At 35.6% G+C, this 72089-nt stretch overlaps 2 protein-coding genes across 2 annotated transcripts in view; both read left to right on the forward strand.

Annotated features, from left to right (window-relative positions):
* Positions 1–8991: 8991 nt before the first annotated feature.
* On the forward strand, positions 8992–55021 carry NR1H4 (nuclear receptor subfamily 1 group H member 4). Its single transcript, XM_070947112.1, has 11 exons — positions 8992–9016; positions 11921–12043; positions 15758–15829; positions 18460–18822; positions 21288–21428; positions 24135–24268; positions 26134–26232; positions 26839–26938; positions 43585–43731; positions 51307–51420; positions 54601–55021. Exons 1-11 carry the CDS (start codon positions 9007–9009, stop codon positions 54837–54839), a joined length of 1542 nt encoding a protein of 513 aa, XP_070803213.1. The 5' UTR covers positions 8992–9006; the 3' UTR covers positions 54840–55021.
* A 9801-nt stretch (positions 55022–64822) lies between these two features.
* GAS2L3 (growth arrest specific 2 like 3) overlaps positions 64823–72089 on the forward strand; it is a 10664-nt gene continuing 3397 nt past the window's right edge. The window contains exons 1-5 of the mRNA XM_070947531.1: positions 64823–64840; positions 65197–65365; positions 66194–66306; positions 67942–68083; positions 71572–71635. Of these exons, the coding sequence (XP_070803632.1) occupies positions 64823–64840; positions 65197–65365; positions 66194–66306; positions 67942–68083; positions 71572–71635 (506 nt within the window). The remainder of the gene's footprint in view (positions 64841–65196; positions 65366–66193; positions 66307–67941; positions 68084–71571; positions 71636–72089) is intronic.

Below are 72089 nucleotides of genomic sequence, written 5' to 3' on the forward strand. Positions count from 1 at the left end.
CAGGGGCCCCAAGGAACAGTTGCTTTAAATTATCCCTTCATACAGTACAAACAGCAAATGTGTTCTTGGGCCCTTTGCTTTTCTCTCAAAGGATTTATACATATTATTTTCCCATTCACTTGACATTATGTAAGCAGTCAATGTATTTGCAGGAGTTTATTGTTTAAAAAATAATGTGCTGATTGTTATAGCTCTTATAACGGATTTACATGCAATACACCTGAAAGACTTGGTGTTTTAGAATTTTCCTCATAATCTGTGAGAGATATCCAGGAAGCATGTTGCATGACTTCTAACCTGATGATTTTGTTTTCCTGCTATCACTATCAGTAAAATTGCAAGTGAGGATATTCTGCTACATTGTGTATTTTATTGAGAGCCCTGTTGTTTAATTGTTCTGTTTTAACAATATTTAAGGTATAGGAAAACATGACAACAGAGATATAACATCCTAATTATATATTCTTCCATACTTTGGGGATACCACTAATTTTTGGAGGGGTCTTTGATACTGAAGGCATTAGAGTTCACTTTCCTCAAAAAGGAATGAAATGCCCTTCGGATGATAATGAAACTTGTCTGGAACTACTTTTATTATATTAAAAGTGTTTTTACTGAGAGATATTTTCCACTGAAATACTTAAATTAAATGTATCAGAAGCTATGTGATTTCTAGTGGATTCTGAGGTTAATGTTTGAAAATAAATGGTAATTAAGTGCATTCTCTTCAAGAAAAATCCTGGATAGGCAGTGAAAAAGTAGAGTTATATGTTTTCAATCATAATTAGAAAATAAAAATGTTAAATATCATGTACTGAGTCACTTAAACTGTCAAAAATGTTTTAATAAAAACTAGAGCATTATTTCTTTATAATAAGTAAGCCTTATTATCAGGTGCAGGAGGAAAAAAAGCATAATTAGCTTTGTGATATTATTTTAAACTTTTTGAGAAAGTGGAGAATTTATTAAAGTAGCATTGCATCAGTATGTAGTATAATAGTGAGTACTACTGTGTGAAGAAGTCTTCATTTTATTTATCTGAAATCTTTCATCTTTCAGTTTCATAGAAAAATCACAGGTTCTAGTATTTTCAGTGAGAGAGAAAACTTTCCACTATTCTCTCTCAATAGCATACATAAATTTATAAATTGTCTGTAATTTTCATCTGTTAGCTTTTTGCTAAACTCAAATGTTCCAAGTAATTTTTTCATCCTTCGGAATGTACTTCTTTTCTAATACAATATTGTTTTAAAATGAGGCCTCATTTAAATTGCCATTTACCTATTTATTCTCATCAGACTGAACATCTGTCTTATCAAATAGCATATCTTAATTCAAAACTGCCTCATTCTAAATATTTGGAATAGAATTGCTGTTTCCCAAATGCACAGTCACCATTGCCATGAGAAATTAGAGAGAAAATAGAAGAGAGGTAGATTATGCCAACATAAAAGTAGCAATCAATGAGAAACAATAAAGAGCTATCTTCCAAGATGAAATATTAAAAACAAGATGAGACTGAAGTATGTATTTGGAGGAGAAGGAATGTTGTCAAGGTTGTGAGTTCAATTAAATTAATTTGAAAGACTTAAAAGTAGTAGTTTGGGGATAGGGGCTAAAGCATTAAGAATTTGGAAACATTGTACAATTCAAGATTCAGTTATAGTTGGTAGTTGACTGGACTGAAAGAAGAAAATACCATGCAGTATGAATGTTTATTGTCTCAAGTGAAGAACAAGAAAAAAAGCAACAATGGAAATACAGAAGTCACAACTGGATATAAAATTGAAACAGAGAGAGCAGGTGTCTAAATACAAACCAAACTCTGAAACATGTTCTATATCATTTCTGGAACGTATCAGAATTTGTTTCTTGAGAAATGTGAAGATTAGGTTATTTGTTAGTTTCAGATAATGCTATAAGTTTCAGACTTATAGTCCATTCCTGTAGCAGAATCCTAGGCTAATGATACCAGTCTCGCATAGCCTTCAGAAATATGCTGATTTTATGCCCCATTCCTAAGATCCAGATCTCTTTCCTTCCCTCCCTCCCTGCTGTCTGCAAATGTGGTAAGGGTCTAAGAAAAAGAAAAAGAAAAAGACTCGGGTAAACTGAGATATCCACTTTCTTCTATCTATGAATAATTGACTTCTCAAACTGGCACTGGAATATCTCTGACAGCAGAGATCGTATATAAGAATTAAGCTTAAAAAGGATCTGAGAGTTAATGATATGAATAATAGGAAATTAACTACATAACTATCCTGCTTTTTATGACCAGCCCTACCATTAAAAAAAATACAAAGCCGTAATTTATAATGGCAAATGTGAATGACTGACATCTGTAGCAGAAAACTGTATGCTATATAGCTGAACACTGCATCTCCAAAATAGCTTGCTGCCCTAAATTGAAGTGGAAATACTATCCTTTCCCCACTGTTCAGATTAAACTGGTTTTGAACATGGAATAATAGGACAAAGCTGACACAATTGTTTTGAGCAAGCACAAAATAACAACAAATCCCTCTGATCAAATGTTGTTCCTGAGCAAATGGAAACTTAAAATACTCCAATACTATTGCCCAACCCCAATAAATTTCCTCTCCACTTTATGTTCCATTAAAGAATACATTGAGTTCGCATTCTACTTTTTCAAATATAATCATGTCTATATATTTTTTCAACCTGATCTTCAAAATAACCTAGGCTCACCTTGACTTCAATCTTTGTAAAGCTGAGAAGTAACTGATAATAGGAATAGATTCCAAGTGTCCATAGGATTGAATGAGAAGTAGAAATAAAATCCAGTAGGGACACTCAGTCACATATCATTCTAAGTCTTGCATCTCCTATCTGGAGCTAGGAAACATATTAGTAATTTTTGGCTAGGTACCTGCGAGGATTCAAATGCTTTTGTGGTTTTTTTAAAAAGGAATTATTATTATATTTTTAAAAAATAAACAGTGCTACAAACTGCTAGCATCAAGATTGCTTTTACTTCCAAGAAAAGCTGGATTCTACGTAAATCTCATAATTATCCTTACGAAATAAAAGTGATAGCCAAAGCTTGGTTTTGAATATTATGGTTCATCACACAGTCAACTGAATTTGGAATTTTTATCCACCTATTGAGTCCTTCCCAAGAATTTGGATAGAGAGATGTGGAAATCAGATGGTGTTAAAGGTATCATCACAGGATGTAAGATGCCTTTTGCAATTGACTGAGGATGAGTTTGTCAATATCAGTGGTGTTCAAATGGTGCTTCAATTGTTTTGGGATTACAAACGAAGTACCTATTATTATTGGTATTACTTTTGCTTTCTTTTGCCAGAGTTGTTCTATTTCTATTTATAGGTCTTTTATCTTCTCCAGTTCTTTCTCTTCTATTCTGTTGTCTCCAAGTACTGCCATATCCACTATCCAGACTTTTTTTGTCTTTTTTATTGACAATTGTTAAGTCTGGGGTGTTATGTGACAGGTGCTTGTATTTTTTAATTTAAAATCCCAGATCATTTTAGCTTTTTCGTTTTCTATGACTTTCTCTATTTTAATGTCCCACCAGTTCTTGCTTGTAGGCATGTGGTACTTTTGCAGATCTTTCAATGCACCATTATTGCTACTTAGTCATGCGATTGCTTGTAATCAGTCTGTGCAATCTTCTTACAGCAGCTAACTAGGTAATCCACTGTTTCTACAGCTTCTTTGCATGGAGGACATTAGATAGCAAATACCTTCCCTACAAAGAAGCTGAAGAAACAGTGGATTACCTAGTTAGCTGCTGTAAGAAGATTGCACAGACTGATTACTAGCAATTGGATGACTAAGTAGTAATAATGGTGCATTGGGAAATCTGCAAGAAATAGCTATCTAGCTATCTTCTCAATTCTGGCTTTGTATGTCTATAGCTGTTATTTGCTCTTTTATTATCTCCAGTGCTTCCTTAATCTTTATTGTTTCCAGATAATATTTCTACTCAAGGTATTCTTTGGTTTTCTTCTTCTCCTCCAGCTGCTTTTCTTTAATCTGCTCTAATTTTCTGGCATCTGATTTTAGCTTGCTGATCTTATTTTCCAGCTTGAAATGATCTAGCTCTCATCTTTCTCAGAAGACACAAACCCACAACCGAGTTAAAGTAGTGCCTCAAAGAGTTTTTCAGTAATCTCTTGGACTGCAAATTACTTTATGACAAGTCTCTTAATAAATGCCAGAATGGATGCACTGTATAGCCAAATATTTTAAAGTACTCACACTTCTTATCACTGCACAATAAATGATGGCAATCTTTTTATTGTTATATAGCCTTTAATAAAGTTTCATTGTGAGTGATATAGCTTGCTCATTTTTTGAATTGCTCATACACTGATCATACAGTAAAGCTGCCACCCTATATTCCCTCATGTAGACATGCTATTGAATGTAATGGCAATAATTTCTGGGTACAAATGTACAGCTTTACATTATGTAGCAATGTTTCATCAGTCAGGTCTATCTGTTTTTTAGGACTGGTTGGTGAAGGGGGTCTCTTTTATACTATGGTGAAATAGAGAAAAATACCATTAATGAACATCCTCTACAATGTGAAAATCAGGTGCTTCTTTATGTCCTATTGTTTTTTTTTTTTAAGCCATTGAAGCAAACCATGCATAATGAAAATGTGCTAAGTCCTAACTATAATAGATTCACAGCATTTGGCAAAACCGAGGTGATCTTGACTCTGCTCCAAAAGGCTAAGCAGGGTTGGACTTGGATGGAAAATTATCAGAAAAGTCCAGTGCTATACATTAAATTGGGAAGCCAAAAAAAAAAAAAATTCCAGAACTACTGCCACAATTCTGCCAAGAAAACTATGTGGATATAGTCACCTGAGTCAATCAGAAGTTCTTTTCTTTATGTTTTCTGGGTTACCTTTATAACGTTCCCATGATAGGATTGAGCCTCTTATTTTTTTTCAAAAGTAATCTATAATAATGGCCTTTTAAAATCAACTTCATTCAAGAGTTTGTAAACCAGATGATAGGCCTACAAATTGAAAACTTTGGAAAAATCAGAAATGGTCAATAACCATTTTTTGCATTCTGAGTATGAGTGGACACTGTGATATAATTGCAAAAAAAAAAAAAATCAAGTCCAGTTTTAGACTGCATCAACTTAAAGATAATTTCCAAATGGTAAGAAATAATAATTCCACTTTAAAAGTTCCTATGTAAGTATTCTGCACTGATCAGACCCCCCCAAGGGTTCAGGGAAAGGCAGGGCAATGAAAATGATCAGAGGACTAGAAGCAGGCCTATGAAAAATGAAGGAAAAGTGAAAATAATTGCTATATTAATAAGTGATCACGAAACCACTCTTAAATATCTGAAAGGATGTCAAATATAAGAGAATCAAAGCTTGTTCTTTCTTATTCCAGACTTCTGAAGAGGAAATAATGGAGATAAGCCAAAGCAATAATCAGTTGAGTTGCAATGTGAACATACAGTTTATTTACTGTAGAAAGATTATTCAAGAATTAATACTGTTACAAAGATATAAATATGTATTTATATTTATATCTATATAAATATAGGATCTATGCTGACAGTTAAATTGTCTATAACAATCCATGAATGAAATATTATCTGGTAAAATTTCTGATCTCTGAGGAGGGAATAAAGAATGTATGTGAACAAAATGAAAAGGGGTTTTAAAATGCTGAAGGAAACATGGCCAGATATATTTTGAATATCCCCTCAATAGTCTCCGCTCTTAATTCCTCACTAACACAGTTAATATGACTGAAATCTCAATTTAATTGACTGTTAAATATGTAACAAATAATTCCAGTACTCACTTTATTCCAGGTAAAATACCCAGTACTTTCGCGAACGAAGATAAATATATGTGTCCCAGGATCCTGCAACCCAATACTCTCAATAATATAAATACTAAATAATGTACCGATCATTAAAAAAAATCAATATAAAGGAGACTGCAATCACCTGAGTTAAATTCACAGTTTAAAAGCCACTACAAGTACTTACAGCACACTGTGGTTTAAGGTGCATAAGGATACACCCCCCACACACAAATTTATTAATTTGAGATTGAATTATATGAGACAAATACCAGTCAAGTCAAATACCTTCATTCAGACCAAATGAGACCAAATATTGTTCTGTGTATCAAAAACAATTTCCTCTGAAGCAAAGATTCATATATTTCCTGTTCTATCACTAACCTTCTCTATGCACCAGAATGTTCTTTTCTTCATAAGGGCCTTCATCCAGATAAACCTTGACTAAAGGGTCTTGTGTTCTGTCCTTCATAATGCAGTGTTCCAGGGAGGTATGGACCTAGAAGCTCTGCCAATGTACAACAAACCCAACCTCTTGATTTCCCTGACAGGGAGAGTTAAGATGCTTAAGACATCCATGTCTTAATATTTCTCCTCTCCCTAAAACAGAAATATTCACTTCTGTTCCAAGAGGAAGTGACCGATGCTGGGGACTATATGCCATATGGTTTTTCTGTTTTTGTCATATAGTTGGTTTTATGATTGTATATATTGTTTTATGGGTTGTAAGCCATCAAGAGTTGGTTTTAAAACGAACAGCTACAGTATATAAATGCTTTTAAATAAATAAATATGCAGCACTGGAAATTCCATTCTAATCCGTATCACTAAAACCACTGTTAAGTTTTGTTTCATTATAAATTAAATACAGTGATGGTAGGATCATTCTGCCTTCATATTAGAACCAAAGGCTTTAAGTTCTTTGTTTCTAGATGACTTTCATAACATGCCTTCAGTCTCCTTATAGACTGATGTAAAAAAGTTTTTAAAAAGTAATTGTTAGTGTAACAACATCAAGCCATGAAACTAGCAACACCATTGATCTTTGGGTGGATTTGCCTGTTGAGAATACTTGATAAAATGACTTTGAAGAAACGGGTATAGAAAATGAATAAATAATAAAATAAAGGCACTGGACTAGAATACTCCAGAGAAAATATTAGAAATAGTATTGAAATTAATTAAGCAGCACAGAAAGAAACAAAGATAATATCACACAACTATTAAAACTGGAAATAAAAAGTAGACGAATGTGTGATAGACAACAATAATAACAATGATAAAACACAGACTTAAACAATTCCCTTCATAAGAGGTTTGAATATCTAGCCAATTTCTGTAAACAGCATGGTTTTTCCAAATTAAATTTGATTACCTGTTTTGTGATACAATGTATATTACTGGCAGGCTGTACAAAGGTTTCTTATTTTTAGGGGAGTTACGTAAAATCTTATGTAGCAGTGGGTGACAAAGGTTTTATTTATTTCACATTATTATCTGTTGACTTTAAAGGCCTAAGTACTGAAGAGATGGAGCAATAGTTAGGTCAATGATTAAATGAATAAAATAAGCATATACAGTAAATGTTTAAAAGAGATTTTATGTTACACTTATTTTTGAAAGTCATAAACGGTTTTATCTTTGAAAACAAGCCAACATTCTGCACAATATTTCCTTTCAGTTTTTAACATATACGACATACTACCACTATCATATTTAATTCCTAATAATAATTCATAAATTATAGATTAGATTGCAAACAAAATGTCTTGCAAATGTACATTCTGATTATGTGTACAGCATTGGGAGATGAGAAACTCATAGAAACTCTGAGAAGCAGCTGATATCAGATGTAATGACTAAGGAATGAAAGAGAGTAATGGGATCAGTAATTTATAGTAGGCACCATTTGAAATAAAACAGCTATTTATTTTAAAAGATAATACTATGTTATGATTTGGAATTCATCTGAAACTTAACAGACTAACTGCATTCATATGAAAAAAGGATAGAACAGGGTGTAAAAGCAGACAACATTTAAAATTATAGAGGGATGTTTCAAAATGGTAGGAATGATAGATGCCAAAATATATTTTAAAATGTTATTTTGATATATAATTTTGATTTCTTTGAGTTTTATTCCAATGTATTCCATCTTATCAGTTTACATATCAGAAAGAAACAGGCATTACTGTTATCAAGCTAAATTTCCCTATAATTCTTGTCTCCTCATATGCTAACAGGTGTGTGAGAGGGTGTATGCATCTGTTCGTGGATTTCATTCATAAAATTATGAATTGTATAGATTTCTGAGGAAGTAGCTCTATCTATTAAGATTTGTTCTCAATAACAGATCTTTATTGAGATCTGAAGTAAAAGGGTATTTTGCTCATGTCCTGTTGACCTGCATTTAATTGGCAATTATGTTTTGGAATAATCCGTGTTTGGTTTGATTCAGCCAAATGATGTTCTGATAACACATTTCATACAGAAATAGTTTAAAGAATAAATAAATTCTGCAAGAATAAATAAATGTACATAAACATTCACCTAACATTTGTTAGGCTAAATCTTTCTTAATCTCAGTGCAAGATGAATGTGTACATTTCTTAGCTGTGGCTATGTGGATGGGAATTGTAGCAGTTTTAATTGGCATTTCTGGTGATGATATCAGATTATCACTGTGATGATAATTAACTTGTTTTCAGAATATTTAAGTTACAATTAAATAGTTGTTAAAAAGGCATAAACATAGCTGCACTATTTCTGGCACTTTCCTGCCGTTTTCAATACCTGGAATTGGCCTTGATCTCATACACCTTTTGGTTGTCTTATTCAAAGAAGCATAAACTGGCATTTGTCAACATACTTTTTAGTTACTGCCCAATAAGAATCTTCAACCAATCACGATAAGCAACATATCCTGCCCAGGAACTGTGCTGTATCCAGTTTATAAAGTTCCTGTATTTCAAGCCTGTTTAGATAGAAAGTACTGTTAATGAGTAAACTTTGTCTACTGCAGAATTGAGTCAATGGAGAGGGGAGAACTCCGCTAAAGTGGTCATGTTTTCACTGAACAATCCTGTGAAAGTGAAAATCAAAACAAAAATGTTCCTGCTGAAAAATCATTAGGAGTTTCAATTCAAAGCAAAATCGCCGATTCTATGAACACATGATATCAGGTACAGGTTGCTTAATGCTTGTAGTTTGGATAATTTATAATTTTGAGTGCGTTGTTTTCTGCAATTTCATTCATTTTGTCTAATTGGAAGTTTTGACTAACACATGAATTAGTACAAGAATTTGCAATAAAGTGAAAAATAGGGCATTGTTATTTATTTAGTGTGTGATAAAGGACTCCTATTTTAAAAAATTATAATTTGCATTAATCTGTGGGGATTAGCTGCCAAAGCACTGTTTTTTCCATTGTTGAAATATATTGATGATTGATTAAATATTAATTAATAATTACATAAACTTTCAAATTGGCTTATGATCATTTTTTCATTAAATTTAGCAAGTGTCCTGATGAAATTTGATATTTGTTTTATATTTCTGCTGCAGATCCAAAAATGTGAAGTTTTGCCATGGTGTGTAATATGAAAGAAAAAAAAAAACAGAAAAAATTAATTATTATTACGGATTTACAAGCATAGGATCTTGTGCGATGCAAAATCACCTTTCCGTATTCTTTTTAGCATTAATTTTATTGACAAAGGTGAAATGAATTTTCTTTATTATAACAGCCACTTCCAATTCAGTGGTTCTGATAATCCTTTTTCTTTCTTCCAATATTTAAAAAAATTCTTGTGAGAATTTGACATTAATATCACTAAGTACCTCATCATTACTCTTCATTGTATGATTTTATTTCTCTTTTAAGAGGAAATATAAAACTTGTCTTTACATTACTTTCTTAGTATAAACATTTTTCATAGAATCTCTGGGCTGGCATTGATCTGATAATGATCACATAGGCCTGACACCTGGCAGTGCTATTACTTTGGTTGATAAAGGGACACATTTAATTGGATGTACAAATACTCTAAGAGAGTGTCATTCTTTATTCATTCATTTCTCATGGGTTTATCTTACTTCAAAATAAAATTAAAAATATGGGCAACAGCACAACACCATACATAGAGGCTGCAATAAAATATCAGAACACAAATGAAGGCAATGATTGTAATGCTCAGTACATATAAGACGGTGCGTCACTTTAAGTACAATAGCCATTTTTTTAACCTTTTCTAATAAATGTTTTAATACAAATGCTTAATTGATGAATATTTCTATCCAAAGATAAAAATATGAATTTGATTGCATACTCTAACAGTATTGATTTCAATAAATTTCAATGAACAAAACTGAAATATATGGATTCAATTCACACATTACATTAAGCCATAATGTAGCTTATCTGGCTTTGGTTTGGCATAATTTGTGGACCCAGCCAAGTGAGATTAATTCGATTAATAGTGATGAAACAAACCAGGATGCAAAATAAGAATTTGGCCTTACTTCCTATGCAAAAGCCATAAAGATTCATATAAGGAAAGTAATAGAAAGCTTGCATAGAGATAAATAATTATGCAAAGAAATTAGATTCTTTTATCTAAACAGTATTAATAGACAATTGTATAATAATACAAGTTTAAATTTTAATTTGATAATTTTAATATAAAATAGCTGTACATGGCCGTTGTAAATCATGTGTACGTTGTAAATCATGTGTCTTCAAATTTGTGAGGTTTCCCAGATTTTTTTTTCCAAGATTGCAAAAGCTTTGGAATTGTAATTCATATACAGCTAAATATGCAAGATTGAAAAAGGCCTGAATATGGCAACACTAATATCTAGGGAAATGTTATGCTTATGTAGAAATGACTAGTTGATTTTACAGAGTTTACTTGATCATCAATAAATATATATCTTGGAAATAATGAATACTTGGAATTATTTTCAGAATATTTGCTAATTTATTGTTTACCCTGCCTTTACAATGAGATAAAGTTAGTCATGTGATCAAAATGTATAAATATGATTGAATTGCTCTCTATAATACATAGAATGTAATAATACAATATTAATATAATATTAGTATATATACATGATGCTGGAAATGTCAGATAAATATTATCAGAAGAGAGCCTGTGAACAGTATGTTGGATTATATCTTAGTTCAGACATTTTAATGTCCACTAAAACAATTCCAATAACTTTGTATTTTCCAATACTTTGATGTTTGACAGTGAGACACCTTAAATACAGTAGCCCATGGATGAAGGCTAATAAATAATAAATGAATAGATGAGTTTGTTCAAAATGTGGAATATTTCCACCAAAATATGAATCTATTTGAAGCATGTTATATTAATATGGACTAAGCTTCTGATGAAGTAAACAACAGCTCCTGAAAGGTTATTATTTTTAAATAAAATGTGTCAAAAAAGTGCTACCAAATTCCTAATTTTGGGGCTATCATAATCTAAAACAGCTCTCTTTCAACACTGCCCCCAATAGCAGTATGAGAATGCCTTCATGGATAATGGCATATGACTTGTGGATGGACAAAGACTTAATGAATATAGCAATAGCAGTTAGACTTATATGACGCTTTACGGTGCTTTACAGCCCTCTCTAAGTGGTTTACAGAGTCAGCATATTGCTCCCAACAATTTGGGTCCTGACAGTAATACTTTCCAGCATGAGTTTTAGGCAAGTGTATCTATTTTAAAAATGGGAAGTCTCTTAGCCTGAAAACAATCACACTGTAGTATTACATACATGGGATGATCCACATGGAAGACTATAAGGTTTGTTTTTATTTGCTGTCAAATCCTAACCAAGGTTCTAAGAATTATTAAGAATATAGGCAGTTCCAAACCGAGTGGTGGGCTTTTGTTTTGTTTTTGTAAAATTAACGTCTGATAAATTTAATATTTCTAGATAAGCTTTAAGTATTGTCCAAGGACTCCAGTCACAATTGCTATAACAATAAATTTCTTTTTCCATAAGCATTCAACCTTGATCAGCAAGTCCCAGTATTTTGTATTTTTTTTACTAATAATATTATTTTTTATTAGGTTTCATCGCTGTTTGCAAATCTTACATTAAAGATTCTATGGCATCAGAGATGAACTTGATCAACCATCCCCAGCTATCTTCACCAGATGGATTTTTTCTTTCTGAAGGTCCTAATTTATTTGGTAAATCAGAACTTACATTAATAGAAATACAATATTTATAATGAAAGAAAGCTAACAGAGAGTCAGTTTGGTCTAGTGGTTAAGGCACCAGGCTAGAAAGCAAGAGACAGTCAATCTAGTCCTATCTTAACCATGAAAGCCGACTGGGTGACCTTGGGCCAGTCACTCTCTCTCAACCCAATGTACCTCCTAGGGTGGTTGCTGTGAGGAAAATAGGAGGAGGAAGGTATGTTGCAGAGGTGTGTTTCAGCAGGTTCTGACCAGTTCTGGAGAACCGGTAATGGAAATTTTGAGTACTTTGGAGAACCGGTAGTAAAAATTCTGACTGGCCCCGCCCCCATCTATTCTCTGCCTCCCAAGTCCCAGCTGATCGGGAGGAAATGGGGATTTTGCAGTAATCTTCCCCTGGATTGGGGAGGGAATAGAGGTTTTACAGTATCCTTCCCCTGGAGTGGGGTGGGAATGGAGATTTTACGGTATCCTTCCCCTGCCATGCCCACCAAGCCATGCCCACCAAGCCACGCCCACAGAACCGGTAGCAAAAATAATTGAAACCCACCACTGGTATCTTGGATATATTTGCCAGCTTCAGTTATCTGTAAAAAATAATAAAGGAAATAAATAAATAAATAAAATACAGTTCTCCATAATTTTAACTAATTGACTATTTTTAGAAATGCCCCAGTTAGTTTTTGTTGATGCTATAAAATGAATGAATAATAACACAGTAAATAACTAAATAAAATTAAAGAAAAAAAGGCAATTCAATGGTAAAGCACACTATTAATGCAATAGGAGAACACATATACTGTATAGCAGGTGTGTCAAACTCACGGATTGTAGGCCGGATGCATCATGCGGAAGCCATGCCCACCCCAGATTAACAAAGGGGAGAAAAGTTGCGATACATCATGTAACAACAATATGACGCCGCGAGTTTGACACCCCTGCTGTATAGAAAAAGATCCCAGCTAGTGTCCTTCACTAAAAAGTTCCTGTCTGAAATTCTGGATAGCAAATATCAGTCAGTGCTTTGCTCAGTATAAAAAAGATTACAGTCTAATTATTGAACATTCAAGAATTCAGACTCCTCAGCTGTTCAACCATTCTATGGTTCTTGATGGTCTTTGACCTTGGTGGTTTTCTTGCAAATATTTTGTTAATGTTACCTAGTTTGGCAATGAAACATCTGAAGGAAAACCACCAACCTCAGAGAGTACCAAGTAACCCTCAGTTTAGCCTTGAACCATAAGTATTCTCTTCAATCAATTCTGTGGTTCAACCAATTCTATTTCTTGGCTCTGTCCAAATGTCTTTCCCCATCATTCAGCAACATTTACATTTAGTCAAAGTATATATCATGTGAGAAATTCATAAACTCTTGTGTAGGTTTTGTTTTGTTTTGTTTGAAAATATAGATGAAAGAATGTGGTGATCTGGAGTGAAGTCTTGACCATGGAGAAGATGGGAGGGGGTGTTAACTGTTTTTCCTTTGCGATTCTTCTGCATTCTTTGAATGTCTGAATTATTCCTGCTCTCTGCCTCTTCCCCTCAGCTGTTTATCTTTCCATCTTCCTCATAATACTTCCTTTAGTCTGTCTGTCACAGCTTTTCTGTTTTCAGCTGTCAGCATATAAGGGCATCCCATCAGCTCAGCCAAAAGATAAGACTAGATGGGTTTTGCAAGCAATGAGCAGGTGACATCAGGTTTTAGAATAGAAAAGATTTTCTGAGAGTGTATAAAATACAATCCACATATATATATATATATATATATATATATATATATATATATATATATATATATATATATGTTTTCTCAGGTTTTCGCGGGTGTTTGTATGTAGGTCTTTGGTTATTCGGGTCTTCTCCCACGTAAAATTGGAAGTGTCTTGGCGACGTTTCGACGAAGTCTCATTCGTCATCTTCAGGCTGGTGTTCTCGGCTTCGTGCTTCCAGGAGCACTTGCTTGCTTCCAGGAGCACTTGCTTGCTCCTGGAAGCACGAAGCCGAGAACACCAGCCTGAAGATGACGAATGAGACTTCGTCGAAACGTCGCCAAGACACTTCCAATTTTACGTGGGAGAAGACCCGAATAACCAAAGACCTACATATATATATATATATATATATATATATATATATATATATATATATATATATATATATATGATGAGAGCTAAATAGCTTGAAATAGATCTATACTAGCCTCCCTTTATTTCTTTGTCAGTAAATATAAATTTAACACAATATATATGTGTGTGTGTGTGTGTGTGTGTGTATTGCTTTCAGTATACAACTGTTTTTTTATAAAATGAACAGTAAAATAGTTTGAGTAAATAGTGATTTTTTTCATATATTACATAGTTAGCATTATTTGGACATATGTGTACAACAAATAAGCTATATAATGAATGTAATAATTTTATTTGGATATCTTTGCCATGGTAATCAGTAACTCCACAGTATTCCTCACCATGTTTTTTTGAACGCTGATTCTTTTTGGTAGGAGTTAATTTCTCCCTCACCTTTTGTCAGTGGCAGGCAGCTAATGTGGTATATTCCCACATGGCAGCAGATCACTCAACTTGGATTCAGAACCATTGGCCAGTGAAATGAGAGGAGCCCAGCTGGTAGCAGGACTGCATTGCAGAAAAAGCTGATTGGAATATACTGATGGCCAGCAACAGCATAAAGCATTTGGCCAACTTGAGACATGATGAAAAGCCCCCAACCTCCTCCAGAATTCCCTTGTTTATAAACATGCTTCAATCAAGTCATTTATATTTTTAACACGGAGGTGATTCTCCCAATAGATCTCTTATCTTGGGGGGAGGGGAAAGAATAACATGTGTTTCCCTATGAGGCAAAGAGCAGTCCTTCTCTAGAAACAACTCTGGCAAATACAAGAGGAAAATATAATTTGGTATCAAGCAGTCGACCTATTTACAATACTGTCATATTGACTTGCTGGCTGTTACAATGAGGCATCTTGATGAAGCAGTTCATTTCCCACAGCAGTTTCAGTAATGGTTTCAGATGTCCTTGTCATAGGGATAGAATAAATTTTCATATAATTTTTTTCCATTGTGAATTATATTGGTTGATTGGCTTATTTTATCAAGCAGTATTTTTATAATTCATTAAAAAAACAAGAAATACATAAGAAATAATACAGCATGCAAGCCTATAGTTATGAATGCTTCTTCTGAGAGCAATTTTTCTAAATTTCACCAAATTGGGCTGGACACTTGTCATAGCTATTTCCTCAACTTATTTCTCATGATAAAGTTAATCAGTAAACTGTGTAACCTCTGCCCTACTGTTTCCTTGGCTGGTCTCAGCGGAAGTTTTACTTATCATTTGTGATTAGAGGTTTGGAAATTAAGAAAGCAGAAGAAAAACCATATTACAAAATTACAAAATTGTCAGGAACGCTACTTAAATTGTCAAAGTGGTGTGCTCTTAAAAGGTAAGATATCAGGCCAATTTACTCATTTGCTATTCTTAATACTAGATAAGATCATTTTATAGCAGTTATAGTGAAACCATGCCTAGACACTGCTGTTTATGACCTAAGACATCCAAATACTATTATTTCTTTTTGTATGTATAACTGATTCAGTTTGGAACTACCTAGTGAGCATTTTCTTACTCAACACAATAATTTCTAATATGGTGATTTTGGTTCTTCTTGTTTTTGATTTGTGGTAGACCAATGTTCTCCTTCCTGGTATCCTCCAGATGTATTAGACTACAGCTGTCATCTTGCCCCAATCAGCATAGGTAGGTTGAAAATACTCTAAAACATGTAGACTATTTGGTTTGAGAAATTGAAATATAATATTAAGACTCAAGTATATTAACTTCTGATAATTTGATAATACAACATTCCAATTGTGAATAACATTGTGATTAATAAGGAAAAGGTTTCCTCTCTCCAGTCACGTCTGACTCTAGGGGGCGGTGCTCATCCCTGTTTCTTAGCCAAGGGAATCAGCATTGTCTGAAGACACTGAAGATACTGTGGTCATATGGCCAGCATGACTATATGCTGAGGCGCACAGAATGTTGTTACTTTCCCACCTATGTGGTACCTATTTATCTACTTGCATTTGCATGCTTTTGAACTGCTAGGTGGGTAGGAGCTGAGGCAAATAAGGGGAGCTCACCCTCTTGCACAGCACTTGGATCTTGAACCCAGGCTGTCAGCTTTTCAGCTGACAAATTCAGCATAATTAACGACTGAGCCATCATGCTCCATATTGTAATTAATAGTATTATCATTATTACAATGTTTATTTGATTTTAAAAGGATAACCAAGGACGCTTACTAACTAGATAAAACTAGTGTTTGTTACATAATCTTATTTAATAAATTAATAAGCTAGTAGCATTTAATGGTTCTTTAGAAATCAGTCAATCTTTCTTTTGTAGTCCATAGCTTATATTCAAAAAGTATTGTTTATGAACGCAAATGATGTAACAAAAAGTTACATATATAATATACATCTATCCTGATAAACACCAATCTCATATTTCTTCAGTCCTACTCCTCTGAAAACTCCTCCCACCTGTATTGGAGAAAAAGTAAAATAATTTAAGATAATTGTTAAAAAAACAATATTGTATCATTTATTTATTGTGTTTTCAGAATAAATTTACTCATTCATTTGACCATAATTTGCTTAAATAACCCAATGTTTATATGATTATACTGATTATATTCTAAATACAGCTTTGGTCTTCGTTCTAGTCTAAAATATGGCTGGGTTAGTTTGTGAGGATATCTGGGAAAGGAAAAACAGAGGAAAAGGCTACCAAAATCAGATAGAAATAATCTGATTTGATATTGCTTGAAGGAATTTGCATTTGTTAACCCTTGTAATGCCACTATGTAAGATTTATAATTGACTATTGAAATGTTTTATTTAGCAAAGCTACTAGTTTCAATGGCTTTTTAAAGTATCAGATAAATTTAGGGAAGACAGAGATAGAATGTTGATTATTTAGTAAAAAAAAATGTTTTATTGGTTGAATCAAATTGCAGCCTTCATTGAAAAGAAAAATAACAACTGTAAGAAAGTAGTAATTTCAGATTTTCAGCACTGTACTTTTAAAATGGTTCCTATGAATATTTATACTGAAAAATGAATAGAGCAACTGTTTTTGCATTGAGTTCACTTAGAAATATTTAATCATAATTTCAAACTCATTGATTCTGTTCACACAATACAAGCCACCTACATTGGAGTCTAGCAATATTTATACATGATTTTGTCAGCAAATGTACTCATATAGTTTTAGCAACTGGCAGTTCAATATTTAGAACCAAGAGCTAGATGGACACACAACCATTTTTATTCCACTATGTAAATATCTTTGGGATAGGAGCGGTGAGGGACGGGGAAAGAGAGAGGCTTTTCTTTGGAAAGCTAAGTAGTCTCTCACCTAGGGAAGGGAGGAGACAAGAGAGCAATCTCCATTGCATCTTTCCCGTCTACTTTTAAAGAGTGCCTTCTATATGGAAAAGCAAGCCTATGAATCCTGGGGAAACATTTCATATGCAATATAGAAATTGTTCCATAGCCCCTACCACAGCCCTACAATCCACCACTAATTGGCATATGTGTTGTATATGTGTATAGTCCCCTCATCTGGCATACACATCTTCCTGCATAAAGTTTATATACATATCCACAGACACCCAATCAAATCTAAAAAGAATGAGCATCCAGCGAAGTTAATGAGAAAAAAGAAACACATTTATTTTTAAAAAATGTATGTTGTAGATCCATCACAGTGGAACAGAGGCTCCCAACCTTTTGGGCACCAGGGACTGGTTCCGTGGAGAGAGGGTTTTCCACAGACCAGAGGGGGCGTGGTTTCATGTGCTACCTGCATCCCGCGGATGGGGCTTTGCTTGTTTGCGCAGTCTCGTTTCTGGCATGCCGCAGTCCAGTGCCATTCATGGACCAGGGGTTGGGGACCCCTGCTGTAGAATCTCGATTTAATAGACCATTCAGGGGAGAGGGTATCCACTAATGTAAAATTTCTATTAAATTCATATCTGTCATTTTCATCAATATGAATACTCTGTAAAATCATGTAATTGACAAAACTCCTGCCATATTCAGTAAAAACTCAGTATAAAGGGCAACACCTTCATTTAATCTATAAAATCAGGGGGCTGTCTAAATGAAGTAAGCATCCATCTCATATCACAAATTTGTTAATCTAAGGTGTCACTATAATGAGACCCATCGAAGCACACTGAACAATCTCAGCTCAGAATGGTTGAACATTAATATACTCTCGAAGCATGTACAAGAGGAAAAAATGACAATGATTATTTTTAGTGAAAATAACTGTTCTTAGAAGATTGACTTAGAAATATATGTTGTGTTCTTATTGAGGTTTACATCCGGATCCAACGATTTCTGCAGCAAAAGATACTGATGTGTCATCCTACTCACAGTACAACTCTATGCATTTTTGCCCAATGCAGCCTCCAATCACTTTACCACCTTATTATTCAAGTTTTAGTCTTCATCCTCAACAATCTGAAGAATGGCACTCCCCTGTAATGTATGAACTTGGAAAAATGTCCTCTAATAACTTACAAACCAAGGAGACAGATCTGGTAGACATTCCTGTAGCCAAGAAATCTCGGATGGATCTACTCTCTGGAAGAACAAAAGATAAAGAGCTGTGTGTTGTCTGTGGTGACAAGGCCTCTGGGTACCACTATAATGCCCTGACTTGTGAAGGCTGCAAAGGTAGGACAAATTTTACCTTAAAATTGCCAAGGTTGAGAAATACTGTTTAGATTCATAAATGTCTGTCAGTAGTATTACTATAATAAGGTTGTGTGATTACAGAGAGGTCAACAGATGGAACTATGTGACAAGATCATTAACTGTTTAACAAAAGCTTCAGAAGTAGGTTTGCTTCACTATCAAGTAAGGAGGGCAAGAATCAAAAAACAATGGGGGCTTTGGGTTGCTGGATTGGAAGCTTTATTACTAGGCTTCTGCATTAACTTGGGTGAAAGAATTGATACATCTCAGAAATAGAAGACTGTTATTGCTGGAGGGACATGATCTTCAATTGGGATGGCATGCCTTTTTATGGTATAAAAAGAATAAAATACATAGATATTTTCAAAGACACTACTGTATGTAAGGAATGCTCTACTCTTAGTATGGGAAAAAGCTAAAATAAAAATTACATGAAAATACCAGTCAGGCTTTCAACAATGGAAGCACTGATCCATCCAAATGTTGTAAACTTGGGGAAAAAACATAACATATTTTGAATGAGAAAGGGGAACTGAAAACTAAACAGGAATTACAAAACCAAGGGGTAGAACTAGCATGGTGGCCATATTTGCAAATACAATCAAGATATGAGAAAGATGCAAAGATATATGGTTTCTATAAAGTTCTATCAACAACACTTGATTGGATACTACTAGCAATGGATGAAAAATTAATACAGAAAATATATAGCTATTTATTAAGTCTTAAAAGGGAAGATGAACAAGTGAAAGAAACAATGGTAGCTTGGGCAAAAAACTTTGGATATATTATAGAATTAGATAAATGGCAAAAACTTTGGGATAGGAATTATAAATTGACAATGGGAACTACCTACAAATAAAACCTGTATAAAATGTTTTACAGGTGGCATTTGCCACCAACAAGGCTAGCAAAGATGTTTAAAGACATGCCTGCTAAATGTTGGAAATGCAATCAAATACCAGGGCAGGTGTATTGATCTTATAATTCCTTTCTAGTGCATTTATCTTGCTAGGACTAGAAAATTTCCTTACCTGGAATAGCTTTTGTATTTAATATCATGCAATAATCTGGTCACACAATTGAAAGATTGAGAGATGTGTGCTCCAAGTATCACATTGTTCTATGCATATATATAGGAACATTGTTAGAAATAACACTCTGTAACAAATCAGAGCAGAGTAGCAAGCATTCTACTCTAAATTGGGTGAAAATATATTTCTCCAGAAAATATCTTTGTGGATTTAGAAGCCTATATATATGGTATAGAATATTGTATTTAAGGAAATTTAGTTTTCAAAAGCCTTGCTCAAACTGAAAATGCTGCCTTTGCAATCAACCAATCATTTAATCAATTTTTATTCAGTCACAAATCAGAAAATAAAAAAAGTCCCAACTAATTAGGGGGAAAAGGGAGGGGGAGTTCTAAAATATCTAAAAAGGATTAGAAAACAAACTACAGTATACTGTACAAACTGTAAAATAATAGTTAGTTATAGTCAAAGAAGTAACACAGAATGATCTGATAATAATCGATTTGTTAAGATAAATAAATCTAAGTTAAGTAAGGATGTTAAGGATGTTAAGTAATGAATAGAGATAATTCTTTGCTGCCTTTACATGATGGATTCAACTATAAATCTTATTTAGTGCATTAATCTACTGCTTAGTTGGGGTTTGCCTATGGAGACTCTCAATCATCCAGGTCATGGTTGTTCAAAGGTTTTTTTTTTCAAAAGTTTATTTAGTTTTTAGCCCCAATCGGACAGGACCACATGTTTGGAACTATGTACCAAAGATGACAAGTTATTGTGACTGGAATGACAGAACACCCTAAGCCAAGGCCAACAAATTTACATTGCAATGCAGTACAACATGTAAGCCAACTTGGTTCAAATAGCATGATAAACTACCATGACTGGTACTTCATATATGTACTTCAGCCTATGTGGTTGGTAAAAGATGGCTTATGGGTTAACAAAAAAGTTGATTGTAACTTAGCATGACATATGAACCTACTTAGAGGATAACAGAATATGCAATATTTTAGAACTAACCATTTATACTCGTTAGAAATTCAGCCTAGAAACTTTTACTGTGATCTATTTGTGTAACTAGAAGCATCTTAAGTTTATTTATTTATTTATTTATTTATTTATTAATCAAATTTCTATACCGCCCTACTCCCAAAGGACTCAGGGCGGTGAACAGCCAAGATAAAATACAGATAATACAAATATTAAAAATCCCTTAAAATTATTAAATATTTTGGCCGAAACACAGATTAAAACACCCAATTTATAAAATCCCGAATTAAAAATTTAAAAGAGGAGAGTTAGGCCAGGCCAGCCTGCTGAAATTAGTGCTGAAGTTAGTGGTATTCATATAATAATCATTTTAGTATTGGTTTTAAATCTGAAATATTATTCTGCATATATCATCAGGTTTCTTCAGAAGGAGTATCACTAAAAATGCTGAATATAAGTGTAAAAATGGAGGAAACTGTGAGATGGACATGTATATGAGGAGAAAATGTCAGAAGTGCCGTCTACAAAAGTGCAAAGCAGTAGGAATGCTGGCAGAATGTATGTATACAGCTATTTTCATTTTTTAAATATATAATATAGGAGCTATGGATAGTTAGGAAAAGATTATATGGTCTTTGCATTCACCCATTTAGGAAAAAAGTGAAGATCAGATTCACTGTGGGTATTGTACTTAATTAACATTAGACTTATAATTGTATTTTATTAAAATTTACTTTCTTGGCATGTGTTGTGTTTTGTAAATATGCAAGGATAGGATTCAAGCTGTTGGGTGTTTTCTATTGATAGCTTCAGTTATTTTAGCATAATTGCAGTATCAAACCAGTTTAAGTTCATACCGGAAATTAATCTACTCTGAATTTTTAATATGCCTCCCAATCTGATCACTAGATGCTATATCAACTCTTATGCTTTGTAGAAAACAATAGACTCTATTAGCATTTCAGAATTAATGAAAAAAATTGTAGTATAATTGACTCCCTCATGCTGTCAGTTTAAAAGCAAAGATCTTGCAATATGCCCTCTCTGCCCTCAGTGGACAAGCAGGCAAACAAATGAGGCTGCCACGGTGATCAGACCCCCCTCAATGAATCTGTAAGCTTGCCATAAAAATAAGCTTTCTTAAAAATAAAGTCAAGTTGTTCCCAGAGAAAGAGGGAATGTGTGTATCTTCAGTACTGTCAGTAATTCAGTATCTGATAATAAAATAAACAGGAAAAAATAGGGCAATGTAACTAATGCTGCCCAAGGAAATGGAAACTTTCAAACCAGCTGGCCATTTTCTCAGATAGTCTTGAGTGAAGCAAAGGCCAGCAATAAGGCACCGTGACTTAAATCTCCCTCTGAAATGGAAACTTGTACTTTGTTACTATGAGAGTCATATAACTCATAATTTAAACATAAGCAGATTCTTGTAAAGTACAGGAATGAGGACATCATGCAAGTTGTAACTACCTTCGAATAAGGAGTGGTGCTGTTCATTTTTAGTTTAAAAACAACCTTCAAGGTTTGCCGGATAGTTAAACTTGTAACTTTTTTGTAAATTGACTTTAAGCAAAGTGATCTCTTTGAAATTAACATTGCCTTGGACTTTGAGCCTTTACTCATAAGACAGTACAGCAATTATTCCTGTAAAATGTTGCTATGCTGCAAAAAAGGGGGCAATCTTACGGTTTTTATTACTTTATTTGTGCATTCCTGAATCATCATGATCTAGTTAGAGATACGTTTCTAAGCTCAAAAAGTAGAAAGTGATCCTCACTCAAATCGGGTTCATGCTTTGTTGGAAAGACAAGCCTGTCATTGGAAATAATTCTGAGATTTTATTAAATGGCTTAGAAGGATATATGGCTGTTCTTGTAATACAGTAAAAGACATAAAAGAATACAGTAAAAAATGGGGGGGAAAACTAATACAATAAAACCATTTGTCAGATATTTGTTGTTCTGTTCAGTACTGTTTGGTACTGTTATTTAGAACAAGAGACATCCATCTGAATGCATGAAATAAGCTATCTGGCCCTGGTTTATGTATAACCATGTGTTTTCTGATTCATGGATATATGAAAATGTCTTTTTCCTCTAGCATATGAAGCAACCGTCACCCTTTGGTAGTATTCATAATGTGATTTACATTAAACACATCTGGAGAATGCCAGTTTGCTCAGTGCTGAAACAATCAGTCAGCACTAAGTCTAGTGCCTATGTTGTGATTCTAAATGCCATTTTAATCTTTGGAGATATTATGTGGAATTGTTATTTTAATCCCTTAAATTTCCTCTTCTTTCAGTAATAGAGGAAGTTTGATTTCTGTGGTGCATGATTTTATGATATACAGGATATTAAAACTATTCATTGCTGAATTAAGCATTTTCATAGATATCTTCCTCAACAATATTTAGTCTCTTTTATTCATTCTCCCAGGTGAAAAAAATGTATTTCTATATATACACACACACAAAAGTATTCCATTTGTTATGGTTGCTATAGCCCTGCATCATCATTTCTGTATTGTTGGACAACAATATTTTATCTTCTTAAACTGATATAGTAAGATTACATTTTTAATATTCTGAGTAGAGAAATATGTTGACCGAAGTTGGCTATATTCCTTTGAACAATTGTTATAGGTGGGAGGAATGACATAGATCCAGCTTTGGCAATAACTTTACAATTTTGTTTCCACCACCATGTTTCAAGTATTAATAGAACAGATAATTTGTTGAAATAATGTCAGTAAGTGAATATCTCTTTAATTTTTCTGAGAATGTATTTTTGGAATTGATTTAAGTTTTAATATAATATGTCAAATGAGCTCTTGATTTCCACCCAGCTATTTCAACCTGGGTCTCTGCATCATGAAAAATACTTCTGGGGACATAGATTTGCCTTTCTCTCTATAGCCTCACATAGCTGGTCCACCCAGGAAGAAGGGACTCTCATAGAACAAGAAGATGATTAAATTAGCAAAATCTTTCTTCTCCTGTTTTCCCTCAGAATGATAGGAAGAATCATCCAGCAGCATTTGGGGACATATGACCCTAGTTGCCAAACTAACTTTGTCTAGGAATGGATGTAGTTGCATCTACCCCTGGACAAGTTTTCCTGAACATGTGAATTAATTTTAAAAAAAGATGGTATAGGAGATTGTAATTGCACATTGAGTCTTTATTTGTTACTTTTGGAATTACCAACATGAATAAGTGACAATTGTACAAATTATAAGTATTCATTTTCTCATATTCAGGTTTGTTAACTGAAATCCAATGCAAGTCAAAACGACTAAGAAAAAACACGTTACAGCCTCCAGAGGAGACTATTAGTGAAGATCCTGAGAGATCTGACCTGAAGCAAGTGTCATCTACAACTAAATTGTATAAGGTAATAAAATTACTGTAGTTCTATAGTATGATATATTTAGTATGTATGGAAGACTGAATAAGAATTCTGACAAGGAAATTTCTACTACCTTATAGAAAGGTGAACTTTAAATAATGCAAATAAGTAAGTCTTCTGTTTGATGGAATAAACCATATACAGTAACTGTACAAATATAATTTAGATGTTATTTATGTGAAAAAAGTGTCATTGATGGCCTTGAGAGTATATCAGTTTATACTATGATATACTCAGTGTGATGATCACCCCAAAAATATTGTTTATCTAGTTCTAACATAGATCATGGTATGAAACTAGCCAATTGTGATTTATTCAGTAAACCATGATTAAGCAAACCATGGCTTAGAATGGTATATGAACCATCTAGAGCAGGGTTTCTCAACCTGTGGTCTGTGGACCACTGGGGGTCCATGAAAGCTTAAGAAATCTTATGATTTAAATCTTGAGTTAAGTCTTGGGGGTCAAAAGGTATTTAAGAGGGTCAGTGATGAAGAAAAGATGAGAACCACTGACCTAGAGTATTGATGCAATAACAAATGGGGCTAATTCACTGTAGGGGTTTAGCTGCCTGGCTAGAAATTGGGAGACCATGAATTCTAGTCCTGACTTAGGCACAAAATAAGATGGATGACCTTGAACCAGTCATTCTCTCTCAGCCTCAGAAAGCAGGCAATGGCAAAACACTTCTGAAATCTTGCCAATAAAATTGTAAAGACTAGTCCAGGCAATCCCCAGGACTCTAAGGCACAATGAATTAATTAATTACAGATCTGACAAGTTTTATCTTGGTTGCAATAGGGTGTTCCCATCATATACACATAGTTTGTATAGCATATGATCTTACTACTCTTCTGTTCTACATTTTATATTCTGATGTGGACTAATGACTAGTCAATGTATTATTATTATTATTATTATTATTATTATTATTATTATTATTATTATTATTACTAGCTTGATATAGCCTTGAATCCCTTGAAAAAATATGTATGTCTAAGTCATTATTGAAAAGAAGTATTTATTGTTTGATTTTTGCATATATACAGATAGTCCTTGAGCTATCACCCCTCATTTAGTAATCATTCAAAGTTCTGACTATACTGAATGTGTGATACTTATGACTTGTCTTCAAAGTTCACATGATCACAATCTGGGCACTTGGCAACCGGTTCACACCTATGGTGACTGCAGCATTTTGAAGTCATTGATCATCATTTTCAACCTTCCCTGCTGGCTTCCCACAAGCAAAGTCAATGGAGAAGATATCAGGGAAGGTTGCAAGTTGCACCCATCAGTTGCTTTTGCCACTTTTTCTTCCCAAATACCGTTATGGATCTCATACTCAGTAGCACCACTCCACCAGATCCACTCTCTATAGCACTTTCCCATAGCTCCTACCAGTCCATCTATATTTTGTTAAGTCTACCTGCAGCCTTAGCAAACCCATCAACCATCTGTGGACCCTGTCTACTTGCTTGTACTTGTAGTACTCTAGCACACAGACACCCCACAGCACCAACATGCCCTCCTCCCTGCACTGTTTGCCTGGGACTCCAACCTCTTCTCATTTATCAAACTGCATGGTCCTGGGGCTGCAATAACAACAGAGACTGCTGGGATTGTGATTGCTAAATAATGTAGTCATGTGCTGTTGCATTTTATGACTGTATAATTTAGTGATGGAAATTCTAATTCCAATTGGTGGATTGTGGGCTACCTATAATGCAAAAGTAAATGATTCCATTATATTATTGAAATCAGGAAAGATGCTCAAATGTGTGTAGTTAAATCTATGTATGAAGTAGAAAATCATGCTCAGTTACGGTTTAATTTTTTTGCCAGTATAGGAGAAAGTAAAATTAAGCCCAGAACAACAAAATCTTCTTCGTTATATAATGGATTCCTATAATAAACAGCGGATTCCTCCTGAAGTTACCAAAAAGCTTGTAAGTATACATGCCTTATCTGTCATAGAATGATTTAGTGATCAATATTTTTGGCTTAAAGTAGTGTGCAAATGACGCCAATGAACAGTAGGGGTTTTAATGGTTATTTTGACACCATTGTACCATATTGGCTACAAAATTCAGAGGGCCATTAGGTGGCGACAAAGTTTAAAAAGAAAAAAAAAACTTTTAACTTGTCATTATTTGGGCATCTTCTGAATTTTGACACTCTAGCTGAAGTACTGCTATTTATATTTGGTCTGGTCAAGCATCAAGTGAAAGCACAGAATTTGGATTCAGATCTCCTAACAAGCAGAACAGAAAGTTTTTATTTGTTGTACAAAATGTTGAATGTGGAACATCCTGTATTTTCCATCTGCAGTGTATAGGATTATGAGACTTTTAAACTGCTATATTATCTCCATCTATTTTCTCTTATTGTGGTCTAAAATAAGCACTTTTCTGTAATGTTCATACATTGTTCAACTATTTGATATTTAATCCTATATATTTCAGATAGTTGTTAAAGAAAAATTAATAACTCATTTCTAGGATTCCTATTTTTTTATCAGTTATAATTAATGATTATTTTGTTTTGATTATCAGTTACAAGAGGACTACAGTGCAGAAGAAAATTTTCTTGTTTTAACAGAAATGGCCACTAGCCATGTTAAAATGCTTGTGGAGTTCACTAAAAGATTACCAGGTAATGAGATGTTGAATAAGTTTGGTCAAATTTGATTTTTAGTCAGAGAGAATTTTTTATTTTATATTCCTTAATATCCTTCTAATCTAATTAATACTCAAAGCACCTAATAAAATATTTAAAAAATTAAAAAAAAATAGAAAGTAAAACAATAATATTAATAACATTTAAAAATTAAATAACAGATGAAAGTTGTTTTATAGGTTTTATAAATACCGAGGAGGAACATAAACTTCAGGATAACAACCACTTTAAATTCAATGCTTCTGCTTAATAGATTGGGGATATCGTATGGCATATAATTGATCATACTAGCATCTCTTTCACTCCAGAACATTCTTTCCCTCTTAGAATCACCTTTGACCAACCTCTTTGGAAAACAGAAATCAATTATGTCAGCCTCCACCCTCCATAATTCATGCCCTTACCTTTGACCTACAAGATCTGTTGCATAGCAAATTGTTCAGCAGGTAATATAAGTTATTATAGCAATTAGAGTAAAGAGTTTCATTTTAGGCCCCAATGTATTGAAATAATCAAATAATAAATTTCAGCATCTTCATTCCAGGTTTTTCATTGATGGAAAAAAAAATCTGTTATATTCTTTACCTGTATATAATTACAGTGATCTTTTATTAACTCATAAATTCTTAAGTGAGCCCCACCAGATCTATTGTTAATTTGACAGCATATTATCAAGCGCTGGGAAATCAGGAGATTCAGGCAGTTCAAATGAGTATAAAGATTTATTGCAAGCTTAAGCCCTCTACAAGAATCTGAGCTACCATATTTTCCGGCGTATAAAATGACTGGGCATATAAGACGACCCCAACTTTTCCTGTTAAAATATAGGGTTTGGGCTATACTCACCGTATAAGACTACCCCTCTTCCAACGCACACCAAATAAAAATTAAAAAACATCAATTGGCTCACCCACAATATAAAAGCAGCTGTGCTAGACCCAAAATGGCCCCTGCAACAAGCAGGAACCTCACACAGCTACAAAAAACCCAAAAAAACAACTTTCACACTTTACACACACACAACACAACACAACACAACAGGCTCACCCACAATGTAAAAGCAGCTGTGCTAGATCCAAAATGGCCCCTGCAACAAGCAGGAACCTCACACAGCTACAAAAAACCCAAAAAAACAACTTTCACACTTTACACACACACAACACAACACAACACAACACAACAGGTCACCCACAATGTAAAAGCAGCTGTGCTAGATCCAAAATGGCCCCTGCAACAAGCAGGAATCTCACACAGCCACAAAAAGCCCCAAAAAACAACTTTCACACTTTACACACACAAAATTCCACATACAGCTTTGTGAGATTTTGTGTGTTTGTGTAGTTAGAGTGAAACACTACACACTAAATCTCAGAAAGCTGCACAAATATTATTTTATTTTTATTTTTATATGAAAACTAAATTTAAAACTTCCTAAACTTTAAATGGCTAGGTCTAAAAAAGAACAACTAAAAAACCCCCAATTAACTATTTTTTTTAAAGCTCCCAAAGGGGGAAAAAACTTAGAAAAAGCTTGATTGCAGGCAGCGAGTTGCTTGCTGATGGAATCAATTCAGGCAAGCGAAGCAAGGCAGCAAAGCAAGGCAAGCGTTGCGATTAGCAGCTAAGGTAAGCAAGCTGGAGGGGGAAAACTTTTTTCCTTTTACAGGGCTCTGGGCTCTAGAGATCCCAGCTGAGTTGCCTGATTAGCAGGCAAAACTGGGATCGCCAGAGCCATTTAAGGCTCGTCAGAGTCTTTCCGGCTGGTCTGCCTGGTTACAGGAGAACGACACCCGGCGTATAAGACGACCCCTGACTTTTGAGAAGATTTTCATGTGTTAAAAAGTCGTCTTATATGCCGGAAAATATGGTACTAATGGTCAAGGAAAGTTAAGAATAGAAAGGAATTCAAGGAGGGCTGGACTTAGATATTTTGTGGGCACAAGGGAATTCATGACTGATGATGCATTTGATACCTCCCTAGGGCTCAGCCTAGTCATCTCCTACACATATAAAGATCTTCATACAGCCCTCTCATTAGAAAGAGTCTATGAGGGGACTTCCGGTGGCACCATAGGTGCCGAAGACGCTCCTTTTGTGAGTGCCAGCCCCGCGATCTCGTAAAGCTGCTAGAACAGCGCAAATCAGCTGTCTAGCAGCTTGAAAACTTTCTCCCCGGGAAAAGAGGAGGAAGAGAGCAGACGGGTGCAGGTAGAGCTCCCCAAGAAGCCATAGGAACAATTCTGGGGCTCGAAGGGTGAGAGCTCCCTGGAAGCCCGACAGAGCTCCGGCTCCGGGATGTTTCTGCTTTAAGTAGAAGAAGACACTGCGACCACCCCTGCAAACAATGCTTGGAATAAAACATCATTCGGAAGCAGGCTGAGCAAACTCAGGAGAGATCAGATTTGCAAGTACTGAACTTTAACTTCAAATGTGTATTACTTCCTTCTGATTTACTAAAAGTGAAACCAAGATGGCGATTGAGCTTTAATGGGGCGTGAAAGCGAAAGTTAAAAAGGAAAGTTTCATTTAGCGCTGGCAGCCCCGGTCTAAAATTAGAGATTTTTGCTTGGAAAGAAAGAAGATTAAAAGTTAAAAAGACTATAGCAGTGTTGTTGTTTTTTTTATAAAAAAGGATTGATATCATTTAAAGACTGGAAATCTCTGGATTTGGTGGATTTGTTGTTCTGGTTGCTGAATAAATTTAAACTAAATTTGCTGGAAACTAAAAATGGCTTCAAAAGAAATAAAGACTATTGTTCCTAAAAGTGCTGGGAGCTCACCAGCTCAAATGTCCAAATTGCAATCTCTCTCTGTTCCAACGGAACCACCAATATTAACACTTGAAATGTTGCAGGAAGCCCTTAAAACACAAGCCTCTGTTATAGAAAAAAAAATTGCTTCGGTGATTGAGGATAAAATTCGAGATGTTGCTGAGGAGACGGCTCAAATTAATGAGTTCATTCAAAAACGTAATCAGGAAATTAGAGAAGATATTATCATGACAGTCCAAGATCTGGCAGGCCATATTGAGGCAATAGATGAAAAAGTGGAAGAAATTAAGCAGTCTAATGAGAATTTGGAAAATAAAGTGGGAGATGTCCAGAATAAGATGGAAAGAGTTGAGGCCGATGTGATAATGATACAATATAGAGATATGGAATTTGCTTTGAGAATAAGAGGCCTCAAAGAAAATAAGCAAGAGAATTTGAGAGAGATTCTTTCAGAAGCATTTGCACAGATAATGGGAGATCAAAAAGCAAATCTTGAATGGCAAATTGACAAAATTTACTGTGTCAATTCATGGGTTGCCAGACAGAAACATCTACCAAGAGACATTGTAGTTTATTTTACAACAAGGAGAATACATAATGAAATCCTACAAGTCACTTTTAAAAACAAACTTCAAGTGCAGGGCAGGAGGTTTTAATACTGAAAGAAATCCCCCCCAAAATGTTGAGAGCCAGAAGGGATTATGCCTTTCTGGTGGAAGAACTGAGAAACCGTCAGATACAGTACAGATGGGAGGTTCCAGCTGGACTAGTGGTGAACTATTCAGGAGAGAGATATCGTCTTAACTCAGTGTGGAAGGCAAGAGATTTTTACACCAATGTACTAAAGGCTGGATGCCCACAGTCCCCAGAAGTTAGAAGGAAGACGGAAGCAGAGGGGGCAAGAAAAGGGGAGAAGGAAGAATTGCTGGCACAGGCACAAAGGGGAGCTTTGATTACTCAAGAAGATTTAATACAACTTTCGACTACTGTTCAAGCCTTGGAGATAGAAGAACCTAAGGATCAAAGACAGACCCGAGCGGCAGCCAAGTGTCAAGAAGAATTAAGAGTGCAGCAACTTCAGATGATTCAAGAAACTACAAAAACAGAAGCATTGGGAGGAGGAAGGCCAAAAAGCAAAATGCATGGAGATTTCCAGCAGATGGTCCAAAAGCTTCAGGGGGACAAGAATGGCAACTAGATTTCTGACTTGGAATGTTAATGGCCTAAATTCACCACAAAAGAGGAGAAAAATATTTCATTATTTGAAACAGTTTAAAAATGATGTAATCTGTTTACAAGAGACTCATATTAGAAATAAAGATAAAAAATATTTAATAAATGCAAGGTTAGGTATACATTTTGTTGCATCTGCTCCTGAGAAGAAGAATGGTATAGTTATATACCTAAAAAAAGACTTAATTGCCAAATTAATTGAAGCAGATGATCAAGGAAGATTTATAGCAATTGAACTTTTAATAAAAGGAGAAAAAATACTTTTAATTGGAGTATATGCACCGAACCAACAACAGGAAAAATTTTATAAGATTTTACATTCCAAGTTACTACAATGGGATTACAAATCATGCATTTTATTGGGCGATTGGAATGGAGTTTTGGGCACTAAAAAAGATAAGAAGGGGCTCTTGCAAAATATCTCAATGCGTGCTAGATTGCCAAAATCGTTTTTTGAAATGATGGATGATATGGAGTTGAGAGATATCTGGCGAGAGAGGAACTCTGAAAAAAAGACTTTACCTTTTTTTCTGATAGACATCAATCTTTCTCTAGGATTGATTTCATATTAATTACTAATGATCTTTTTCTAGGATGAAGAAGACAAAGATTTGTCCAAGAGTTTTAACGGATCATAGTCCAGTTTGGATGGAACTAGAGTATGGAATGGGATTTAAGAGGTCTTGGAGGTTAAATGAAAATCTGTTTAGATATGAGGAAAATGTAAAAGAATGTAAAAAATTTATGAAAGAATTTTTCATTATAAATATGCATAAGGGTACATCTATGGAAATGGTTTGGGATGCAAGTAAAGCATAAAGGAGAGGTATTTTGATATATTTGAATAATAAACATAGACGTAGACAGGAAAAAAAAGGAAGATTTAGAAGAGGAAATTAAAAAAAAAGAACAAGTTTTGATATTGAACCCAGCAGACAAGAAAATAAAAGGGGCAATTAACTTATTGCGAGGGCAATTTAATATGCTAATGGCAGATCAGGTCGCAACTAATTTGCAATATGCTAAACATAATACTTTTTGCAATGCTAATAAACCAGGGAGATGGTTAGCATATTTGTTAAGGAAAAAACAAAAATCACAGATCATAGAGAAAATAGAATATAACTGTAAAGAGGTTTATCAGCAAAATATGATTAAAAAAGCATTTTTAGAATTTTATACGAGGTTGTATGCTAGTGATAAAATTCAAAGTATAGATGTAGATAGATATTTACAGAAAGAGAATAATCCTATAATTACAAGAGAGCAAACGGAGGGTTTAAATCAACCAATCTCTTCTGAAGAGATTATGTTTGCAATTAAGCAGTTGAAAGTGGGTAAAGCGGACGGATGGTTTGACAGCTGCTTATTATAAACACTTGCAGTTAGAAATTGTGGGACCACTCAAAGAGTTATTTACCAACATACAATCTGGAGGAGATGTACCCCCATCCTGGAGGACAGCTTTTATTTCTCTGATTCCAAAAGAGGAGCAAGATCATACTCAGCCAAAAAATTATAGGCCTATATCACTTTTAAATACAGATTATAAGATTTTTGCTAAAATACTAGCAAATAGGTTAATGACAGTCATGCAACAAATGATTCATAATGATCAAACTGGTTTTATAAATGGTAGACAAATGAAGAGTAATGTAAGGCAAGTGGTTAACCTATTAGAGTATTTGGGGAAGAACAACCAAATCCCTGCGGCGCTAATATTTCTTGATGCGGAGAAAGCATTTGATCGATTGAATTGGCACTTATTGAAAATAATAGAAAAGATGCAGTTTGGAGAATATTTTACACAATCTATTAAGGCAATATATCAGAAACAAACAGCGCAAATAATAATTAATGGTAGTTTAACAGATACTTTTAATATAGAAAAAGGAACAAGACAAGGATGTCCCTTGTCTCCATTATTGTTCATCTTGACTTTGGAATTTTTGTTGAGTAAGATACGTGGGTCGGACAAAATAAATGGAATTTAAATTAGGCAGTATGATTACAGAGTATGAGCATTCAAAGACGATTTGGTTGTTACTTTAACCCAACCATTACAGTCCGTTGTAGGTTTAATGGATATAATTAAGCAATATGGGCAAGTATCTGGATTTAAAATAAATGCAGGGAAAACGAAGATAATAACTAAAAACATGACTACAAATCAAAAAGATGAATTAGAAAGAGCCTTGGTAGTACAGTGGTCTAAGGCACCCTGTTATTAAGCTGGTTATTAAGACCAGCTGCCTGAAATTACTGCAGGTTCAAATCTCGCCAAGGCTCAAGGTTGACTCAGCCTTCCATCCTTTCTAAGGTAGGTAAATTGAGGACCAGTTGTGGGGGCAATAAGCTGACTTTGTATAAAATATACAAAAGGATGAAGGCTATTGCTGAGCACATTGTAAGCCGCCCTGAGTCTCCGGAGAAGGGCGGCATATAAGTCAAATTAAAAAAAAAAAAAGATTAACAGGATTTGAAATAGTAAAAAAAGTTAAGTATTTGGGGGGTTTATATTATGACATCAAATGCAAAATTATTCACGCATAACTATGATCCGTTGTGGCAAAAAATACAGAGAGAGATGGAAAATTGGAAAAAATTACAATTATCCTTGTTAGGAAGAATAGCAGCAGTAAAATGAATGTTTTGCCTAAGTTTTTGTTTCTTTTTCAAATGATACCAATACTTAAAAAAGATGAAAATTTGAAGATATGGCAGAAGGATATTAATAATTTTGTCTGGGCAGGGAAGAGACTGAGAATAAAACAAAAAATAATGCAGGATACATGTGAAAGAGGAGGTCTCAAAATGCCCAATTTAAGACTATATTATGAGGCAGCTGCCCTATCAGCAATGAGTGATTGGATGAACTCAACAGAAGAAAGAATACTGAATATTGAGGGATATGATTTGGTTTACGGGTGGCATGCTTATTAATTATATGATAAGAAAGTGGATAAGACTTTTAAAAGTCATATATTAAGGAATGCTTTATTGCGTGTCTGGAAAAAGTATAAGTATAAATTAGACGAGAAGTTACCAATGTGGGCAATACCCAGACATGCAATAAAGAATATAAGTGTAGAGCAAAAACAAGATGTGATTACATACAAAAAGCTTCTTAACAAGGAAAGAGGTATACTACAATTAAAATCTTTGAATCAACTAAGAGAAGAAAGGATAATTCAAACATGGTTTCAATATGTACAGTTGTAAGTTAGATGGAGAGAAGATCAGAAAATTGGTATTTTGCAAAATGAGGAGAACTTGGTAAAACAGATTAGAGATCAAAGTCAAATGCATATAAAAAGGTTGTATAATGCATTGATAGAAATAGATTCAGAAACGGAGTTAGTTAAGGACTGTATGATAAAGTGGGCACAAAATATTGAAGAACCAATAAAGATGGAAACATGGGGGAAAAAATGGGTTAGAAATAGGAGGTTTACGCAAGCCCAAAACTTAAAAGAGAATTTTTATGAAATGTTTTATAGATGGCATCTAGATCCTAAAAAGCTAGCCTGTATGTATCCAAGTGTGCAACCTAAGTGTTGGAGATGTGAATGTGATGATGCCACATATTCTCATATATGGTGAACATGTAAAAAAATTAAGGCATTTTGGATAAAAATATGGTGGATTATTCAAAATATTCTCAAAAAGAAGATAAAATTTACTCCACAGTTCTTTTTGTTAGGTATAATTACAGATTGTACTGTTATAGAGACTAAGTTGATTTTAAATTTAATAACAGCAGCCAGACTTTTGGTGGCGTAGTATTGGAAGAAGGAAGACTTGCCTACTACTGAAGAATGGACACTAAAAGTAGTGAATTTAGCAGAGATGGCCAAAATTTCAGCGTATTTGAAGGACCATTCAAATGAAAAATATATATCAGAATGGAGAAGATGGATTGACTATATTCAAAACAAATATCGGACTAAAAAGCTTCAAATAGCTTATGAATGAAACCAACTTTTTCTTCTTGAATTATGTTTTGTTAGTTGAAAGGGGAGTTAAAGAGCAAGAGAGAATTAAGAGCCTACAGAAAGTTAGCATATTTTAGTTTATGTTTGTCAAATGTTATACCCTGTATTTGCTCTGGGAAGTCCGGGGTGAGGGGAGAGGGGTTGGAGGGAGAGGGGGGGGTGGGGGGGGTGGAGGAGGGAAGGGGTGGAGGAGGGATGGGGAAAAATTGTTGTAATATTTGATAAAACTTTTTAATAAAAAAAATAAAAAAAAGAAAGAGTCTATGGGTACTAATTTTGCAGCGGAGAAAATGGTCGCACAGTTTCTCCTTCTGATCATATAAAACTGTGCATTTTCTTCTTATGATGTCTTAAGTTTAAGCCCTTAAAAATTGGAGGGAAGGGATATATAGCAAAAGAGTGATTAAGCCTTTGCTTTTAGAGAATTACAAATCATTCTGATAAATTTGAAATAATTTTTTGGAATTAATTATAAGAATTCTTCCCATGGGAAGATGCCTTTGTTTTGAATTCATCTTTAAAAAAAGACTTTAAAAATTGGATACTAAAAGCAATTAGAAGAAACTACATAGTCAGATTGTCTTTAAAAAATATTATGGAAGAGGAACCAATTTTATTTGACAATAGTGAGACTGACTTGAAAGTGGATTTAAATATGACAGGCTACAAGAATGACACAGAAGAAAATATTGCACTGGACATACAAAAGGCTGGTGACCTAATAATTAAAAGAGATATGCAAATAACGAACCAAGAGAATGACTTGGATTACTTTCCTATATTGGATTTATAAAGGGTTCTTGATGTAAGAATTTTATGAAAAGGGAGAAATGAAAAAAATGGAAAGAAATCAGGTTCTATTGTAGGAATTATTTGAAGGGATTAAAGATCAAGATTGTTAGAAGTAAAAAGAAAGAATATAAAGATTGTTGCAATATTTTCAGGATCAGACTCAATAATGATAATAAGAGTTAGAGGTTTAAATATATTTCTCTTTAATTATAACAGGCATTCTATATTCACTGAATATTCACAGATAGAAGCGAGGAAAATGGTGAAGGTGGCTCCTTATATATACAAGGGGTGGAGCCAAGAATGGGAGTGGTGAATTATGAATACATTAGGAACCAAAGAATAAGTTAACCCCCGATGTCCCATATATACATTATTTACACATTAGGGAATAAGGCATTTACATCTCACAAATCCCCCTCTAAATGCCGGTTCGCTATACAACACCAATTACATTCAGATTCAGGACAATATAAGACATATAATTTTGATGTTAAATATTTGTGCTGTTTAGAAGGTAAAGGCTTCGTCAATATGTCAGCTAATTGTTCAGAGGTATCACAATGCACTGCTTTGATAAATCCATCTTGAGACAATTGTCTCACATGCTTAAATTTTATATCTATATGCCTGGACCTTTGTCCAATGGCATCGGATCTGGATATTTCAATGGCTGCTTTATTATCTTCATGCATAACAAAAGGCAAAGCAGGTTTTTTCCAAACATCTGAAATCAAATCATTAAACCATACAAGGTTATTTGCAGCTTTGGACAAACAAACATATTCCGCTTCTGTGGTCGAAGTGGCTACCAGTTCTTGTTTACCAGTGTACCAGTAAACTGGACAGTCATTTAATAGAAAAATATAACCAGAAGTGCTCTTTCTGCATGATATATCTCCAGCCCAATCCGCATCTGCGTAACATGTAAGTTTTGGTTCTTTACCATTACTAGGTTCTAATACTAAGCAAAAGTCTAATGTACTTTTCAGATATCTTAGAATTCTTTTGACTGCTTCCCAATGATACATTGTTGGTTTGCTAACATATCTTGACAATAAGTTGAGTGGTAATGCAATATCTGGCCTGGTCCAATTAGATATATAAAGAAGTGAACCTATGACTGATCTATAAAATGTATTATCCTTGAATTCAGGGGAAGATTCATCAGTGTTTCTAAGGAAATCAGTTTGCATAGGAGTGTCACAGGGTTTGGCATTGTTTAAATTGCATTTGTTCAGAAGTTCAATGATTTTATCTTTCTGAGTAAGTTTGAATCCCCTTCTAGTTTTGTTAATTTGTACACCAAGGTATTTGTTTACCTTACCTAGAGATTTCAACGAGAAATGTTCGTTTAGCTTATTTACAAAGGTTTCTCTTCTCTCCTTGTGTTTTCCTATATATAAAATATCATCTACATAAATTAATACAAATTCAATATGATCATCACTCTTTTTTACAAAGAAACAGTTATCAGCAGTGGTAGCGTTGAAATCCATGGTCTTAAGTACTTTTACCAAGCAATCGTACCATCTTTTGCCAGATTGCTTTAATCCGTATAGACTCTTGTTCAATAGCCAAATTTCATTCTTATTAGTGTATTGACTGTGTGGTGCTCTTACATATATTTCCTTATCTAGTTTTGCGTGTAAATACACAGTCTGTATGTCATATTGAAATACATCAAGATTGAGTGCAGATGCCACTACTAGAGCTGTTTTAACACTCTCTGTTCTCACTGTGGGGGAGTATGTGTCAGTGTAGTCCTCCGGATATTTTTGTGCATAACCTTGTGCAACCAATCTAGCTTTGTATAGAGTATTGCCTCCTTCTAGATTCTTAATTTTATAAATCCACCTGGTACCTATAATCGTTTTATCTTTAGGTGCAATCGCAGGTGTAAACACATTCAATCCTTGCAAACTTTCCATCTCTTTTTTCATAGCTAGTTCCCATTTTTCCTTTTCTTCACGAGGGAGTTTTAATACTTCCTCATATGTATTAGGTGTCATTTGTTCACCATCCATATGCATTATGTAATCTCTGTATTTATTTGGTACTTGATTTCTATTGTTTCTAATAGCTCTTTTGGGTTTGCTATGGTTATCATGCAAATATCTTGCTTCCTTTTTTGTTAATGTGTCTGTCTTTATTTTGTGCTGACTATTTGTCCAAGTTTTGGTTTTGTTTTTATTTTTGTTGATATTTTGATTTTCTATTGTCCCTTCCTCACAAGATTTTGTATCTTTGCATTTATTTGGAAATATTTCATTAAGATGTAATTTAGACCAATTGGCCTGTTCATGGAACACAGCTGTTCTGGAGACTATAAATTTGTTATTATTATCAATGAATCTGTACCCTTTGGTGCCAGTTTCATATCCCATAAATCTTAATCTTCTGGATACGTTTTCTCCCTTTCTTCTCAACTGCTTAGGTATGTGTACGTCTGCAGTGACTCCAAATATGTGCATGTGTGCTAATTTGGGTTTTCTATTATACATCACCTCATATGGTGTTTTATTCACAATACTGGACCAGGTTCTATTTTGAGTGTAATTTGAATAATGTAAGGCCTCTGACCAAAATTGTTTGCCTAAACCAGCATCCTCTAATGTGCACCTAATCATGGTTTGTAGTGTGGAATTCTTTCTCTCTGCAATCCCGTTTTGGAACGCAGAAAATGGACTAGACGTGAAATGTAGCATTCCTCTATCCTTTAACCATTGGGAGAATTCTTTAGACATGAATTCACATCCCCTATCTGTCATAATTTGTTTTATTCTGATATTATGTTGTGTTTCTATGCGTTTGTAGAATTCCTTAAATTTCTGAAAGGTTTCATCCTTGTGTTTTAATGTGTAAACAAAACCATAGCGACTGTAATCATCTACTATTGTTAGGAAGTAACGTTTTCTATAAGTGATTGATGGAGTTAATGGACCAACTAGGTCCATATGTACTAAGTCAAAAATTTTGTTAGTTGATCTGTTGGATTTTTTTGGTCTGGGACTAGTTTTTAGTTTAGTGGATTTACATACTGAGCATTCCAAATAATTTTCACAATTTTTTATTTTGACACCTTCTGCGTGTTCAGTCATTTTTTGTACTACAGGAAAACTTGCATGTCCTAACTTCCTATGCAAGATGTGAGCACACTCATCATGAATTGGTTTACCTATTCTTGGTTTCTTCTCATTGTGTGTATTTGCGTGATCATGAGATATTTTACATTCATCATTGTCACTGTTACTAACATTTTCATCATCTGCCTCAATACAATCTTCCATATTTGAATCAATGTTATGTAACCATCTTTCTTTTGTTATTAGATAGGGTAGGCCTCCTTTAATCATCACAGTGCCTACATTTGTTTTGTCCTTCTCTAAAGTTGCTTTCCCCTTTGAGAAAACTATATTGATGTCAGAATCTCTGCTTAGTTTTATGGCACTTAGTATGTTATGAGGTATTTCTGGAATTAACAATACCCCCTCTATTTTTCCTAGGCCAGGCAAGGTCACATTTCCTCTGCCTAATACTTGAACCTTTTCTTGATTAGCTACCTTTATTACAAATTTATCTTCTGTAAATGAAGACAATATATTTTTGTTATTAGTGGTGTGGTTGGTTGCCCCAGAATCAATAAGCCAATTATTGTTCTCATTTTGTTGTGTTTTAGTGCTGTCTTGTTTATTTAGTCCATTCAGTGAACCAGATTTTCTCTCTTTTGAATTTTCTCTACCCCCTCTACTATCTCTGTAATTTGGTGGGCTTCTATATTTATGTCTATCTGTGGAAGACTGTCTATAATTGTATTTGCTCCTATACTCTGACCTATGTCTCTCCTTTGAGATTTTGGGACAGTCTCTTCTATTGTGTTCCCTGGACCCACAATTATGGCATTTAAAAGCTTCATTGTATTTTTCCTGGAAAGCTACCTTCCTAAAAGATTTGTGTTCTGTGTGATTGCTGGAACGATTTTTTCTTGAATTGTCTTCTGCTATCAATTTGTTAGATAGACTTTCTATGGATAAATATCCTAGATTGATGGTGTCTAAGTGTGACATAAAACTATCCCATGATGAATCAAGTGAATTGATAATAACACTTTTCATTGTTTGATCTGAAATCACTTCCCCCCTCAAATGCAGCTCAGCTCTTATTTTGTTTAGAGATATCAAATGCTCACTTATGGAAACCCCTGGTTTTACTCTGGAAGAAAAGAAATCCTTAGACATTCTTGTAGTGGTAGCTACACTATCGCTGTGAAACAGATTAAACATGCATTGAATTATTTCTGAAACAGTTAGGTTTGGTTTGATGCTATGATACATTGCAGGAGACACGCTAGATATTATTAAGAAAAATGCTCTATGATGTAAACAATCTATTTTTAAAGTCCAAGGTCTTCTTGGAGGACTAGTGATAAAGAATAGTAAATTTTCTTTCATAAAGACAACCTGAAGCTGTTGATACCATTCTTGCAAATTAATGCCATCAACTCTAAGTTTTGGGAAGTCACTGGGTAAGTTTCCCACATTATTTTGTCCATTACTTACAACCTGAGGTAGTCCGTGGTCTCGCAAGTGCAGGAAATTGCAAAACGGCATGGGGATGCTCGCAACGAGTCTGCGCGGTTCTCTGGCCAGTTCAAGTCTTTCCGGACCGTCTACGTAGTTTCGCACATGCGCGTTGCTCATTTCTTCTTTGGCGTCGTCGTGGAAGGTTCTCTCCATTGCAGCTCGCTCGCTCCGCTCCTCTTCAGACGAGTCGGTTTCTGGCTCGGTTTTAGGAGTTTTGATGGCGGCGACTGCTCTTTTCTTTCTTTTGTGTGCGTTGGTACTTGATCCGGTCTGCGGTGTAGGGCGGAATCGACATGGCTCTCTGGGCTCGGGCGTCGTCGCTCTCGAAGTCAGGATGGGAGCGTGCAGGTCTTGAGGTATCGGCTTGTTCTCTAGCTTCTTCGTTGTCGCTTTGGAAATTTTTAATTTTGGCCCAAATGCAGCAAAAAGCGTCTTCATTGCTGACTTTACTTGGGATTTCGTTAAGTCGTCTTCGCTTTCTGATTCTGGTTCTTCTGAAGAGTTTGAATCTTCCTTTTCGCTTTCGTTGTCTGATAACGTTTTTCGCGCCAGAAATTTTGAACTGAGCATTTTGATTGGCTCTGCTTCGCTCACTTTGGAGGCTTGTTGGAACCAAGATGGCTGCCATTCAAAATTTCGCGCGGGATCACATCTTTTCTTTTTCATAACGACTTTCTCTGTAGTCATATCACTCACAGTTTTTTGGTCTTTGGGTTTCTCTTTAGCAATGTTTTTCTCTCTCGCTGCTCCGCTGTTTTTCAGCATTTCTTGGAGATTCGCGATGAGGCTTTCATCATTCTTCTGGCTTTTTAATAGTTTTAATATCTCTGACCTGAGTTCGTTATTTTCTATTTCGATTTCCTCCTGGTCATTATTTTCATTTACTAGTTCTTCTTCTTCAGTGGTGTATTCTTCGGATTCTCTCGAAATCGCGTTTGTGGATTCGTTGATTATTTCTTGTTCAGTTTCTATTTCTTTGCTGTAGGCCCTGGTGTTGGGCCTATCTTTCTTAGACATCTTTAAGTATTTATTGAGTCAATTAACCATCCTCTGCTACCAGATTGTTGCAATATTTTCAGGATCAGACTCAATAATGATAATAAGAGTTAGAGGTTTAAATATATTTCTCTTTAATTATAACAGGCATTCTATATTCACTGAATATTCACAGATAGAAGCGAGGAAAATGGTGAAGGTGGCTCCTTATATATACAAGGGGTGGAGCCAAGAATGGGAGTGGTGAATTATGAATACATTAGGAACCAAAGAATAAGTTAACCCCCGATGTCCCATATATACATTATTTACACATTAGGGAATAAGGCATTTACATCTCACAAAGATATCTTATTTGATCAAGGTTAAAATAAATATGTTGTTATCTCTGGTAACCCTTAATGGACTTTTAATGACATCTGGATTGAAATGACATAGTTTTAAGGATTTATTTATAGATACAAGATGAGATATGGAAAAAAGATAGGATTTGTTGTATGTTAAGAGAAGGTAATAAGTTATTAAAATTGTGCATACTTTTGATGAAGAGAGAAGTCATATATTTCTGCTTTTATTATTATATTTTTATTCTTTTATTTTCAGAAAGTGTCTATACTTTCTACTTTTTCTTTTTTTTTTTTTTTTTACTTTGTTAGTTTTTATTGTTGCAATGGTAATTTTTAATAAAATTACTATTAAAAAAAGAAAAAAGAAAAATTACCTGTGGAAACAATTAGCAGTAGATATTATAAAATGTGGTCAGTAAACGTAGTGCTATACTGTTCTAAATTACTAATAAGTGAAACAGTATCAGGTTATAGGTATTTAGCTTAAATATAAATTTTAACTCTAGTTATACCAAGCCTCAGTATGGCAGATATTATAAATGTTTGTTTGATTTCATAATATCTTCATAATTTTTTCAGGGCACTGAAAATTAACATGGCTCTAAGGAGGCTTACTTGGGGATCGGTGAAGACATATTCCATTCACCTTGATAGACCAAGCCTCCACCACAGCTCTCTTCTATATCAGTTTATGACTAGTTTTACGAGAAGAGTCCTCCATTCCTCTACCCGCAATAACATACCTTATGCTACCAGACTTCAAATTTTGGGCTTAGACAATTTAGAACTACGCTGACTTCGGTCTGACCTAAGTGTAGTACATAAAATTATCTGCCACAATTTCCTACCTGTCAATGACTACTTCAGCTTCAATCACAACAATACACAAGCAAAAAATAGATACAAACTCAAGGTAAACCGCTCCAAACTTGATTGCAGAAAATATGACTTCAAAAAGAGAGTGGTCAATGCCTGGAATACACTACCTGACTCTGTGGTTTCTTCCCCAAACCCGCAAAACTTTAACCTTAAACTGTCTATTGTTGACCTCACCCGATTCCTAAGAGGTCTGTAAGGGGTGTGCATAAGTGCACCAGCGTGCCTACCGTCCCTGTCCTAATATTTCTTTTTACTTACTCTTTTCGTGTATTCAAATTATGTTTATACTTTTACCTGTTATCTTATATATGCTTGACAAATAAATAAATAAATAAATAAATAAATAAATAAATGCATATAAGCTAGAACAGTTTTAATCAGTTATCTCTGTGCTTTTATAAAGAGAACACAGATCATAGTTGTTATAATTAGAAAGCAGACCTGATTAAAATATTGCCAATGTTAATAATTCACCTTTAATATATGTTTGGAGATCTTTATTTGAAAACTTAGACTGAAATGGGTGGTGCCTAAATTTGATAAATAAAAATCCTTCCTACTACATGATACCTTATTTTTTATATAATATTATATATAAAGTTCTTTTACATAGTCTCTTTTCATTAAGCTAATTAGAACAAAGGAAAAGCAAGAACAAAAAATGAATGAAAGAGTTGGAAAGTATCCAGTTAAATACTGAAAGTTGATAACACATCAGTTCTCTTCTAACCCACAAACAGGAAGTTAATTTGTAATATGCTAATTAGGCTGAGAGTAATCACTTTGTGATTTTAAATTAGATTAAGAAAATGTGTACATATGAAAAAAACTAGATGAATTCTTGTTTGGTGGCTTGGGAACTGAAACAAATACACCCTTCAAATATGTCTTTATAATTAAATAGCTTCTTTTTTGTGCTAAAAAAGGTAATTTATCTATGTATTTTAGTTATTCTACAGTGTTTCTTTGTCACTCTAACAACCATTTTTCTGACTGCTAGTTTAATATTCTTACGTTATATTTCAGGTTTTCAAATCCTGGATCATGAAGATCAAATTGCTTTGTTGAAAGGTTCAGCAGTAGAAGCTATGTTCCTTAGATCAGCTGAAATCTTTAACAGGAAACTTCCTAGAGGACATGCTGATCTCTTAGAAGAAAGAATCCGCAACAGTGGTAGGTGTCCTTAATTAACAGCAAAAGAAACTGTTCTTTGGAAAGTTTAGCAAAAAATCAGTCATTTTGTGAATGTCAAACTTCTCAAGCATTCAGTAGGAATCAGCCTGGAGTTCAAGACTATCAAGGAATTATAATTGTATTATAAAAACACGAATACTGAAAATAAATTTGTTCTATTATAATAAGCCATATTTGGAGATATGTAAAAGATCAAATAATGGATATATCATTTCTCATTAAACTCAGTAAAATAATCTCACCCATCCAAATGAATGGCAATGATAAAACAAGAATAGATTGAGTGGAAAAACTGATATTAGTTCATCTAAAATATATTTGGTCATGACTGATGTGTATGATACTCACTATATGTGTTGTGACCTAGGCTCACTTAGTCATTACAGGACACAATTAATCTCAAACAAAACTATTTTATTATAATAGCTAAGAATTACTTCATTCCCAGCTTAGTCCAAATTAATTCTAAAACAATCCTTCAGAAAAAGTCCTTCGGCTTATCACAAACCTTTATCTTCTTTGGCACCCTGCCAAAGGCCTTTCTTGGCAGGAAGTTCAGAAACAACAGATGCCCACCAGAGGTGGGTTCTACTTACGTTTACTACCGGTTTGCAGTGGGGATGCATGCGCACACGCTTCTGCGCAAGCGTAGAAGCTTCTATGCATGCAGAGAAGAGTTTTGATGATGTCGGGTTGGTGGGCAGAGCCTCCCGCCGGTTTTACTATCGGTTCTATAGAACCGGTGCAAACCAGGGGCAACCCACCACTGATGCTGACTGGAAAACAGATTTAGCAATGTTGCTTTCCTACAAACAGCCCAAGAGCCTTTGCTGCTCTTTTAAACCTTATGGGAGGGGCCAATCATCTCCTGGCCTTACTCCCGAGTCATTCTGTTTGCTTTAGCTGCTGTTGCCTTCTGGCAGCTCTGCGCATGTGTGCACTAGGAACAGGCTCCTCCTGTTTCTCTGCCTCTCTGTTGTCTGACTCTGGAGGCTCCGGAGTCCGTACATCACTCCCAGATGGCCCTGGCCCCATCTCTCCCTCCAATACAGAGCCCTCATCCGGGCCTTCCTCAGACTCCAGGACTGGCCCATGGTCCTTCCCAGCCTCCTCACTGTCCAACTCCACTGCTAGCTCCGCGGGCTGCTGGCGGACCATAACAATATGGTTGGTTTCACAAGATATGCTTGGTTACCATTACTACTACTTTTACAGCACCTTTCTGTCAGTGGTGGGTTTCAAAAATTTTTACTACCAGTTCTGTGGGTGTGGCTTGGTGGGTGTGGCTTGGTGGGCATGGCAGGGGAAGGATACTGTAAAATCTCCATTCCCTTCCCCACTCCAGGGGAGGGTTACTGCAAAATCCCCATTTCCTTGCGATCAGCTGAGACTTGGGAGGCAGAGAATAGATGGGGACGGGGTCAGTCAGAGGTGGTATTTACCGGTTCTCCGAAGTACTCAAAATTTCCACTACTGGTTCTCCAGAACTGGTCAGAACCTGCTGAAACCTACCTCTGCTTTCTGTATACAAAATGTGTTATCATTTAAATACAGTTATAGTATACATAAGTATGTCAGCCATTATAAGTTTTTATCATTTGAACCATTGTCTATGCTCTGGATTTCATATTTGGAAAGTACATGTTTGAGAAACAAAATGAACAATTGCAGAGGGAGATAAGAAGGGAAAATTCTTGCTGGTTTTTTCAAAGATGATCTAGGCACGAATGGGGGTTATAAGATAAACATCTAGGAGTTAGGTTGCAATTTTATACCCATTTATATGGGAACAGGTTCTATTACTGCTTAGTATTTCTGACTCTAAGATATAAATCTGTGCTCTGTTAGCAACTATAGTATTAGAATTAAATTAGAATTAATAGAACATAGGCAGTGGTGGGATTCAACTAATTTAACAACCGGTTCTCTGCCCTAATGATTTCTTCCAACAAGAAGTTCACCAAACTGCTCAGGAATTTAACAACCAGTTCTCCCGAAGTGGTGCGAACTGGCTGAATCCCACCACTGAACATAGGGCATTTTACTATCAGATGGTTTTAGTAGTATTTGTTTTCTGTGTTAATGTGTTATATATCTCGTTCTTAATATTTTCTTGAAGACAGGTCGCTGAAATTCTCTTAAGAATTATAGCTAAGGGTTGAGGGGTTTTAATATGTAGTTGCACATTCTAATGAATGCATACTATACATCTTAAATAAATGTATTTAAGATGTCTAATGAATACAAACTGCTGCTGACAGAAAAACAAAATCTTGAGGATTATTTCTGTGGCTTTTGTTGAGATGATTTTTATGTGAAAGTGAACGTCAAGTTGTCAGATAGCTCCTATTGTCCACATATGTGAAATGCAGCAACAAAAGCTGAAAATATAAATATGCCAATAGATGTTCATATTTTGGTCACCTGCCACAAGGTTGATTCCCAGGCTTCTGAATTCCCTTAACAGTTGTCAGCTTTCCCCTTCATAGACAGACGGACATTTTGAATTTCTATGTGACAAGGAAGCTTAGTGGTGACCTTTCTTACCTAGCATCCTTCTGTTAAGCCAGTACTCTGTGGATAATGTTGGTGACAGTGGCGGCAGTAAGACTAACAGCCAAATAACTTGTGAGATGGAACACTATCTTACAAATAGCCCTGACTTCTTCTACATAAATATTAGATTAAAAAATGTTTCTATCTAGTAGCAACACTCTCACCTGCTTTTGTTCAGTACCAATAGTTCCTCTTTATTTCATGGACTTATTATTTCAATAGCCTATAGCTATTGATCAATTTTCATTAATGTTCACAAAACTCAAGCTAACTCATGGGAATGGGCAAAAAAAAGATGTAACATTAATAAATGCATTTTAAATGACTTCTTTGGTAACTCTGAATACTCATTTATAATCATGCATTTTAGTTGCAAAGAATGTCCAACACAGTTTGGTGCATTTGGTTTTAAAATCAAAGCAAATGTGATCTTTGAAAACCATAATTTGGCAGTGAAATTGTATTTATTGGATTTTGTCCTGGTTTATACTTGCAAACTCTTTCAAGGCAGTTTGCAAGAAGTCAATACATAAACAGCAGTATTAAAATCTATTCCATAAAATTCCAAAAGCCCATACAGGTCATAAAAAACATTTTAAAAAAGGATTAATTATTTGGATTTGGAAAAATCTGGACAGCTACAACTAATGCAAAGAAAAGCCAGGTGGAAAACCCCAAGGAGGGAATTAACAAGATTTTTTTAAAAAAAAACAAACAGATGAAAAACAATCAGTTCAGAAAATACTGTGACCTACTCATTGTTTTTTAATTTTCCCAACAGAATCACATACTTTCTTGAATCACATACTAGACAGGCATATATTGGTAGCAATGGACAGTTTCTTGATATAATAAGTGAAAGCTTTCAGAAAAACTGAAATAAGCCTCTAATGAAAGATTTGGAATTAAGAAAATACTTTGAATAGATAAGATACTGTGAATGAGGTAAAACAGTATGAGTAATTAATATGTGTTTACTTCTCAGTAACACAAGAACTAATTTACATTTTGATTTAATATCTACTGGCAGCTTCAAGCCTATCCAGATGAAAGATCTCTTCATCCATATTAACAGCTGTCGTAGTTATAATTAATTAGCTCCAAACCAACTTCCTCAGAGCTGTTTTTCTTCTTTTAATTTAAACATCTAGCTATAATAAATACATAAACTGAATGCTTACTGCTGAACAATGCTTATTGCTGAAATTAAAATAGGATGTACAATAAAGAACACAAGTCTGAAAACAGACATAAATTTTGAATTATACCAGTAACCAAATACAAATTGAATCTACCATTCAGCTAAACAATGAAGCTGCTAAAATAATATCAGAATAGTTTTCAGAAATTGTGTTTTACTTGGTTCATAGTAAAAAATTTCCCATATGGAAAAACACAAGTCATTTCAAGAATGGAAACTCCCTCTAGATGGAAGTTTTACCTGAAAAAGAAAATCAAAATCATTAAAAATAATAATAATAAACACAGAAAGAATATTGAGTCCTCAACTTATGACTATTTCTTCAGCAATTATTCAAAATTATAACGCTCTGAATGGACTTACGACCTGTGCCTGAAGTTACCGCTGTTCCTGCACCCCATAATCATTTTCTCAAAATTCAGGTGCTTCACAACTCCTGCTCAGAGTACGTTGCAGAAGTCACCAAAAGGCCTTCCTTTTGTGGGGTAGCTGTACCCTTTCTTTGATCGGAAGGCCCTTTAGATCTGATGTCCTACTCACCTCACAGCTGCTCTACAGGGGGCCTTTAAAAATATCTCAGAAACTTCAACTGGTGGTGAGCATGCTTTGATATGCTCATGTGATGTCTCTACTCATGAGCTACACTGGTTTGTAATATGCTCTGGGCAGTGGTAGGATTCAGCCAATTCACACCACTTTGGGAGAACCGGTTGTTAACTTTCTGAGCAGTTTTGTGAACTGGTTGTTGGAAGAAATAATTAGGGCAGAGAACCAGTTATTAAATTATTTGAATCCCATCACTGGCTCTCAGGTATGAGTTACGAATAAAGTCCTTTATCACGAATAAAGTCCTATCTAAAATAGGTCTAAATCAGTGATGATCTTTTTGGTGCCGAGTGCCCAAGGTGTGTATATGTGTGCGTGCAAATGGACACGTGTGTCCCTGAACCCAGGGGTAGGTTTCAAAACCTGTTGCTACCGGTTCGTGTGTGGGTGTGTGAGTGCTTGCATGCAACGCTTCTGCGCATGCACAGAAGGGTCCGGGCAGATGGGCAGAGCCTCCTACTGCCGCCGCTACCAGGTCGCTCAATCCGGGGCGAACCGGTAGCAACCCACCACTGCCTGAACCCCCCAAATGCAATACAAGTACCCGCCACGCATGTGTGCATGGCCCCTGTTTTAGCTTCCAGGTTGGTGCAGGAGGCTTTCCAGGCTCAAAACAGGGCGCGGGCAGCTTGTTTTGGACCTGGAAAGCCTCCTGCACCAATCTGCACCCCCCATGCATGTGCCTCGCACCCCCATGCATGGGCACATGCGCACATGCATCCCCTGCATGCACCCCACACATGTGCAGCAGAGACCCAAAGACCAGCTGGCTGATGGGGGGCGCATGCACATGCACAGTAGAACTGGGCTGGGGTGACGGCTGGCATGCCCGCAAAGACAGCTCTGCATGCCACCTGGGAACATGTGCCATAGGTTCACCATCACGGGTCTAGATTATTTGTGGGATTGCCTATCTCCCTTGGTTTCTACCCAGCTAGTATAAGCCAGCAGAGCTGGTGACTCAGAATTCATTTGATTAAACAGCACCATCTATTGTGATTTTTCTCTGTCATCATGCCTGTCTTCTGGAACAACATTTCTCCTTGAAATATTTATGGCACTCATTATGTTCCATAAGTCCTTGAAGTTCTGGCTGTTCTCCCAGGCCTTGGGATAAGGTGGATGGAGTCACTTGCTGAATGTATTTTTGTCTACATTTTTCTACTGAGTAACTGGATCCCAACTTGCTTATTTGGTTTGCATTTTGTTTTTATTGTTTACTATATTGTGAATCACTTGGTATCAGTTAGGAATCAGTTAGAATGTCTAAATTGAATAATAAAATATTATAGAGGAGATATTCCTCTCTGCAATAATGGCTGTGTTCACATTTTACACTTCTGTAAAGTGGAATAATTTGTTTGGTTTTAGCGTAGCCTGACTAAACCCAACTGCCATATTTTTAAACCATGTTTTAATATTTACCACATTATGTTAAACCCAGCCAATTATAGTTTATTAATAAACTATGTTTAGCCAAACTGTGGCTTTGTGTAATATGAATCCAGTCACCATTAATAATGTAGAAACTAATCTACTTGGAATACAATTATCACTTGATTCACATATATTTTGTACAGTATTGTAGACTAATTCTGTTGACTGCCGACTGTCAGCAGTTCTGCAGTTCAATTCTTACCGGCTCAAGGTTGACTCAGCCTTCCATCCTTCCGAGGTCGGTAAAATGAGGACCCAGATTGTTGGGGGCAATATGCTGACTCTGTAAACCGCTTAGAGAGGGTTGTAAAGCACTGTGAAGTTGTATATAACTCTAAGTGCTATTGCTATCATTATATATTTACTTAAGAAGTGGAAACTCCTTCATCTTGAAGTTAGCTATTGCTATTGCTCCAACACGTTCCTTGAGATCTCATTCACATCTGTCTTCTCTAATTACCACAGCATGAAATGTTTCCAGTCTATTTAGTACTTTGTTATTTATTATTTTCATAAACACCCTTTTTTAGTGGGAAAGCAGCTATTCCTCATAATAAAATAGTGAAATATACTATAGCATATTATGAGCTGATTTCTATGACCATAGAATGGTTATTTAAAGTATCACCAAAAAGTGCCTCTCAGATAGGAAACCTACATTTGATCTTGGTCAAAAGTTCAAGAAATTTTCATAGACTATTCTTGATTTTTTCTAACCAATGAGAAAAATATTCTAGGCTTTGTTTTGCTATGCTATTTCAATTTATTATTGTATGGGTAAAGATATAATAGATATAGATAAACCTCCCTAAAATTTCACATATTGAAATCAATTTAAGATAGTTATGTAGGAGGAAAATATTATGCAATCCATAGATCTCAAGAGTGATTTAACATCCAGTTAAACCTGTATATCTAGATTTGAGCCCAATTTCCCATACTGTTTCCTGGGAATTTCATATGAAACGTTTGTCTACTACCTGTATGGTTCTTGGAAATTAAGGAGCGCAATAGTAGGATTCTTATGTATACACTACAAAACAAGATTCAGCTCCCCAAAATATATTTAAGATATTGCGACAACAATAACAAAAACCCTATTGTGCTACTTCTATGCTATTGAATAGGTCACTATAGATAAGCCATTTCAACTGTATTCAGATTAAACATGTTCTAATCAACTCTTCAAACAGATCAACAGTAGGGAGTTTCCATGTGTGGTTTACCTAAAACTCCCAGTAACCCTGATCAGCATGGTCTACTCTATGGCAAAGGATATTGGGAGCTAACATTCTGCAACAGCGATGTAGTTTCCCCATTTCTGATTAATAGAAGAATGTAGACAGTATAATGATATTGTGACAGCAAATAATATTAATAATGTGCTGCATTTATCTATTTTAGTGTTTGAGTTCCGTTAAAGGCATATAGAATTTTTAAACTGATATTTATGAGATTTGCAGAATTTGTGCTAGAGTTTATGTTATTACAGGAAAATAGCGCCCTCTTGTGAATAAAATAGCATATAGCCATCCTATAATGAAACCATAAAAAACAAAAATAAAAACAAAGGGAAATAAACCTGATATGGAATTAGAGAGGAAGGTTTTTTTTTTTTAAAAGTAAAAGAATTTTCATACGGTACTTTCTATCTTTGTTCTTGCATAATTTGGGTGTTGAATTGTCTGAATTTTAATTACCAGGGATTGCATCATAATTCTATTATAAGTCTACTTTCCCCCATTGCCTTATAGGTATCTCAGATGAATACATAACGCCTATGTTCCATTTCTATAAAAGTATTGGGGAACTCAAGATGACACAAGAAGAATATGCTCTGCTTACAGCAATTGTTATCTTATCACCAGGTAATTAATTTTCTCAGTTGTTTTAGAATAGTGTCTTTTAAACTTGTTTAGGCCACAGATCCCTAGGGTGCATCGGTTTGAAAAACCATATTCCAAACAATCAATTCTGAATTATGTTACCAAATTTTAAGAAAAAAAGAAAGAGGCATAAAAAAGAGAATGCTAATTTCTTATACAAAAACAGTAACTATTATTAAAGTATGTTGGGCAAATATTTCTAGAGTGAGTGCCTATCTGTTGTCTATGTGTGCGCTTTGCCTCACTCCACATGTACATGTATGGGCATGGGAAATAGAGTCCAAATGCTCTCTCCTCTTCTGTTCATGCAATAAAGACAGTCTTAGAATGGAGCACTCAGGAGTATTCCTAGCTGCTACTCAAGACCTCCTTCAGGGATGCACCAGGCCCTTTTTGAAGCTCGATCCACCCCTGCCCAGATCTGACACATTTTTAAATTCAATCTTTCACCAGCTTCCCTCCTCATACCAAATGTAATCCAAATGTATACTTTTGTGAATGAGATTTCCTTCTAGCATTTTACCAGATCAGGGGTGTCAAACTTGATTTCACTGATGGCCCCAGCTACATCAGGGTTGTATTTGACTTCGGGGAGGTGGGGGACATGGCCAGAGGCGTGGCCACGGGGCATGGCCAGCTTGACGTAACTCATGTCGGAGGGTACCTGTGATGGCCAGGCAGCTCTGCCAGTGAAAACGGGCTCCCGATCTCCATTTTCACTGGCAGAGGGTTGCAGGAGGCTGTCCCAGCCAAAAATGGAGATCAGGAGCCTGTTTTCACTGGCAGAAGCACCATGGGCCGGTCCTTCACTATCTCCAGGCTGGCTCCGTGGGCCAGATCTAAGCACCTCATGGGCCAGATCTGGTCTGCGGGCCTTGAGTTTGACACCCCTGTACTAGAAGAAATGCATTGGAAAGAAACCTGTAAAATTCTACTCTTTGTAAGATTACAAATGTTCACATGCAATTGTTTAATCATAGACATTTCTGCATTAAATGTTTCAAGTAACCTGTTTTACATTCAAAAGACAAGAGAAACTACATGTTACATTAGACCGCATCCTCCAGGGTTGGTATTTGGAGTTCTAGTGCAGGTAGAAGACTCAACCCTTTGCCTCCATACTAGGGAGCTATCTAAGCAGTTATTTTTCCCTGGAATGGACAGTTATGGCCAAATATTTCAAACACGTAGATATATTTGTAAAAGTGAGTACTAATTTATGATTACTAGCAGCATAAAATGAAAGGGGCCTAGCTAAAAGAAATCTGTGAGTTTAGTGGCATTTGTGTTACAGGTAGTCTTCGACTTAGAACCATTAGTTTAGTGACCATTCAAAACCACCACTGAAAAAAGTGACTTATGACTGCTGCAGCATCCCCATTTTCATGTGATCAAAATTCAGATGCTTGGCAACTAGCATGTATTTAGAAATACGGAAACGTATAAAACGGATGGCAGAAAAAGACCTAGTGGCCCATGAAGCCTGGCCTTTGAGGGGGGGGGGGTTGTTTTCTTATTTATTAATTTTATCACAAGCATGTTTAAACTCAGTTACTGATGATAGACCCACTACTCCACTGGAAGTTGTTTTCAAGCTTCCACTACTTTTTCTGCAAAGTAATACTTTCTCACATTACTTTTGAACTTCCCTCCTGTCAGTTTGAGGTTATGCCCCCATGTTCTTGATTTTTCCTTAATATTGAAAATACTGCCTTCTAGAACTTTAGTCACACCCTTAATATATTTAAAAGTTTCAATAATGCCCCCACTTTCCCTTCTGTTCTTGAGGCTGTGCATAATCAGTTCCTCCAATCTGTCCTGATATGTTTTGTTTCTCAGACTTTGCATGATTTTTATTGCCCATCTCTGAACTTACTCAATCTTATCAATATGTTCTTTTAGGTGAGGTCTCCAAAATTGGACACAGTATTCCAAATGGGGTCTGAGTAAAGCCCTGTATAGTGGGATTAGGAGCTCCTTTTTCCTGCTGGTGATCCCTCTAGTGATGCATCCCAGAATTTTGTTTGTCAAAATAGCTGCCTGGCCACTATTTGCTCATTTTGCAGTCGTCTGTTATGAGCACACCCAAACCTTTTCCTTCTATTGTTCTAACACTGACTGTACCCCCAATACTGTACTCTACCAGAGGATTTCTTTTCCCCTAAGTGTATGATCCCTAAGTATGATGCTTGCAGTATCCCTTTTGTGACCTTTAGACAGCAAAGTCAATGGGGAAGCCAAATTCACTTAACAACGGTGTTACTAACTTAATAACTGCAGTAATTTACTTAACAGTTGTGGCAACAACTGTGACAAGAAGGTCATAAAATGAGACAAAATTCAATTTAACAACTGTCTTACTTAGAAACAGAAATTTTGGGCTCAATTGTTGTCATAAGTCAAAGACTACCTGTTTTTTCTCAGTTCCTAAAAATGGCCAACCTGACCCATCTCCAAAGGCAGAAACCAAGAAAATAGAAATAGGATTTGAAAGGGGGAAAAAAAATCATTCTCTGATTTTTGTAGGCACGGGATAGTTTTTTAAATTAAAATCTTATAGAGATAAGATTGTAACTTTGTTCCTTGAAGGAAGAATATAACAAAACCAATTAAAACACATGCTCATATTTATTTTTTTATTTTGTCTATTGCTACCATTGTTAAGATTATGGGCAAGAAGCAAAAGTACAAAAATATTACTACTAAGAACAAAATATGAAGCAATATTTAACACAATACTGTGAGCCAAAGGCCTGTGAGAATAAAAGTTTTGAGTGCCTTTCTAAGGGGAAAGAAGCAGCTCTACTGCAGGCAAAGTATTCCAGAGTTGTTATGCTATATTTGCATAACAGAGATAAATATTTTAGCAATAATAGGATTTTGAATTATTTCTATTATCTCAGGATCAGGGCGTGCAACCTTCTCTATAACAATCTGTAGTATCAAGCAAGCTAATAAGTAAAACTAATCCCATCAACGCTGCAAGTTTTTATAGACACGCAATTCTGCATACAATAAATATATGGGAACAAAATAGCCTATGAACAGAGAAATGTTGTATTTCACTTGCAATTTGACTTTGGTCTTCATAATTTACATATATTTACATATATGAAATAATACTTACTATTTTTCCCCATCTTCTTTGAAAACTAAAACCAGATCGGCAATACATAAAGGATAGAGACTCTGTTGAACGGCTTCAAGAGCCTCTGCTTGAAGTTCTGCAAACATTCTGCAAGCTTCATCACATGGATAGTCCTCAACATTTTGCTTGTCTTCTTGGTCGCCTTACAGAATTACGGACTTTTAACCACCATCATGCTGATATGTTGATGTCATGGAGAGTTAACAATCACAAATTCACACCTCTTCTTTGCGAAATATGGGATGTGCAGTGATAAATCTGGTTTTTACTGGATCGTAAACTAAGTTAGCTGGGACAACAAACTTGAATCCATAACATCAGTGTATTCATTCAGTGTTTTTGAATTGTAAATATTTTCTTAAAGCACTTAAAATAATTGATAGTAAATCATTTTCATTGAAGTTTACATTTGTGTCTGTTTACATAGAATATCTGCTATAGTTCTTAAGTTCCTTGAAACAAAAGTGAACTTCTATTTGCCTGAAGCAAGTTCCTGTTATTTCTTTTGAAATTAAAGTAGTATACTACAATTTCTTGTTTTTATTTTCATCTTTGTTCTTTATAAACCACTACTTATCAGTTGATAAATTGATAAGTCCTAAACTATTGGAAACTATACCTGCATAAAAAACACACTATCTATTCTGCTGTAGATACAATGTTGGCAAATGCTGCTGTCCTTATTTACAAGATGTATTAAAGACAAACGTGTGGGTTTCCTCCTTTCTTACCCAATATCACCATCTCATGGGAAAACTATGCACAAATCATTCTCCTTAATGTGGATCAAGGCTGGGAAGGATGTTTAGACAGCTAGGGTCAGCCATCTTTCAAATCTTTGTTCCAATTTTTATTCCAGCAATCAGAAGTCGTCTGGTAGGGTAATTTTGAATACTGATTGAGCAGTGTTCTTAATATCTTTATTCTGCTTACATTACCTGTTATATAGGGGTTCAGCATTATCTTACTATCTTACTAGAGAAAACAGAAGGAGCAAGTGCTCCATACCTATGTTTGTGATTTTTATATGTGGGATAAATCAAATGAGTAAATAAGGACCATCTCTCTGAAGAAGAGGCTCAGACCTATCCACCATTCCATAAAAAATACAGAATCCATTTATGTTTCATTTTTTGTACTAACCTGTGCTATACTATGGCAATTATGGCTTATTAAACATGGCTTTAAAACCAAATTCCTAAACAAGCACTGCCATATCTGGGCTATGCAAATCTAGACAAACATCAGCAAAGAGATGCAGAAAGCTCCAAGGTCCAATTTTGCAGCCCCCTTCTTGTATGTCCTATTAAACCAAACTAATAACACTATTTACTAAATGGAAGACAGCACCAAATTTAACCTGATCCCAAAATGAATATGTGGCAAAAAATTAACACAGACAACTCAAATGGTGCCCAACTTCCCGACCTTGTTAATTTAGGTCTACCAACTCTTAAGTGAAGCCAGTCTCCCACCCATAAATATTCTGCTTTGAGACTCACTTATTTATTCATATGTGTATGCATACATACATGTGTACATCTTTCACAAGCCAAACTCCAAAGCAGGGAAAGGTCTGGACAAATAACTACTTTCATTTTAACTGAATTAATGTCATTTGACTCAAATAAATTCCTTAAGAGGAATCTCATTTCTAAACTTAATGGACCTTCCTTCTCCATCTGCAGAAGCTAATCATTTCCTACACAGACAGAACCACACATTACCTTCCCTGGTTTCAAAGGCGCAAAGAAATAGAATGGATGTGAATTAAGGGGAAGAAATAGCTGCATGGAGAATGACAGAAAAGGGGGAAATGACATAGAGATAAGGGGAGGAAAGCAGGTAATTTGGCAGGAAAATAGAAGAAAAACACTATGGAAATATTAGAAAAAAGGTTTAAATCTTTCCCAAGTACTGGCAAATTTCAAAGGCATCCCTGCTGTTCATCAGTAAGGCGTGTTTGTGCAGGAAATTATATATCCTGATTATTTTAAATGATTCTCTTTATCACTAATCTTTTCCTTCGCCTGGGTAAAAATAAACTTGTTTTTCTCCTGCTAGATAAAGTAACTCAATACCTACATAACACAATGTGTGTACTGAGGATGGTTAGCATCAGTGTTGAAAAATATTTTTTTCTGGTTCATAACAGTGGCCAAGCTGGTCCACATGCCATATTGTTTGCTTATGCTTTTCAACCAACCCACAATGGGACAGATTTAGAGAACCTGCAGACCAGGGCTGAGACACTACAATGACTTTTCCGCACTATATGTTCAATTAAATCCTGTGGTGGGTTAGCTTTACCAGAGCAGAGGTCATGGAATTGTTTGGTTTCAGCCCCAAAGATTTTTTTTAAAGCAACTTCATTAAGTTTAAAAAGACAAAATACAAATTAACAAAAACAAAAACAAAAGATTAAAAGAAACGTGGAGGGAATCAAGGGAGAAAAGGGAAAAAAATACAAAAACAACTTTAGACTTTTTTCAGTACAAATTTATAATAAAATAACTCCTTACTCTAAATTAAAACAAAAACAACATACAGACAATATAAAAATTAAATGAAAAACTAAAGCTATATAAAATAACCACTTATTCTCTCTTTCTAAAGAAAGAAGTCCAAAAATGGTCTCCATATAGAATAGGATAGTGAGTTCTAGGTAGGCTGTGCCTGTCTATATAGAACTAAACTAAACAATAAACTATGGTATGAACCATAGTTAACAAACAACAACACTTGAGTCCACAACCAAACTAACCCAACCAAACTAATCCAACACCATGTAATAATTTAATACAATGATCTAGGCCAGGGGTGTCAAACTTGATTTCATTGAGGGCCGCATCAGGGTTGTGTCTGACCTCAGCGGGGGGAGTGGGGCAGGGGGGAGTGGGCGGGGGGGGGGCGTGGCCAGCCCGTCACTTGTATCACTGGTGGTCCGAGCACTCTGCCAGAGAAAACAGGCTCCTGAGCTCTGTTTTTGGCTGCCACGGCCTCCTGCAACCCTCTGCTAGTGAAAACGGAGCTTGGGAGGGCCACAGGAGGCTGTGGTAACTAAAAACGGAGCTCGGGAGCCCATTTTCACTGGCAGAAGCACCGTGGGCCAGTCCTTTATTGTTTCCAGGGTAGCCCCGCTGGCCAGATCTAAGTACCCTGTGAGCTGGATCTGGCCCCCGGGCCTTGAGTTTGACACCCCTGATCTAGGCAATAAATGATACAGCATACAATAGTCCTCAACTTACAACAGTTCATTTAGTGACTGTTCAAAGTTACAACAGCATTGAAAAAAGTGACTTATGACCATTTTTCACAGTTACGACCTTTGAAGCATCCCCATGATCGTGTGATCAAAATTCAAATGCTTGACAACTGGTTCATACTTATGACAATTATCCCAAAGATGCTTTTTTAAGAGGCAACTGGACTTTCTTATTTTTCTTTGAAGACATTTTGCTTCTTATCCAAGAAGCTTCTTCAGCTCTTCTTGGATGAGAAACAAAATGTCTTCAAAGAAAAACAAGAAAGTCCAGTTGCCTCTTGAAAAAGCACTTTTGGAAGAACCATGACCTGGATGACGAGAATTTCCGTAGACACTTATGACCATTGCTGTGTCTCCCATGTGATCCCCTTTTGCAATCTTCTGACAAGCAATATCTTAACAACTTAACACTTAACAACCAGATTACTAATTTATGAACTGCAGTGATTCATTTAACAACTGTGGCAAGGAAGGTCGTAAAATGGAGCAAAATCACCCAACAAATGTCTCATTTAACAATTTTGGGCCCAATTGCGATTGTAAGTCGAGGACTACCTGTACTGATGCTGACATATCAGTGCATTTGTTAACCAAGCTTACGGTTTATTCTGTGGCAAACAGCCATAAATGTGTGTAGGGTTGTGTTGCCACATGTTTTATACCGAGAGATAAGGAACCTCTCTGATTGTGCTTCTGATCCATTTCTCTGCCTCCACACTGACTTTTCTAGTTAGGGCTGCTGGGTGTTGCAACCTCTAATCCGGGGTGAAATCCAGAAGGTTCTAACAGGTTCTGGAGAACCAGTAGTGGAAATTTTAAGTAGTTCGGAGAACCAGCAAATACCACCTCTGGCTGGCCCCAGAGTGGGGTGAGAATGGAGATTTTGTAATATCCTTCCCCTGGAGTGGGGTGGGAATGGAGATTTTGCAATATCCTTCCTCTGCCACGCCCACAGAACCAGTAGGGAAAAAATTTGATTTCACCCCTGCTCTAATCACCCTCACATACACACACACACACACACACAAAACATAGAGGAGGGTGAAATCCAAAGCAGGCTGTAATAGAGAGAGGCAGAACCTTAGCAAGCGCTGTCCCAATCCCCGAACGTCCCCTGCCTTCCCTCAGCTGAGGAGATGCCAACACTCGGTCCAGAACAGGGGTCTCCAACCTTGGCAACTTTAAGGCTTGTGGACTTTAACTCCCAGAATTCCTCAGCCAGCAAAGCTGGCTGTGGAATTCTGGGAGTTGAAGTCCACAAGTCTTAAAGTCCACAAGTCTTAAAGTTGCCAAGGTTGGAGACCCCTGGTCCAGATAATAATCCGCGGCGACTGTCACCTGACACACACGACCGCCGGATTCACACACACACACACACACACACACACACACACCCGACCACTGCATCCCCTCCGTTCGAATCCTCCCCGAGCACCAGCATCGCCACCCCAGCCTTTCGCTACGGACGCCCGCCACAAGGCACCCACACCCCCCCATCCGGAAAACTCGCTCTCCCTCCCCTTTCGCCCCAGCCTCCGCCTCGCCGGCCTGGGCCCCGCCTCGCGTCAGCTGATTGGGCCTTTCGAACTGTTGCGGGCGGAGACGGCCGAATGAATCAGGGAGCGCTGGAGCTCGAGAGGATTCCCTTGCCGCTGCCGCAATCTCACGTGCGCCCCCCCCCCACCAACCAGGCGGAGGATGCGTGGAGGGTTCTGACTCTGGGGTTCCCCGTCGTAAGTATCTCCAAGTTTCCCCGATAGATAGCAGATGGTTTGATTGAGGTGTGATGTCTCTTGGCTGAAACGCAGTAGGTCCCCCAAGCAGATTTGGGACTGATGACAACCTGCTAGGCTGAAGCGTGGTTGGTGGGTTGTTTATGGCTCCCTAGAGCCTCTTAAGCTCCCTGTTCCATACAAGGGGATGGGTTGCCTTAAACCTCAAGGCGCTAATGCTGTTTCCTTGCTTCCTTTTGAAATAGGGCTATGGAAAAGTGCTGGCCATTCACCCAGAAAAGGGGAAGAAAATCAATTCAGCTCTTGCTGTCTGTTGCAGTGACGCACATGCAGTCTTGACCAGCAGTTTTCTCGCCCGGAGGAAACGGCTTTCTGCAACCTCAGCCTTCATTCCGGCAGGTATTTTTTGGAAAAATGGGAACTGTAGTCCAACAGGGAACCAAAACTTGGGGAAAACTTGAAACAGAAGCTATGCTGACTTTTTACCGCATTTTGCCAAGGGCATAAATACTCAAAATACTGAAACTCAAAAACATTGAAAAGGATGTGACATAGTATAACAGCCTGTGGCAAGTTGTTCCTTACCCTGGCTGATTTTGGAGTTTGCAAGTTCTGAATTCAAGGTTATATGGTCTTCTAGTAATTTTTCAACAATGTAAGACAAGTGTTTTTCAAAATTGGCAAGTTTTAAGATGTGTGAACTTCAATTTCCAGAATTCCCCAGCCAGCATGGATGAAGTTTGAAACCTACTGGTGTAAAGTAATCCTAAACTGCTGAGATGATAACATAAACTGCAGTAGGATATAAGTTTAAATAAACTATTTTTTAATTATGGATTTACATGTTACCCTTAAAAATGGGATGCAATTATAAGGCGTGTTACTAACATCACATACATAATTGTATATGTGATTATGCATATAATTTCTGTAATAATTCACCTGAGGGTGAAGCACTTATCCCTCACTACAGCTGCAGCGTCCCCAGCAAATGAGTGAAGTTGTTTTGTTTGGTTGTAAAACTCTACTTCACGTTCAGTCCTACAGGTTCAGAGATGTGAACCCCAAATAATTTAAAATATCTTTTCAGTTTACAATTTGAAGGCTAAATGGTAAAGTGTGAAAATAGCAGGAAGGGTCTCACAAGAACAATCAAAATATTGAAAGCCATGTATTCCTAAAAAAGATTTTCCTCAATTTCCAGAAGATTAAGATGTGCGTCCTTTGGAAAAATAAGTTTGTTGGGTTAACTGCCCAAATGTCTTCTCCCTTTTTCTAACTATTCTTGAAAAATTGTTAAGACAAGGACTCCTCTGAAGAAAATATCTTTTTTCCTGGTTCTGAAAGATCATTGCTAGTATTTTAATTGTACCAGAAATTAATATGCATCTCTTGTAATATTCAAATAGCATTCAAAAGGTTTAGTTCAGGGGTCAGCAACCGGTGGCTCCGGAGCCACATGTGGCTCTTTCATCCCACTGCTGCGGCTCCCTGTCGCTGGTCGGCTCCACAATTGATAGGGCTTTTGGTTAGGACAGGTAGAGGAAAAAGGAAGCTGCGCTAGGAGGAGATTCTATGGTGGGGGAACTGGACTTCCAGTTGGCTGCAGAATTGAATGGGGGGCTTCCAGTTAGGACCTTTGTGGCTCTTTGAGTGTTTAAGGTTGCCAATCCCTGGTTTAGTTGAATACTACAAGACAGTATATTATCTGAAATTATCACATGCAGCTCATTCCTGTTCCTGCTTGTTTTGTAGTTGGCCCATTGAATTCAGTAGCATTTCCACACAAGTATATGAACACGATTATATTATGACTGGGTTTATGTATTTTAACCCATGGTTTATTTTAATTAGAATTTGTTAAACAAGCCATATACCCTTCTTCTCATGTAATATCATAAGCCATAATTTATAAATCACAATGGCTATGATATATGAACTGAGGTGTATTTTGTATTTCAGACATCATTCATCATTTTATGATAGAGAAAAAGGAACAAACTTAATACTTGTATATCTTTTTTCTTCTTATTTTTTCCCATAGAAGACTTCCTGGTTTTCTTAAACCACAATTTCCTGTGATTATTGAACTACAAATCTGTGATTTGAAAGCCTTTAAAGGCCAAAGGGGAAAAAAAGAAAAGAAAACCAGAGTGAAAAGGCACATACACACTTCTTATTTGTTCCCAATCCTCCAAATCTTGATTTGAAAAACAAAGAATATGATTACTGAAACAAGCTGTGTACGAAAGACTAACGTTAAACTATGACTTATTGAATAAACCACAATTTGATAGATTCAAACAAATTAAGCCTGAAACATAGTTTAGAAAACGTCCCATTCAGCCAGAAAATGCAAGCCACATTGTACAGATAGTGCTCGATTTACAACTTTTTGTTTAATGACCATTCAAAGCTACAATAGCACTGAAAAAAGTGACTTCTGACCATTTTTCACATTTATGAGCATTGCAACATTAAACACTTGGAAACTGTCTCATATTTATGGTTGCAGTGTCCCAAGGTTATGTGATCACCTTTTGCAACCTTCTGACAAGCAGAGTCAATGGGTAAGCCAGATTCAGTTAACAATCATGGTACTAACCTAACAACTGGAGTGATTTGCTTAACAACTGTGGCAAAAAAGGTTGTAAAATGGACAAAACTCACTTAACAATGGCCTCTCTTAGCAACAGAAATTTTGGCTCAATTATGTTCGTAAGTTGAGGACTATTTATAATGAGCTGTAATGAGATTTCTGTTTTGGCCTATTGAATTTTAACCTGAAACACTAGCTTATTCTATAAAAAATCAGTCAGTTCACAGCTTAACTTGGTATGTAAATTCAGTTACTAAGTCTATAATGTGAGAAGCAAAATTCTAGTCATCAGTTTGTGAGCTTCATACTTGTATTTTAATTGATTGCAAAGACAGATGTAATATTATGAAGTGAGCTGATATAAAAATCTTCTGACATTTTCTTTCAAGTGTGCAGTTTTTCTCCAAAATAGGCAGGCTTTGTGTGACATTCTTGAAAAATGAAGATGCTGAACATTCTTCTAATAGTTCTTTTTTTGAATATTTTCCTTTGTTCAAGTTGATAGGCTGCCTTGCATATTGGGCAGTCTTTTTGTTATTGTGGCAGTTGGTTTGTTAAGGGCCTTGTTCAAATGTGTAAGTGTTCCATCATTTAATGAGAGCAGTATTTCTGGTAGCTGTTGCCACCATATTTTTTTCCTTCTAAAATGTCAATGAAGCCCCTTACTTTGGCCTGTTAAGACAAAGGGCTTTTTATGTAAATGAACTTTATTCCCTGGTACTCACTGTGGGAAGCTGAATACATTAGTTAGTAAAGACTTGTTCTACTTTCTGTCTTTTTTGTGTAGTATAAAGGAGAGAAATATCAGGAGGACGTGGCTTTCTTATGTTCAAGTAATAAATGGTAGCATTTGTTTAGGATCTGTGTTCCCAGCTGGCTAGGAACTGAGATTTTTGATGTAGCTTTAAATTTACCACTTTAGCAATATTGGTAGGCAAGTGAATTCTATATGTGATTTGAAGATTAGTTTAAAATGAAATCTACATGGAGGTTTTTGTTCTAAATACTGTCATACACTAGGATTTGCATTCCAATACAACTGCAGTGTAGATATTTTTTTTCCATACAGTATTAATTATTCAATTAATTGAAGTCTTGTATGCTTTAAATATTTCTATGGAAATTTGTAACAATTCAGATTTCAATTGCAGTTTGAATTTTCTATTCTTTGGTAATAATTGAGGAAATGTTTTTCATTTGAGTCAACTGTATATAATTTTTTTAAAAACTGAGATAAATGTAAACATATAACAATGTTAAAATGTATGGGAAGGGAAACTAATGTGCAAGCACTGGGTGTTATTTCATATTGATAGAATTATTCCTATGCTAACATTTTAATTAACTTTAACTAGATTGTTAGAATTGATAATTTTCAATGGAAAGCACAGACTCTTAGATTTTCGGTATCTAAATTTCAAATTTACAGTAGGGCATGTACGGTAATTTGACATCATTTTATTTATGGAACTCAAGCAACTGAGTAGGAATAAATATGAGAATGATCTTTCTGTGACATCACTGATTGCCAGACTTGGTTCAGCTGATCTGGCTGGCTGGGTGGCCTCTTTTCCTCTCACTGCAACCCTCTGGAAGTTGCGTGCCTAGTGAAAGAGGGCAACCATTCCAGGTAAGAAAAACTGGAAACTGTTTTATGACTCTTCAATTTCAATTCTTATTCATATGCCATTTTTACACTTCCCAGCTTGAAAACTGTAGATCAATTACTTTGGGAGAAAATCATGGGCAAGTATTGGTATTAATCAGTTGATTACCAATCAAGTTTTTAAACTACATGAAAGTTATTGCTAATATGGATGTTAGTTATTTGCAAGAACTATGAAGAAAAGAGCTGAAATATCTCATATTAATAAAATAATGGCTAGAGCTTTTTAAAATGTTTTTTTTACTGGAGGATGTTTTCATGCTCATTGAACATTGAACATTCCAGAGACGGTTTAAGAAGTCTAGCAATCAAGAGTCTTGGTAGTACAGGGGTTTAAGGCACCCTGTTATTAAGCTGGTTATTAAGACCAGCTGCCTGCAATTACTGCAGGGTTCGAATCTCGCCAAGGCTCAAGGTTGACTCAGCCTTCCATCCTTTCTAAGGTAGGTGAAATGAGGACCCAGTTTGTGGGGGCAATAAGCTGATTTTGTATAAATATACAAAAGGATGAAGGCTATTGCTGAGCACATTGTAAGCTGCCCTGAGTCTTCGGAGAAGGGCAGCATATAAATCAAATTAAAAAAATAAAAAAATAAAAAATGTCATTTTGCTAGAAATATAAAATGGAAGGGAATATTTACATATATGAATTAGGCTTGTCTACTGTAATGCACCATTTGATTTTTTTACTCATATTTGCCAATATGGTTTAAAGATGTTAATCTACTTTTGATATATTAAAAACATGGAATGTTGTTATAAGGATTATGGAGATACTGAGCATGAAAATTGAAAAAATTATATTCAGTATTGGAAATATATTGAAGTCCCAATTTTGGATTGGTTTACTTTTTGTTGATCTGTTGGCCGTCTTTTCAATGTTACAGATAAATGAAGAAAAATAAAATACAATTTGACACTTTTAGCTGAAAGTATCTTTTTTTCCTCCTAATCCTAGGAACATCCAGCTACCATGCAACATACAGTTCAGGTAGGCAAACTAAAATATTACAGCTATATCTATTAAATATTTCCTTCTTTCTGATATGTATCTAAAGAACATAACTGACTATTGATTTAATGTTCAACTCTAATGGAATTTTATGCCTGTTTTGTCAAAACATTTGGTTTTTTAAAATACTGGTATTTTGCAGAGTAGAAATAGATGGATTATACAAGCCAAATTCAGCTTTTAATAGAGCTACAGTGCTCCAAAATAATAGTGAATCATTTGGGGAACATATTATGAACTTTCCATTTTTTAAAGTCATTGATAATGGATTGCAAATATGATCAGTTGTTCCATAGTGCTGAAATTGTAATCAGTCTTGTTGATATGTACCATAGGTGTGGTTTGGAGATGATTTACCTATTAGTCCACGCAGTCCATTGACTCCAAGGCATGGCCCTGGCCTGGCTGATGTTTTACTGTATGACCAATGGATATCTGTCCGACATGAGGCAACTTTGATTCCTATGCAAGAGGATCTGGCTATCTGGCTGTCTGGCTTATTGGGTTTGTTTCAAGAACCATGTAATTACTATAGAAAAAGATACAGGGGTAGAGCTAGATTTAGAGTTCATGCTGTTGGAAGTTAAAACCACTAATTTTACCGTTTCTCCTTTTATAGAAGTCTAGTCATTTGTTAAGTGTACATAATACCTCTTTACCCTAAACAGTTTTAAAAGGCATGTGTGTTTTTTGAAACATTGACTAGTATGAGGTTCAATATTTTTCCTAATTAGTATAATTAAAACTACAGGCCAATGTACAGTTTGAGATATAAATACCGTATTTTTCATTCTATAAGACGCACCAGAGTATAAGACTTTAGTTTTTGGAGAGGAAAATAAGAAAAAAGCTGATTGGGGGTGGATCGGCCTCTCGGAATACCCCCAATCAGCTGTTCCCAGAGGTGAACTTTAGCAACAGGTTCGTTGGTTGTGAACTCTGCGCCTTGCTTTTTTTTTCAGCCTCTGAAACTTCCGTTTCAGAGGCTTTTTTCAGAGGCCCCCCTCTTTTAGGGGGGGAAAAGGTGCGTCTTATCCCCCAAAAAATACAGTAATTACTTTAAAATACAATAGGATCATGTGCTCTATGAGTGACATCTGTGACATTCAGTATCAGTTTGGACATTGCCACAATCCCACTGCAGATAAACCACAATAAAAGGGAATGTTACAGAGGCTCTGAATAGCGAGATGTCAGCATGTAAATTTAATAATAAATAAATAAACAGTATTTTTCTAGTTGATTTAGATTGAAGCTATGCTTAACTATATCTGAGTTATCAGTTTGAGTTTTATCTGTTCTGTACTAATGAAAATCACGGCTCTTCTATAGGTATTGAACTTAAAGCAGAGCATTTATTGGAAGAACTTGATAACGGGGTACTGCTGTGCATTTTGATTGGAATCATTCAGAGCATAGTTAAAAGTAACTCAAATGATTTAAAAGTAAGTTCATTTTTTTAAAAAAATAGCAATTAACTTTTCTTTAAATTAATGAAAAGTCATGTGAGCAAGATTTTCCTATTAAATGTGCTTGTATTTACCTGAAAGGAAAATAATCCTTCATGCAAGTTTTAAAGGAACATTAGCAAAAATACTCTACTAATATATGCTTAGCAAATCTAAGATTATTTCCATATTTTAAATATAAATTACTGAGTAGGGAGGAATTTAGTCTTTCTCTCAAATGAATATAGTACATTGCTTTTCTACAAATGAAGATAGTTAAGAATGTTAAACATAAAAATTCTATTACTAGACACTTCATTATTTTTTTTTCAAAAGTGCGGAGGTAGTCATAATGTTCTTGCATTAAAAAAAAGTATGGTGCTGAATATTTCACCCTAATACCAAAGTTACTTTAATTTTAATGTTATCCTATGTTCAAGTAATGCATTCAGATAGCAATTCTTGGAATTCATCCTCTGCTTTATGCTACTGAGTTCATCCCTACTACAATAAGCTTGTGTATCTCAACTTCTCATGTGAACTAATGGAAATAAAGCAAGAATATTAGAACTCCTGCACCTACATTTCTAGAATTCTGGGAATACTGATCTGGTTCAGTTCTCATAAGACAATGAGTGGTTAGGTTTGCTTTGGATTAATATGTTGTGTAAATGAACATATTCCCACCTTAATGAGCCACATACATTTTGCCCAGGGATAGCTTAATGTTACTTAATACATTTTGTGTTCTTCAGAGCTTGAGAAATCTACATATAACAGTCAGATGATTTAGGATGATATTTATTGAGAAAGATTTCTGGTAAGCATGAAATACAATGCAGGAGCTCTGAAAATAGGAAGTGTTACAGCTGGTACAGATGTTGGCACTTAGGACTTTTGAAGTTGGGGTGTCAGGTGATCTGTCATAAAAGGATGCTGAAAGAATCGTTGAATGTATACCATGGCTATAGTGAAAAATTGGAGGAAATGTTACACAAATTAGATGCACTTAGAATTATAAACAGACATAAAATATTATTTGGATAATACATACAGTGGCTTGACATGGTACAGAATACCGGTACATGAAAGTTGTGCCTCAGATTAGGTTCTGTGAAAAAGGAAAAGTAATTTGGAAGATGAAAGTCTGCTGATTAAAATTGTACATGACTTGAAATTCATTAGAAAAATGTGAATCATATGTTCAAGCTGCTGACAGATTTGTTCTAATTTTAAAATACTGAAGTAGTATTTTGTATATAAATAACCTGGAGGGTTTGTTCTGGATATTCATGTGATACATGTTATTGCCCTTCTTGTATCTTTCAAGCCATGTTTTCAGCTAAGTAAATAGGTCATCTACTTTTTTATAACAACTAAAGGTGAATGCCACAAAGTTTGGTATGTGGCTTTTTTTGCCTTTTAGCTGAGTCCTCAGCAATCCTGTTTTAAACAAATTTCCCCATTGCTTATTTATATACAGCTGAAATTAATTTCTTTTGAAATGTAATCTTTTTTTGGGGGAGGGGAGAAGGAACTCCCTCCCCACTTTCCTTACTGGTTCTACTTTAGAAAAAGCTTCTGTGAATGTTTTGGAATGTTTCCTGTTAAAATTTCTACATTACTTTCCAGAATTTCCCTTTGAAAAAAGTCCCCTGTAAAAAAGATGCTCCTTCAGGATCTTTCTTTGCCAGAGATAACACAGCGAACTTTTTGAATTGGTGTAGGTGCATTGGCGTGGATGAGACTTATCTTTTTGAATCTGAAGGCTTAGGTAACTCTTGTTTTTTTGCATTGAATTATATTAAACTAATGTCTTATATAGGCTATTATTCACTTCTAAATTTAAAAGACGAGGTGTTTGCATAAATAAGATCCTTCTGCATTGGAAAAATATCTTTGTATGTTTAATAAACTCTGTTAAAAACATGTAGTAATGCAAATACTAAACAGGGCAAAATATTTCATGGTCTGAAATATTAAAACAGCTTTTTGGGGGGGGACTTTCTGATAATAGAAGTTACTATAAGAGTTTTAAATTTTAGTTTGACAAGATTAATAATTGCAACATCTTTCCAATAGAATTGAGAGGGTTTTTTTTTTTTTTAAATGTTGGGATTGTCTGATTTTTGCAACGTGAATTTGTATCAGGTTATTCTGATATCTTTGGAAGATGTTGATGTGATAATGGCTTTATTAATGCCATTGGATGAAGAATTTAATGTTAATAGTTAATAATCTGTTGACAATTAATCTTTTGCTTCAAGTCTTGGATTCTACCTTTATTACTTCTTTCTAACTTGGCAGAAGTTAACAGTTTGTATAAAAATACAAACTGTTAACTATGCCTAATGCTGCTACCCTCAGTTTATTACTCATCCTAACAAAATCTGTTGTTGGGTTTGCATGTCAAGGATTGGACTGCCTGCCTCTTGTTGTTTCAGGTTGGATCTTGTAACCAGCAGCTGCCAGACCAAATTTTTACAGATGGACTAAAATCTTGTAGTGCTCATTAAGAAAAATAGCTTGGAGATGTATTGCTAATTAGGTTTTTAGCATTGTCCCTTTTAAAAATAGATAGACATAACTGTAAGTCCTACGCCTATATAAAATCACTTCTTAAATTTTTGGTATTGTATATCCTTCTTGAAGAGTATTCTTTATGTATGCTTTGCATGGTGTGGGTATATTTAAATTTAAAAAATATTATTCAGTATTGTTAAAGGTATGGCAATGTTCAGTTTGTAAACAGTTTTTCAATGTAATTAACAGGACAGGGTTTATAAGATACAATGTCATCCAAGAATGATAGGATTCATATATCTCCTACGCAGCATATTTTAATCTACATTCAGTTATTTTTTTCTATAAAGGAACAGGGTGTAGGTTCATCAAGCCTGTATTATATTGCAGTTTTAAGGACATAATTCAAAATATTTGAAAGTGGTTACTGATTACAGTAGCTGGTTTTGTGGCATGAATATATGCTTTGTGTGTTCTTGGCAAAGATCTGCAAGGACCCTTTTGTAAGCTTGTGGGGGTGAAATAAAGAGTGGGTTTGTGCCTAGACAATATTCATGTAGGGGGCATATGGGTCTCAAAAGAGTTTCACTGCATTCATCGTTACAAGTGCCATTGAATCTTTATACTTTTAGAAAGAGGCTAAGCTCACTTTGCAGTTGTAAACCTGCTATAAGCAATTTGTACAAAACATTGAGCTGGGTGAGATGTGCCTCATCACAGGGGCTAGACATATTAATATGACACAGGTTGTCCAAACTCTCACAGTAATCAAGAGTGGAACATTCACGGAGCAAGTCTGTTTAAGTTCTGATTAATCAAATTTATTTTAAAGAAATACAAGTATTGATAATTCTGCTTTCAAAAGTGAACTGTCCAAACTTGCTTCATTGCACCTGCCCTTTTGGTGAAAGGAAAAGAAAGCTTGACTCTTCTGGGAAAAAAATGATTGATGATTCTCAGTGTAATCATCCATATCCATATTTTATGCAGTTTATTTCTTAGATAAATCTGGTAATTGATCCAGCCATTATAATACTATATATATATAATGCCAAGTTTATAACACAAACTGAAGGTCTCAAGCATTCCTCTGCTTGTATCGCCCAGATTATGCTGCCTTCTGTTTTACACATTTAGAATTCTATACTGTGTACACTAAATATCTATGAAAATTATGAATAATATGCATCTATTCTATTATACATCCTGAATGCATTTTTCCTTGTAGCTCAGAATTTTTGAAAGAAGAGATCACATAGGATAAAGCAGGATTTCTCAAAGTGAGGGTTGGGAATTCCTAGAGGGTTTCAGATAAACGGAAAAGTTAGAACACATTTGGGACTTGCTTTTCTGTTCTGCCTCAAAAGATGACAGTTTGGGAAAGGACTTATTTTATTGAAGAACTTATAAACTAAGAATTTATATTCCCCACCTGCTTTTCCAAAAGTCCAGTCAAGGAGGGATATTGGAGAGCCTACCTCTTCCTCCATGGAAAACTTTAATCGGCCAGGCTACTTATAGTAAGCTGGTGGCCCTGGCAATTACACTGGTTCCACTATGCCAATACCCATGGTTTCTGCTTTAAGCATTCCTCCCAACCCCAGTAGGAAATTGTAAATGTAAACAATGGTCCTTATCATTGGATGTCTTCTTGAACTGTGGTTTGTTACCAAGGCCTTTAACTAACCCTGCTGGCTTATATTTCAGAATATTGTGGGAAATTTTTTTCAGGAGATGTATTAGATTCTGTTCCTTCTCATTGCTGGGAGATTCTGCGATAGACATATGAAAAGGACACAGGTCACTTCGGCATAACTAAGAGAGGCATACACAGTGGTAGGATTCAAATAATTTAACAACCGGTTCTCTGCCCTAATGATTTCTTCCAACAACCAATTCACCAAACTGCTCAGAAAGTTAACAACTGGTTAACTTCGGTTCTCCTGAAGTGGTGTGAACTGACTGAATCCCACCACAGGGCATACATAATGAAACTTTGTGGACAGTTTGTCCAGGGACAGAGGGAAGGAAAATCTTTAGGGTATGGTCTTATGGTTTGCCCAAGCAAATCCCAAAGGGAGTGCTAGTACGGCTCCAGCACAAACCTCATGCCATGCATACTTAAAATTGGATCGCTGTTAGTATTGGGAGCTAGGAAACATGCCTTTTCCATGGGAGCCCCTGCCCTATGGAATATTTTGCCCCCTGAGATTTGGCAGGCCTCTATCCTTCTATCTTTCCTTTCGTAAAGCTTTGAATGCTTTTCCAAGCCCTTTCGCCCAAGCACTGGAGTAAGATTGGATGATTGCACATTAGAAGTTTGACTTGGCATTAGGGTTTTTTTGTTTTTAATGTTGTAATGTGTGTACTTTTATAGTTTTATAGTCTTTTATATGTTGTTTCAATCTTTGATTGGGAGCCTCCCAGAGTTGTTTAGAAGATGGAGTTATATAAATGCTTTAAATACGTACATACATACATACATACATACATACATACATACATACATACATACACTGGTAGATTTCCAAATCAATGATAGCAAAAGAAAGGTCTGGATGCCAAGCAAGAGTACACCAAGGAGTAGATTAGAAAAGAACTTGCTGGTACAGACTTACACATTTACATATGAGTTACATGTGTTCCAAATTTTGATCCATGCCATTGAATGTAGGCAAGTTATCTAGGTTTCACTGAATTATTTTTTTTTCCTTACTTGCACTAATTTTTTTTTTAAAGTTCTGCATAAAGACCCAAGACAAGTGTACCTTTGCTTACTGGAAATTGGTCGCATTGTATCAAGGTATGTATTCATTGCTTTCTCCAAGTAGATGCTTTGAATGCATTGTGAGTCTCCCCAAAGGTTCTTAGAGTTTTCGCAACAGAGATTTGCTGATTTCATGAGACACATGGTACTACAAACTAACCTAGTGCATTTTAACTGGTACTTGATTAGTTCACAGTTTTGTATTCATGTTCTGAAAATTGGGTTAATTGATAAACCTCATTTAAGTTAAGAGTGTTATGAAAACACAGCCATTCAGATATAAACCTATATTCCCTAGCAAAGCAGTCCAGGTGTCATAGGATATTTTGCATTTTCCACCTACAGGTGGAAAAGGAAGTCTTCCTTTGCCATTGGGTGAGATAATGAAAGAACCTCTACTATCACTGTTCCACAGCAGCGCATCAGGTTTTACCGAAGAAGCCAGTAACCCATAGGACAATAGGATGTTTTATTCCTGTGTTCTACCCTT

This window comes from Pituophis catenifer, unplaced genomic scaffold (genome assembly GCF_029215685.1).
Source record: "Pituophis catenifer annectens isolate HBS135680 unplaced genomic scaffold, rPitCat1.0.hap2 SCAF_7, whole genome shotgun sequence".
NCBI lineage: Eukaryota > Metazoa > Chordata > Lepidosauria > Squamata > Colubridae > Pituophis > Pituophis catenifer.

Coding starts and splice junctions, on each gene's coding strand:
- NR1H4 (XM_070947112.1), top strand. Junction 15,830..18,459: donor TCTTGCCCCAATCAGCATAG/GTAGGTTGAAAA, acceptor GTTCTTATTGAG/GTTTACATCCGGATCCAACG. Junction 24,269..26,133: donor CTACAACTAAATTGTATAAG/GTAATAAAATTA, acceptor TTGCCAGTATAG/GAGAAAGTAAAATTAAGCCC.